At 37.2% G+C, this 60,948-nt stretch overlaps 2 protein-coding genes across 13 annotated transcripts; one reads left to right on the top strand and one right to left on the bottom strand.

The window, feature by feature from the left end:
• Positions 1–8,629: 8,629 nt before the first annotated feature.
• Positions 8,630–16,608, bottom strand: SRSF7 (serine and arginine rich splicing factor 7). 2 transcript variants are annotated; one of them, XM_031950374.1, is made up of 8 exons: positions 16,377–16,608; positions 15,302–15,482; positions 15,017–15,193; positions 14,055–14,129; positions 13,866–13,964; positions 12,176–12,226; positions 11,577–11,612; positions 8,630–10,675 (listed from the first exon to the last, which is right to left on the bottom strand). In XM_031950374.1, the coding sequence occupies exons 1-8, from the start codon at positions 16,561–16,563 to the stop codon at positions 10,621–10,623; spliced, it is 861 nt and encodes a 286-aa protein (XP_031806234.1). In that variant the 5' UTR covers positions 16,564–16,608; the 3' UTR covers positions 8,630–10,620. The 2 variants fall into 2 exon arrangements, with proteins under 2 accessions (XP_031806234.1, XP_031806233.1); XM_031950373.1 differs by having other exon boundaries at positions 13,857–13,964.
• A 125-nt stretch (positions 16,609–16,733) lies between these two features.
• GEMIN6 (gem nuclear organelle associated protein 6) lies at positions 16,734–55,076 on the top strand. Of its 11 annotated transcripts, none has more exons than XM_031950368.1 (5): positions 16,734–17,007; positions 23,378–23,462; positions 32,899–33,012; positions 52,183–52,318; positions 54,607–55,076. In XM_031950368.1, the coding sequence occupies exons 4-5, from the start codon at positions 52,191–52,193 to the stop codon at positions 54,980–54,982; spliced, it is 504 nt and encodes a 167-aa protein (XP_031806228.1). In that variant the 5' UTR covers positions 16,734–17,007; positions 23,378–23,462; positions 32,899–33,012; positions 52,183–52,190; the 3' UTR covers positions 54,983–55,076. The 11 variants fall into 11 exon arrangements, with proteins under 11 accessions (XP_031806228.1, XP_031806227.1, XP_031806226.1 ...); XM_031950366.1 differs by lacking the exons at positions 52,183–52,318; positions 54,607–55,076 and adding exons at positions 23,070–23,109; positions 40,360–42,239 and having other exon boundaries at positions 16,742–17,007; XM_031950367.1 differs by lacking the exon at positions 32,899–33,012 and having other exon boundaries at positions 16,735–17,007.
• The last annotated feature ends 5,872 nt before the right edge of the window (positions 55,077–60,948 follow it).

Below are 60,948 nucleotides of genomic sequence, written 5' to 3' on the forward strand. Positions count from 1 at the left end.
ATCACTCCTGGGTAGGCCAGCAGTAGAGGGACACACACAGCTGATCTCAGACTCAGCCCTCTGCCTTGTCCAGACCCTGCAGCGTCAGCTCAGGACAGGTAATTCAGAGCAGATCCTGGACTCGGTTGCCCATCCAGGAAATCAAAGGAAAGGAAGCATGTCTTCAAGAAAGGATGGGATCACAGACCCAGCCCCAACCTCTCTCACTTAGGCCAGCAACATCATGTTAAGCCAGAGCAAGTCACTGGAAGAATGACTCAACACAAAAAGATAAAAAGTTATTACACGATGAGGAATGTCCAAAACACAAAGTGTAACTCTAAAATACCTACAAGCAAAGTCTCAAAGAAAAACACAGTTTTGCATAAGATGAATTAGAATTCTTAAGAGAAATGATGCAAAAGTTTAAAAAACAATTATTTAAAAATTTTTTTACATATAATTTGTATTAAAGTGAGCTTAAATGGCATTATAAATGACAATAAAATGGAGATTATTGAAAAATAAATGAGAATTACAAAGAATAAACTTGTAAAGAGAATTAACAGCTTGGTATAACATCTTATTCAGGTAACCAACTCCTTGCAAATTCAAATGTACCACACAAAAGTTATGAGACAAAAAGAAAAATCAAAGCAAAGTCAAAAGATAGAAAAATAGAAGAAAATAGAAGATGTATCATTTAAAAAAAAAAAAAAACTAGCCAGGAAAATAGATCAAGGAGACAAAACATCAGAATCACTAGACAATCTAAAAGCCCTGCCCAAAAAATGGGCCTAGATATTGTACTTCAAGAATTCATGCAAAAAAAGTCTTAGAACCAGAAAACAAAAGAATATAGAAAGAACCCACCAGTCATTTCTCAAAGAAATCCCCAAGTTAAAACTCTTAGGAACATCAGAACTTCCAAGTCAAAGAAAAAATACTGAAACGTTCAAAAAAGAAACAGCTCAACCACTAAAGAGCCAACACCATACAAAATTCATCACCTAACACCATATCAAAAAGTAGAGATTTTGGAATATGGTATTTCCAAAGTCAGATATAAGCTTACAAAAAAAATTTACCAGAAAAACTGAGTATAAACTTATGAGGAAAAAAAAGGGGAGTCTTTTAATGAACTAGGCATGTCTGTTGAAAAGACCATAGCTAAACAGAAATTTTGAAATACAAATAAAAAGAGTAAAGAGAAACCATAAAAATGTAAAGGATAAAAAACATTCGTCATTATTCATCTATAATATACATGTTGGCATTTTTTTTCTCTACCCATCACATTCTTTTCTTCCCAATTTAATCACAACTACCCAGTGGGAACTCAAAGATGATGTTAGGGAAAGATAAGATTTTGCATTAATCATCTAATCATTTTCCTCATCTATTTACTCCTTCCTAAAATGTGATTCCTTTTCTTTATTCAGCATATTAGAAGATAACACGGGGTAGAGCTGCATTTGATTGATTTGAACTGTGGTCAATGCTTTTTGAAACCAATGTTTGAATTCTCAGATGAAGAAATTGAAACTATTTCTAGTCATATGAAAAGATGCTCCAAGTCATTATTAATCAGAGAAATGCAAATTAAGACAATTCTAAGATACCACTACACACCTGTCAGATTGGCTAAGATGACAGGAAAAAATAATGATGATTGTTGGAGGGGATGCGGGAAAACTGGGACATTGATGCATTGTTGGTGGAGTTGTGAACGAATCCAACCATTTTGGAGAGTAGTTTGGAACTATGCTCAAAAAGTTATCAAACTGTGCATACCCTTTGATCCAGCAGTGTTACTACTGGGATTATATCCCAAAGAGATTATAAAGAAGGGAAAGGGACCTGTATGTGCACGAATGTTTGTGGCAGCCCTTTTTGTAGTGGCTAGAAAACTGGAAACTGAATGGATGTCCATCAGTTGGAGAATGGCTGAATAAATTGTGGTATATGAATATTATGGAATATTACTGTTCTGTAAGAAATGACCAACAGGATGATTTCAGAAAGGCCTGGAGAGACTTACACGAACTGATGCTGAGTGAAATGAGCAGGACCAGGAGATCATTATATACTTCAACAACAATACTATATGATGACCAGTTCTGATGGACCAGGCCATCCTCAGCAACGAGATCAACCAAATCATTTCTAATGGAGCAGTAATGAACTGAACTAGCTATGCCCAGAAAAAGAACTCTGGGAGATGACTAAAAACCATTACATTGAATTCCCAATCCCTATATTTATGCACACCTGCATTTTTGATTTCCTTCACAAGCTAATTGTACAATATTTCAGAGTCTGATTCTTTTTGTACAGCAAAATAACGTTTTGGTCATGTATACTTATTGTGTATCTAATTTATATTTTAATATATTTAACATCTACAGTCATCCTGCCATCTGGGGGGGGGGGTGGGGGGGGGTAAGAGGTGAAAAATTGGAACAAGAGGTTTGGCAATTGTTAATGCTGTAAAGTTACCCATGTATATATCCTATAAATAAAAGGCTATTAAATAAAAAAAAAGAAATGACCAACAGGATGATTTCAGAAAGGCCTGGAGAGACTTACACGAACTGATGCTGAGTGAAATGAGCAGGACCAGGAGATCATTATATACTTCAACAACAATACTATATGATGACCAGTTCTGATGGACCAGGCCATCCTCAGCAACGAGATCAACCAAATCATTTCTAATGGAGCAGTAATGAACTGAACTAGCTATGCCCAGAAAAAGAACTCTGGGAGATGACTAAAAACCATTACATTGAATTCCCAATCCCTATATTTATGCACACCTGCATTTTTTATTTCCTTCACAAGCTAATTGTACAATATTTCAGAGTCTGATTCTTTTTGTACAGCAAAATAACGTTTTGGTCATGTATACTTATTGTGTATCTAATTTATATTTTAATATATTTAACATCTACAGTCATCCTGCCATCTGGGGGAGGGGGTGGGGGGGGGTAAGAGGTGAAAAATTGGAACAAGAGGTTTGGCAATTGTTAATGCTGTAAAGTTACCCATGTATATATCCTATAAATAAAAGGCTATTAAATAAAAAAAAAAAAAAAAAAAAGAAACCAATGTTTGCCCTGTATAATATTTTTCAAGATCTCTGTATGATTTGTCTTTTCAGTCCTGGTCATGTTAAAAATCTTTTACATACATGCATGAATATCTGAAAAAAATAAAAATAAAATTTGCTAAGACTAAAAAAAAGGAAGAAACATAAAAAGATAGATATAAACCATCGGGGGAAAAAAAACTTCATAAGGATGAAGAATTTGCATTCCAGTGAAGAAGAAAATGATAAAAACATACTTAAGAAGAGTGACAGCAGTATAGGTCAGAAAGGAATTAAATTATAAGGATACCGATCTTCTTGTTGGTCCTTGGAGATTATGCTACATCTCTAAACTCCAAGAGTTTTCACTGGTTATCCTTGAGGACTGGAACTTTTTTCCTATCCTCATTTCTTGGCTTTTTACAAGTCTCAGCTAAGGTCCCACCTTCTAAATAGATCAGCAGAATAATTTCAGAGAGACCTGGAAAGACTGACAGGAACTGATGCTAAGTGAAATGAGCAGAACCAGGGGATCATTGTACACTTCAACAGCAAGATTATTCAATGATTAACTCTGATGGACGTGGCTCTTCAACAATGAGATGATTAAGGCCAGTTCCAATGACCTTGTGATAATGAGAGCCATCTACACCCCGAGGGAGGACTGTGGGAACTGAGTGTGGACCACAACACAGCTTTTTCACTTTTATTCTTTGTTTGAGTTTTATTTTCTCATTTTTCTTCCCTTTTGATCAGATTTTTCTTGTGCAGCAAAATAATTGTGTTAATATGTATGCCTATATTCATTTACATATATTTTTACTATGTTTAACATTTATTGGTTTATTTGCCATCTAGGGGAGGGCGTAGGGAGAAGTAGGGGGGGGTGGAACACAAAGTTTTGCAAGTGTTGAAAAATTGTCTTTACATATGTTTTGAAAATAAAAAGCTTCAATAAAAAAATTAATATTCAAAAAAAGTCCCACCTTCTGCAAGAAACTTAAGTGTCTTTCCTCTTATGTTATCTCCAGTTTATACTGCCTATATCTTATTTATACATAGTTGTTTGCATGTTAATATATTATTATAATAATTATATATTATAACATATAATAATATATATAATAGTTAATAATATATAATTATATTATATATATTATATATTATGTTATAATATATAATATATAAAATAATATATAATTAATATTAATATAATATAAATATATTATATATTATATATTATTATATATATTATATAATAATATATAATAGTTAATATATTATAACTAATAATAGTTAATATTAACTAACTAAATGCTATTAATGCTCAATATAGATGCAATCTGAAGGTAACAGAATTCAAATAAAATTCTATAGAAATGAATAATCGCAAATATTGAATGAATGAATTATATATTGAATATACATATAATTATGAATTATGAATTATCATATGAATATTGAATGAATTATATAATTTATTTTAATTATGAATAATCACAAATATTCAGTACAACATAATATCACGTTAGAGTTACATACAAAATATATTCTATTACTAGGGCACCATCTAGCAATATGTCTAACTTCATTTGTTACTCTTAGCATATTGCATGTCAACTGGCTTCTCAATTTCTCTTGATGCTAAGATTACATTAGTTTCTTTGATTGCCTGATCACACATTTGACATATTGAGGCCTTAGCAAAATCCAAGATTACAAGGCAGCATGAAGTAATGGGAAAGCCTTACTTAAAACTTCAGGGGGAAAAAAATGACAATTCTATATATTTTTGGGGGGTTGACTCTTGATTTCTTTGAAAACAGTGCCCTCTCCTGGTAATAATAAACATGTTATTTCTAGTCTTCCAATGAAAAAATACAGTTTATCTTTTTCACATCATGCAAGTAGCACTCCTGTGATCTTGAAAATCTGTGTGAATTTTTTTGGCTCTCCCTTCATATTAGAGAAGACTGAATTTTTTCTTTTACTTATTGCAAAGTTTGAGTTGATATATATAATACTAAGCATTTTATGCATTTCTGAGTTTCTAAACTTTTTCTGTTATCTTTTGCTTCCACAAAATTCCCCCAAAATTCCCATTTAAGTTCTTAGGCTGACCTCCATATGCCAAAACTGCAATGGGGAAGGTTCTCAAAGCCAGAAAAAATTTTTTTTGTGTTCTTTCCTTGATTTCCTAGGAACTTATGGTAGCCCCCTTCTTTTTGAGGGGAGGACAATTAGGGTTAAATGACCTGCTCAAGGTCACACAGCCAGTAAATGTCTTAAGTACATCCTCTTGCCTCTAGGGCAGTGCTCCAGCTAGGTCACACACCACCTAGCTTCTCCATTATCCTTCTCCATAATAGGCAGTTTTGATGTTTGTGGAGTGAAAAGGAATCCCATGACCCAGCAGCCCTCACTGAATATTGGTATTGAAAAGTTTGAGATCTTTTGTCAGGGTCTGCTCCTTCTACTGGTCTCATTCAGATTTCACAATCTATTTGGGTCTTCTCCACTATCCCATCCAAGCTCAATTCCATTTTCCAGGACCTTGATGATGCTTTCTGCTTTCATGTCTTCATTCTTTCCCTTTCTCATTCATCTTTCCATCTTCTTCTCCAACAAACATACTTAGGGTGACGTGCCTGACTTAGCTCTCATCTGGGAGTTTTATGTTCAATATTGAAAAATGAGACACTCACAGACATTCAACAAGCAACCCAAGGAGATGCTTAGCCATAGAAGGATATTCAAGAAGAGGCATTAAAGTATACGCCAAGCTGAAATCATCTTCTAGTGAAGATTCCTTGCCTAAGATATCTATCATAATCTTTTAGCCAGCCAATAGAGTACCAGGAAGGTAGGTGGATCTGCGCAGAGAGTTCTGAGCCTGAGGTTAAGGGCAGAGTGCAAATTTGACCTCGGCCTCAGAAATCAGACCTCAGACTGAGTTATTACTAGCTTAGCTACTTAACTTGTTTGCCTCAGTTTCCTCTGATGTAAAATGGGTAACAGTACCTACTTCCCAGGGCTGTTTTAAGGATCAAGTAAGATATTTGTAGAATATATAGATATATCTCCCTCTCTATATATAGACTAATTATAGATTAATAATTTCTAGCCCAATTCCTCTTGTTGCAATACCCTCCTTGGCAATCTTGGATCCTGCCTGCACCTATCCCCAAAGCTAGGCTGCTAGAGATGATGGCAAGTCCCTCCTCCAACTCTGTACAAAGATGGATCAGATAAGCCATGTCTATATTTAGAAAGCCCCTTTTCTACCCATTACCTCCTCCTCCCTCCTCATTACAGATACTGCAATGGATCTGTCATCTCATTATTGCAGATTTTTGTATGAATCACAATCTTGTCTTCTCATTCTGAAAAACTTTCCATTATATCTTTCCATAAATCCTCTATATTTTCCCCAACTCAATGGAGGATTTTATCTAGGTCAGTATTTATAAAACTCTTTGATCACAGAACTCATCAATAAAAATTTTTTTGAGCATGCTATGTGAATACTTATTTATATATTATGTACATATATATAACTTTAAAACTGATATGTATATTACAAAATACAAAAAAATTACTATCAAAGATGAAAAAATATTTGATCCTCAAAGTCAGAGAGCTCTTGACGCTCATCATTTGATGATCAGACCTGCACTTTAACAATATCAATTTGACAGCTGTGTGAGGGATAGTTTAGTGAGGGGAGATTCAAGTCAGAAAGGCTTGAAATTGTCTATCCAATAAGTTGATGTTGACGAGTTGATAAGGTTTTGGATGAAGGTGATATTTGAGAAATGTTGTAGAACAGACAAAATTTGCCGATTGGGACATATGGGAGGGATAGTGAGAGGTTGAGAATAATACTGAAGTTGTGAACCAAGTGACCAAAAAGATAGTGTGCTCTTCAGAAATAGGAACATTTGAAAGATTGGTGGAAAGATTCTTTCACACTCTTAACAAGCCACTTTGCCTAATTGCACAAAGATCACAGCCAGGTCACAGCCAAAAGGTGATCTGGTGGCAAGATGTGAATATACCAGTGGCAAGAATTTCATGGCTAGGCTGCAAATGGCTTATAAGCACTCTGGAAGGCTCATCAGGCCTGGAATCGAAGAGTTGCAAAAGATGGAGTGCTGAGTAATAATGGGTAGTACAATAGTCTAGTGGTAAGTCTTGCAATAGCTATATCCAGGGACAGTGGATATTATCTTTCCACTCTGATTTTTCCTTGGGATCATATAAAACGCCCTTAAGATGTGGGGTTCATTAGCAGCACCGAGTCCACTGGTTTTCTGATATTTTATCTATGGTAGACTGGGATTGCCTACTGGTTATCTCTTCTATATAAGCTGTCTCATACTGTGCACCCAACCCCTTTTACACACAACACACCCCCCAAAAAATTTCCTTACCCCTCACATTTATTCAAGCTGTCCTTTCTCCTGTTCCTTTACTGCAAAACTTCTGAAAAATATATTAATAATTCTTCACTGCCCTTGGCAATCCTACTTCTCCTAATTTGTCAAATTCTCTACTCAATTCAATGGCCTTTTCTCAACACTGGGTTCCCTGACCTTTCTGCAACATTTGAAAATTGACCATTCTCTTCCCGATATCTTCCTAGATTTTCATTGTTTTTCAGTATCAAAAAGTGAACTCCCACTGTTCTTTTCAAATTCTCATTAATGTCTGGTTCTCTCTTCCCCATATGAATTTTTCTCTTCACATCTGTTCTTCCTTTTCTTTACTCACTCCTTTCATGATCTGATTCACTTCCATGGCTTCAAATTAAGATCATTTGAATCGAGAATCTATCTCCTCTACTGAACTCTTCCCTTCCCAAACAGGTCTTTTTCCCCAGTTTACTCACAAAAATAGAATTCATCTTCCTCCCCAAACCCTTGTTTCAGCTTCCCTTAGTAGTACCATTGTCATCCAGATTCAACTTTTCCCCTTCCCTCACTCCTCCATACCCAAAATTGGGTGCCAAATCATTGTCTACTTTCTGAAATAGGTGTTTCCCCAATTGCCACTCCTAATGCTTGGTTTTTAAAGATATTTTAAGTGACTGTTCTTTGTGAATTTGATTACTTCATTAAAAAAAAAAAACCCAAGAACTTTTAAAAAAGGGAAGAGGGTTTAATTTACTCATGAGAAAAAAAAATCAGCATCAGATATGGATAGAGAGGATCAAATGGGATTGAGAGAGTACTCTGGTTCAAATTTTTGATTTAGCCAACATCAATAATTTGAGCTGTTCCAGGATAAAAAAATACTTGACAGCATAGTGCAGTATTGGACCTAAGAGTTAGAAAGGACCAAGGTTCAAATCCTGCCTTGAAAATTACTAGTAGCATTTACTAGTTTGCCTCAGTCTCATTTGTGTAATGAGTCAGAACTCATTTTAAGTGTATAGCACAGTGTCTGACACACACATAGCTGGCACATGAAATTCTCAAAAAAACTGGTTCCTTCACCACCAACAACCCAGTTCCCTCTCCCCCAAACTACTAAAAATGTGATCATTCAAGGCACTAATTTGGAAAACAATCAAAGTTTAATTGGAAAGCTTAAAGCATAGCAGTATGTACAGTTAAATCTATAATACAATGATACAATAAATACTAACTTCACCAACTCCCAGTCTCCAATTTTGTGGTCACATCCATTTGGAAACCAGTAGCCAACTAAGTCTTTTTATTCTCACATCAGAAAAATATTACCTAAAAAGTTAGTATACTAAATCTCATGGATTAATTTTCATAGTTGGGTTTCCAAATAAACCCCATCATTAAAAATTCATAAAGAACACAGTACTAGTTTGTTTTTAATCTCTGCAGATTTATTGTAGAGTAAATTTGCCTTAATATAGTACAGAACAGTTAAAGCTGATAATGCAACAGATAAACCTGTACACTGTGAGGTGGTTTCTATACCAAATAAATCATACTGCTCATTCAATATTCAAATCCCTTAACAAAAAGGTTTCTTCAAATAACCTTAGCATATAAAAAAAAATGGCTCTTAGGTATGTCAAAGCATTCAAAAATTATCAAATAAACTCATTTGTGGCCAAATTACTATTACTACCTGATATATTTTTAAACTTATGGCAGAAATCAGTACCAGATACACTGGAAAAACATGGCCCTTGAAAGTTAAGCTTTTTTGTACCAAAGCTAGAATGACTGGCAGCAAAACAAATATCTTCAAACAGATCATTTATGCCTTTTGGTGAAATGATATTCTAATACTATTTTAAGGTATGGGGAACGTTATTAGTCTTTATTAAAAATTTTAAGTTCATCAAGTGATATGAGGCAAACCAAAACCTAACAATGTAAATGTACTGTTGGCGTACAAACAACATTTTAGTTTGTTATAATCAACAAATTTAAAAACTTTGCACCAGCCTGGCAAAAACTGCCCCATCTTTGGGGTATTAGGTGGGATGAAGGTTGGAGCAGAATTTTAAAGACTCAGAAGATGGGAAAGGTGCTTTGGCTGGGAAAATGACAATTTTGCAAAGCTGGTTTACATTTGTCTTTGTCCTCAATCCAAGCAATTCTTTAAAAAGAAAAAAATAAACAACATGCACTCATTTTTGGCATCTTCAAACAATTTAACTTAATACTAAAATGTATATATTACTAAAAAAACAATTGCACAGTAGTGAGCAATATATTCCCAAATGCTGACCTTATCAACACTCATTAGTACTATCTGATGACAAGTTGCCTATAATGCTTATTGCATTAATTTTAGTTACCACACAATAGAGTTAGTTGTCTCCCAAAAGTAAAATTTGTGCTATTATATATTATTTGTCATGGACCCTTCAAGCACTGCCCAAAATTTATATTAAGCTCTAATTGCTACGCCAACTTCATGTAATGAATATGGTCCCTTGGTGGTGATTAGTTCATAGGGCATTTAACTTTTGAGTCTGCCACAGACAACGGGCAGTTATGAAAAAGAAAAATTAAGATTTTTTTAAACTCTCTAAAACATAACTACTCCAAATTTATCTACTATGAAAAGACAGGTTTTCAATGCCCCAAATGACAGTTAAGAAACTATCCAAATGTATGAAAGATTTCATGAGTGCATTCAACTCGACCTTTTATCACCTTCTAGCCACATCCAGATACTGACCCTGAAAAGGCCTAACAAGCTCTCTAGGCTTGAGACTTGCCCAAGCTAAATATTAACAGTAGTGACCACAAATCAGAAGACTAGTTAGAAACACATTTTTATTCTTAAATGTGCCAATAAAAAAAAATCCCATTTTCAGATCATAAGATGTTAATACATACAACAAAAAAAAAAAAAAAAAAAAAAAAAAAATTTACACTACTCTACTGATGTAAATTTACAGAGCTCTTAAAATATCCAGACCCTTTCTGATTATTAGATGGTTCAAATAGCCTTCTAGGTTACACTTACATTGAACAAACATCACAAAATCCCTTATAATAATGTAAACAAAATAACTTTCTTCCTAAAAGGTTAATTTTTTTCTTTTCATTTCAGTCCATTCTTTCAGGACTTGCACTCCTACGAGGACTTCCAGAAGGTGACCGGCTAAAATAAAGGAAAAGAAATTATTGAACTTAGCAAAAGATTAAAAAAAACAAAACAAAAAAAAAACCCATCCCCTGACTTTTCTTTCAAGTTAAAAATATTAGTCCAATAAGTCTTATTACCTTCTGTGTTATGTTCAAAAGCAACATATATGGTTAAAAAACGAAAATTGAGAAATGTTAATATAAACTTCAAAAAATACTATCACAAAGATTAATAATAACTTAGTTCTCATCTTGCCAAATTTCTGTTATCGGTTTCTAGATTATCCCAAACTCAAGAAAGACCTACATAAATTCTTTTTAGCAACCAAGTGGCCAATCCCATTTAAGCATGTAACTCTTGCCTAATTTTTTGTAGATTTAAATTAGCCAAAGCAACTGTATTACTTTGTCTATTAATCGAAACCTTTTCTTCCCTAATATAAATCTTTCTTTATAGTTATTAGTTTCTGACTACTTACACCAAATACTAAAAAGGACACATTATTTATTACTTAACTCATAAGACAATGTCCATACCCCATTCCATCAAAATTACTTATGTGTTATATTCAAAACTTGCCTGTAATACAAGTAATGAATACCCTGATGTGGTCTCATGCATTCAATCAAATCTGTACTATCTGAAATTATACATAAAATATGTTCATTATGGAAATATGCAGTGTGAATTCAAATAATGAGATGGTTTTCATTATTTGCACTTAACTATAAATCATTTCAAAGATAAGAGTTTTAAATAAAAATTTGTACTATATTTAGGACCACACATAAGTATATAATACACTGTATATAGCAGCAATTCTCCAAAGAACTTGGAAGAATGGAGACCATATTTAAAAAAAAAACAAACACATGGAAAACAGTATCAGCTGTTGCGATAAAAAAATCCAACTTACCTTCTCTTTGGAGATGGTGATCTAGATTTTGATCGGCTGTCAAAACATGAGAAATTTTGTTAATAAAAATGAGTACTTACTAAGTCTTTTCTAATAGCACATCATGAAATGAACACCAAACAAATGTTATCCATCATTTATAGAATACTCAAGAAATTGAAGGCCATGAGATCAAGAATAAATCACAGCTCAGATATATACTCAAGCTAATCTGTGGCGGCTATAAACAGAATCTGAAATTCTACATCAAAAAACTAATCATTACATATGACATTTTAAGATAGTCAGCCTATAGCATTTTCAATTCATTTTCACAACCAACCCAGAGCATTAGCATTTCCTTCACATGATATGTAAAAATTTAGAATGCAGAATTTCAAATTAAATCAGAAAATGATTTAGACCCAAGAAAAGGCATGAAATCTTTAACTGGTGATATATATATTACTGTCAATATTCTTCATTATTTGGAGTATTTTTAAGCATTTTATAATATGGCAAACTTCAGATTTTCCTTTTAACTCATGAATCTTGATCTTCCAAGTATTTTAAGTTTCAAGTATTTCAACTTTTTGAGTTTTGGAGGTTATTTACCCTACCTGCTTCTTGGCCTTGAAAGAGACCTGGATCTGGACCTTGAGCGGGATGATCTTGATGGAAAGGAAGAAAAAAGATGAAATATAAGGTTAACAATACTAAAAACGAGCCTTTTCATCTCTAAGTAACACTGGCATCTATGCGTAATTTTCATTTTGCAAAATCATAAACATATCTAATTAGAAGATGCCAACTTTAAAAAAAAAGTTGAGATCTTCAAATAACAGGATACAGTAAATCTTGGGGCAGATTTCCCCAAGACACAAGACTTGATATGACCAAAATACCTGAGCAATACCCTACCTGAGGTTGGGGGGGAGGGGGAGGAATTGGAAAAACCATTTATTTCACACTAGGCTAAATGGCCAGTTTATATACTATTGAATGAATATAATTGTCAGAATGCTTTTAAAAGTTTGGCATACAGATTAAGAATTCATGCTGAAACCTGAAGCCTTATTTTCTACAATCAGCTTAAGATTTTCAAAACAAAATCTATCAAAACTCATGCATGAATAAATTGGCCTATTAAGACCAAGGAACTTTTAAAATAACTAGACAGCCATATCATTATCAACCTTCAGATATTGCCATACACACATATATATTTCGAGTTTCCTTTATGTTGTAATTATCAAAGTACAACATATCAATTATTAATTATCAAAAAAAATTCTATTATGCTTAAAATTACAAAAAAAAAACAAAAAAAAACACAAAAACAAAAACAAAAAAAACCCACCCCATTTCTGCTATGCTAAGATCAGTAACTAAGGGAAACAGCAGTTTTTATTTCGTCTTTCCCACAAAAATTTCAAGTTAAAACGGAACTTTAAAGAGTAGGCAATTTTATAGAATTTAAGATATTAGGTGAGATTTAAACCTCAGTCACCTGACTCTAAAAACCCAACATTCCAATTATTTTGTTCATATCACCCTCAGATTTCTCAAGTCTATTCTTCCAAGATATGTTTTTCCAAAACTTTCATCATTAATTAGACTGTAAAATTTAAGCTTTAGTTCAATCTGTTAACCAAGTCCTTTTCTCCTGCCAGTTTTCAAGTGAAAGTAAACAGCTAAGCCAAAGTGGCCCAGAAGCAGAAGTATACATCTTTGGTGAGGGCATGATATCAATGCTAAGAAGTATCCATGGGAAGGGAAAAATTTGAAACAAAGTATGAAGCACAGAAAAGTATTACAAAGAACACCCACGAAACTCCAGAAGACCTGGGTTCAGAGAAATGGCCTAAATTCATCTTGAACTCTTAGGCTTCACTGAAGTGAGACTGAGGGACAGATTAACCTGGTTTGGCAGAATTGCACTACTTGCGAATTCTGTGCCAATGAAACCACAAATACAGTTCTACTCCCCCCTTTATAAAACACTCAGTTTGGGGGGTGGGGGGGGAGAGAAATCAAATTTCCCCAATAATGAAGTTTAAGTTCATCAAGTGAACTGAGGGAAAGTAGTACAAAATACTCTGAAAGAATACTGGATTTAGAGAAATGAGAATCTAGCTCTGCTTGCAAAGCCTGGATGATCCTTTAAGGCCTGACGTTTCAATTCTAAATCTATGCTGCTACAATTAATTCTCCCTCTATTTTTCAAAATCTTGTTCAACCAAGATGGTCCCAAAAGGACACAATTTTTAATCTAGTTAAACATAAGAAAATTCAACATACTGGAAATACCTCGATCTTTTTAAAGAACCAGATCGAGATCGGATTGAAGCAGACCTAGATCTACGAAGAGATGCAGATCTTGACCTTCGAGGAGATGCAGACCTTGACCTGAAAAAAGAGGAATTTTAAGTCAACTACTGCAGGAAGTAATGTCTTCATAATGAAACATTTTTTTGAAAAACAGAAACAAGAACCTACCTCCTACCACGACTCCTGCTTCGCGAGCGAGAGTATCTCCTTCCTCTGGACCTTGAGTGAGATCGAGACCGTGACCTATTTTCAAGTTAGAGAAAACAAGTGTTAGATTTAAAAATTCCATTTATTTACTAATGTTTGTGTACCTCTGCTGAAATCAAATTTCAGACAACTATTTAAAACAGTGTCTGTCAGATGGAAATAAACTCAGGGCCTATTAATTGTCGAGTATTTTTTTTTTACTACCTAGAAAAGATTTGTTAAAAGCTGAATTACATTTTAGAATTACATAATATAAAACACTATAATGTGTATTTAAAATAAACCTTGCAAGTTTGCAGGTCGACCCTCTTTGGCCCAAGGTCTAGCAGATCTAGACGATCTAGAAGTATCTATAGCCGATCGCTGCATCTAGAAGTTTTCTTCAATCTAACGACGATCAAACTGACAGCCAAATGAGCCAGGTGAGGCTTGATTGACGCAAGAAGATTTTTCTAGGTGGGAATGTGGTCAATCTGGTGTTCCTCTTTCTAAACCGGAGGGGGGCCCCAATTGAAAGCCAAATTTACTGTTACGGCGATCACCGTCTCAAATTTTCTGCCCTTTAAAGAATAAAGTGAAGCTAGGTGTAGATGGCTCGAGGGGATCTGGCCTCTTATGCTGATCACCTCAAGGTCTAGGAGGATCTTAATTGTCGGATTTGCAAGGCGCCTCAGCATGATATCTTAAGGCTCGTGACATTCTGAATCAAGGCGACTGACTCAAACGAAGAAACCTGAAAGGTTTTGACCAGGTTGATTATTAATATATTAACATTTTTAAAATTAAACACAAACTGTAAAATACACCTGACAATTAACACATAAAAAGTTTATAGAAAAAAATAGTATTTTCTTCTTTGCTAACAAAAGAATTACATGATTAACCGTTATATACCAACCGTTCCTTTTTTTCCAAATAAATACCTGCTTCTCCTTCGGCGACTGTAGCGATGACAATCATAAGCATAATGACCTTTCTCCCCACACTCATAACATCTATCATTAGGATCAAATGGTCGTCGTGCAGGTGGTCTGTCATATCTAGATCTTCTGGGCATTCCTGTTGACAATTCAACTCTTACCCGAGAGCCACAAATCACTCTGCAAAATTGGATAAATGTATATTGTGTTAAAAACACACAAACACCCCTTAACATATTTGTGGTCTAAACTGACAAGGTATAACTGACACCAAACTTTAATACATACTTTCCATCAAGTCCTCGAACTGCATCCTCCGCATCTCTCGGATCTTCGAATTCCACAAAAGCAAATCCTGGAGGGTTTCTGGCAATCCAAACTGTTCTTAAGGGACCATAGTAACTAAAAGCTCTTTCTAATTCTCCTTTGCCGGCACCAGTTCCCAGGTTGCCAACATACACTTTGGTCTCTGTCAGAGAACAAAAAAAAACGGCATTCCGCATTAGAAGACCCCAGAACGATTTAAAGCCGCATCAGGGCGGCAAAAACTGACTGAAGAATGATCTGGAATAACCAAACAGATTAAAAAAAAAAATTTACCGGTTCAAATGTGGCCCCATTTCTTTTGTCCTGACTTAATTATGAGCGGCGGAACTACCATCACCCAGCTCCGGCACAAAGGTAGGGAGGAGCCCCCAGCTCCCGAGCTCCACCCACCTCCAGCCCCGAAAAACCGAATGGACGCTCTAACGCACCCCTCGGGAGCCAGGGCAGGCCCCGACCGCGGGGTCAGAGCCATCCCGGCCCGGGGCCCGCCTTCCAGACTAGGCCGCAAGTGCCCTGGCAAAGCTTCGGGGCAGAGGGTGCCTCCGGGGCTCCAAGGCCTGGCTCCCACCGGCACTAACCCGGTCCCGAGTGCGGGGGGAAGGGGGAGCTGCAAGCTCGGCGGTTGGAGGGGGAGGGGAGAGGTGAAGGCGCCAGGACCTGCGCCACGGCGAGGGGCAACGTGCGCAAAATGGCAGCCGCCTTCTGCCGCGGCCAACGGCGCCAAAGCAGGGAAGAAGTTAGGGAAAAGCCAGGAAGCGCTGCAGCCGTTATTGAGAAACACTGGAGGCCCTCGGCTCTCTTCCCACAAGTAAAGACCTGCGCCGTAGGGCTCTCCTCCGACGGCCGCCCTCCCCCGAGCCCCTTCCCCCACCCCCCACTATGGCTCCGTGTGGCGCCAAGACGAGGTCCGCCATTACGCACGAGGAACAACCGTCTCCCAACAGCCGCCAGCCTCGGCCCGCCTCGAGTCCCACCGCCGGGCCCGTGACCCGTCCCGGTCCCGTTCCCGTTCCTCGTTTCCCTCCCCGGTCCGTACCTCCTCCATACCGCCCATAACGCGACATGGTGTCCGGCCTTGGAGCTCGCGGCACTCCGCAGGAATCTAGCCTGGGTCGAGGTGTCGCCAACCTCCACTCGGCGGTTCGAGCAACTCCCGGGTAGAGTGCTCCGGGGTTGAATTTATATACCCGGGCTCCTCCTCCTTGGCCGTACGCATGCGTCATTTCGTCATCACGCGCAGCACAAAGGCGCGGGGCGGAAACGGTCGCGAAGCGATACGGAAGAAGGCCGACCGCCGTGAAAGCTGGGATCCCCGGCGGCGGAGGGATTTGTTGTCATGGGAACACTGGGATCACCATCTCTCGCCCCGCCTCCAGCTTGAGCTTTCCTCGTCCTTTCCTGCCCAACCTTTCTCCTTCCTTCCTCCTTTCCCCCTCCCCCCTCCCCTACCCCTCCCCTCCCCTTCCCCTCCCCTTCCCCCTTCCCCATCTCCCCCCAAGTTAGGCTCCTCGGGTAGCGGTCATGTCTCCTGTGCTGCTGGGGCGCCCCACCACGAAGCAGTGAGACGCAGCTCCTGACACTTCCTCCGCCCTCCGCCGTGTCAGGATCGCGCCGATGCGGCCCCCGGAGGTCATCGACCCATCGATGAGTCGGGAGCCTGACCCAGGGTGAGGAGGAGAGCGTCCCCACCGCCTCCCGCCGGTTTGGGTCCCCGCAGCCCCGAAGAGGGGAAGAAATGACACCCCCTTCCCCCCCGTGTCCCTCCTCCCCCCTCCCCGCCCCCCCCCCCCGTCCCTTCCTCCTGCGGTGGGGGAGACCGGCCGAATGTCGGAGCGGGGGCTGGGGAAGGGGGGACCGACCCAGGGCCTGGAGCCTGAGCCTGAGCCTGAACCCGAACCTCCCTTCCCCCCGCCTTGTGGCGAGGACCGGGGCACGCGTCCCCTCGGGAGGCAGCCCCGCGGGTCGGAGTTGGCTGTGGTCCCTCCCGCGTTCCTGTTTTTGGATGGCCCCACCGCGGCTCCTCCACCCATGAAGGGCAGCTTACACCTCCTTCCCTCCCAATTTGCGGGGCCGCGTCCTCTACCCATGGCTCTTTTCTTCCCTCCTAATGCGCCTGTTGGCCATGGCTCTCCGCCCCGTGCGCACTCTTCTTGCCCTCGGGGACCAGGCGGAGCCTGGCTAATCTCTGCGCCGGCTGTGTCCCTTCCCTCGGTCCCGGACCCATTAGGCTGATGGACCCCTTCTCAGAATAATGCTTTAAAATGGGTTAAATAAAATACGTAGAATTACAAAGGAAACTGACTATATAGAAATAAAGACGAAACTTCCCCTCCCCAATTCACAGCCTCCTGAAGCGATCCAAGGCTTTTCTTCCTCAGGCTCAACCGCCCCAGCTCTTGGAACCGTTTCTCATTTGGCGTGATCCCAAGATAATTTGCAGAGGGGGCGTGGAGAATCACTATAGATTTTTAAATAGGTCTTGGAACTGTTTCTCTTGTGGCTTGATCTCAAGATAATTTGCGGAGGGGGCGTGGAGAATCTATTAAAAAATAGATTTTTAAAATGTGATGCACAGAATCAAATATGTAACATTACATTATAAAGACTGTACAATATGTAGAATTCAACTTTGGGAAGAAAGGTACATACAAACGTTATTTTTTTTAATAGCTTTTTATTTATAAGTTATATGCGTGGGAAATTTTACAGCATTGACAATTCCCAAACCTTTTGTTCCAATTTTTCACCTCCTTCCTCCCTCCCCCCCATGACAGGTAGACCAATATGTTAAATATGTTAAAGTAGAAATTAAATACAATATCAGTATACATGACCAAACAGTTATTTTGCTGTTCAAAAAGAATCGGACTTTGAAATATTGTACAATTAGCCTGTGAAGGAAATCAAAAATGCAGCCGGACAAAGGTAGAGGGATCGGGAATTCTATGTAGTGGTTCATAGTCATCACCCAGAGTTCTTTCTCTGGGCGTAGCTGATTCAGTTCATTACTGCTCCATTGGAACTGATTTGTTTCATCTCATTGCTGAGGATGGCCAGGTCCATCAGAACTGGTCATCATATAGTATTGTTGTTGAAGTATATAATGATCTCCTGGTCCTGCTCGTTTCCCTCAGCATCAGTTCCTGTAAGTCTCTCCAGGCCTTTCTGAAATCATCCTGTTGGTCATTTCTTACAGAACAGTAATATTCCATAGTATTCATATACCACAATTTATTCAGCCATTCTCCAACTGATGGACATCCATTCAGTTTCCAGTTTCTAGCTACTACAAAAAGGGCTGCCACAAACATTCGTGCACATAGAGGTCCCTTTCCCTTCTTTATGATCTCTTTGGGATAGAAGCCCAGTAGTAGCACTGCTGGATCAAAGGGATGCACAGCTTGATAACTTTTTGAGCATAGTTCCAAATTGCTCTCCAGAATGGTTGGATGTATTCACAATTCCACCAACAATAATATACAACATTATTAAACTTACTTGCTGATACTAATAATCCTTCCCTTTATAAAGACTGGTCACATAAATACGTATGAAAAATCACTAAGGAACAATTTAACAAAGCAATTAAAAATCCAGATTTCATTCGTCTTTACCAGCCACATAAAGCAGACAAGATACCTGATATTTCTGGATGTCCAACTCTAGTCTTCCCTATTAAAAAAGCCTCATGACCTGGAATTGTTCCACAAGAACTAATAAAACATTTCTTGAGTGAGTTACCATCTTTGTCTGGCATGATCTCTCATATGTAGATGGAGATAGGTTCTGAAGGATTTAGAATACAGAAAGACTAAACTTTTGGCTAGTTTAAAGTATCATTTGTTTAATTTAAAAATTGTCAAGAAGTCTGAAAATTTGAGCCTCTTGGTACAATTGGGAACATAGAGTATTTTCATAGAGACTTAAAGACTTTTTAATTTCCCTAGTTAACGAAATTTTGGTAAGGATTAATCTAATATTTGTAGAATTTTATCTTCTCTGGGAAAGAGATATATACAATGATAAAACCTTATTGATTTCAACAAAGTAAGAATTAGATGATCAAAGTCCTTTTTTATACCACTTTGAAAAGAAAGATTACTAAAAATAAATATTGTAGGGTGGAAAGGGATATTTTTCTTTCTCCATTTTTCACTTTTGAGTCAAGGTTTCATTTTAAAAGGGAAAACATTGAAACAGAAGTCAAATAGAAACTTTAGACAATTTTTTTTTATAAATATAAGGAGAGAGGAATACAGCAATATATATGTTTCTGTATAATGTATATAGATTATGTATCCAAGATCTATAGCAGAATCCTTATTTTTAGGTCCAAAGGCTAGAAGTGAATGTTTTCAGCTTGGAGTATACAATTAGAAGATACATTTGATTAGCCTACAGTTACCCAAAAAGTAGTGTTAAAAAGTTTAGAGAGAGTTTGGGTTGATGGGAAAGTCATACTTTGTTCCTTGACTAAACAGATTTAGTTTCCATTAGTAGCACTTTAATAATTTTAATTCAATTCCAAATGTGGAATTTAGACAGAGAATCCAGTTTCCAATCTCATCTGTGACATTAATAGCAGGAATCCTAAGGTCTTTTACCTCTCTCAGCTAATTTTCTTTAATTGTAAAATGACTAGAACCTGAGACTTGTACTACAATTAAATTATTTGCAAGAACTTTTCTCCATAAGAACTTGGCTAAATTTACAAAAAGAAATTTTTAAAAAATCCAACATATAATAAAATGCACCTAAGAAAAACAATAGTAATTAAAACCAAAACCCCCTGCAAAACCAGAAGCTTTCTGTTGGAATCTTTACAAAATGTTAAGTCATTAGAGTTGATAGAGACAATAATTATCTAATTTAGCATGGTTCTGTATGATTGATCTGATCCTATGAGGAGAGTTATGGGCCAGAACTTGAAACAAGGTACTAAGTACAATTGATAGAAACAGTGTTTGTGTTCACACCTTTAGAGAGTTCATATAAGCAAGAAGTATTTAAGTATTCATTGGAGTTCACACGTTTGGGAGATTTCAGGGTTTAGTATGAGATATCCGAATTCACACCTCCCTTGAAGCTCTCAGGACCAGAGAGCACTCTGGGAGGAAACCCATAAACCCACTCTCTCAGAGGAGATCATATATAAGAAACAGACAGAGGCTCTCTGGGGGATTTGAGCTGAAAACATTGAGAGGGGAGCATCAAGTCAGTTCAGGAGAAGCCCACTCTCGGAGCATTGTTTCTATCAGTTGTACTTAGTACCTTGTTTCAAGTTCTGGCCCATAACATCTCCTCATAGGATCAGATCAATCATACTGAACCATGATTAGATAATTATTGTCTCTATCAACTCTAATGACTTAATACTTTGTAATGATTCCAACAGCTTTCCAAAAATCCAATTTTCCCCCAATTGCTCTGTCCAAATATAGAATATCCATAAAATAGGAAGAAAGGAGTTGATGATTTGTGAGATGGGAAAACTGCCATTTTTAGTTCTGGAATTAAATCTTTGTAAGTAGTGTTTCGAAACTAATGACAAACTTGATTTACATTAAATTTTTTTGCTTATGAACCCATCTAATATTTTAGCTCAATTTAATAATATGCTGACATTTTCCAATTAATGCTACTAATATTTAAAACACACTCAGTTCTTCTGTATGATTCAGAAATTAGAATTAAATTCAGACTTAGCTTCCTCCGCAAAATGTTTCTCAACACACAACCAAAAATATTCTAGATTCAGGTTTCTGTTTCATAGATAGTGTGTTACTATTTTTGTATGTCACCTTCATACTATGTTTTCTTAACCATTTTACCATTCCTTTGATTTGCAATAGCAATACAGTTAGTTTCACACTTGGTATTTTTGTTATATGCTTTTGACCACAAATACACCTTTTTGGATTAATTTAAAGTACAAATACCCCAAAATTCAAAGTATCCATTAGGATACATTCTAAGCTAAATAAAAGGCGGTGTTAATGAATTAAGTCATATTATGTGGGCCAATTAGGTTCCAACAGAGAAAATTGCTCAGGACCATTGACCACCAAATCTCCTTCATAAAGGCTTCAAAAATTTTTTTTAAATTTTTTAATGAATTGAGTAAAAGTATGGGTGACTTAGTATAATGAGTGATCCTTACAGGGGAGGGGGGAAAGAGAAAGAGATTTGAAATCTTAGTTAAGAATGGGTATTATCTACAGAGATAATCATGATTCATTTGGACTCCAAAATTCACAATCATTTTCTCCCACTATTTTTGTCTTACTGTAATGTGTGTTGCCTTTGTTCCATTTCAGTTCAATTCACACACTAGTTATGAAATGCCTACTATATTTTAGTGGAAAGAACACCGGATCTGGGGTCAGAAAGTATAGATTCAAATTTTGACTGCACTATTTAACTTTCTGTAGGACTTTTGGCAAATTATTTAATCTCTTTGGGCTTCCGTTTCCTCATCTGTAAATTGTGGGGTTTAGACTAGATGACCTCAAAAGTCATCTCTAGTGCAAAATCCACAGGACTCTAAATTTTGTATTGGGTCAAGGATAATTTTTAGATTTCAGACCTGGGTAATTGGGATGGTAGTAGACTCACAGAAATAGGAGAAGTCAGAGGATACATGAGTGGGCTTAGGGAATACAGAGGATACATGAGTAGGGCTTTCACTGAGAAAGAGGGTGAAGAGAGGTCAGGGCTGATCCTTGATGCACTATTGTACCTAGGAACATAACCCCTTGGGAGATGCTAAGGGGGAATGGTCAGATAGGTAGGAATAAAATCTGAAAGAATTGTGTGGTGACAACTCATTAAGCACATACTGTGAAGCACAGTTTATAAGGAGAGCCTTCTAGTTAAAAGATCTACACATTCCCCCAAGGGGAAAAAAATCATACTCAGACACCTTTCTTTTTGTTACTATCAATTCAAAATTGACCTTCATAACTAAGGTTTTTCTAGCTTGTCTAAAGAAAAAGACAAATTTTCCCAGACTAAGATTTGAATTGGCAACCTAATTATACTATTGTGTGGAATAGAAAGAGGAGATGAAGAACTTACAGGGATGTGTGAATGCTTTTTCTTTATTTTATTTTCATTATTTCTATCTCCTTATGACCTATGTGTAATCCTCTATTTACTTAAATTTGGGACTAGTTGCAGACACAGTTACTTAATCTAAATTGTTGGCATTCATCAATGTCTGACATAATTTAACCTATTAGTTTAAACACTGTCAGCTCAGTTATCTGCTGATTTAAGGTTTCTTACAAGGCAGGTAATTTCAGGGAAATTGAAATATTCCATTCCCATTTTTTTTGGACAGCAATAATCCATTAGGAGACCCCACGCTTCTTAATGTTTTCTAATTTATGGTGCAATGTCTGGTAACAAAATCTATAAAATGGCATGTCTGTACTAACTCTTTAGCCCTCCTGCTGTGAGAATTTTCACCTTCCCTTTTGTTCTCTAAGCAGGATTACTCACACTCATGAGTACTATAATAAACCTTTTCTGCTTTCTACTTTGAGTGAACTCTGAGTAGTCAATTTTGGGTAAGGGTCTTTTGTGTCTCACACTGTGTATGGATAAAAATGGATATTTTATATTGATCTCTATGGTTCCTTTCAACTCTAAAATTCTGTAATTCTTACTTTTTAATTAATTGATATATCTGTTAACAGAGACTATCTTCAATTTATACTCTACTTAGGTGCTTTGATTAATAATACATCGGTGAAACTATTCAGAAGGTATGAAATATTTCACACTCTGGTAATGAAAGCCTTTTAAATTACATAACCTTCTAAAAACATTGTTACCTGATTTCTTTGCTCTTTTAATAGAAAGCTTTATTATTTTACAAGTAATTCAAACACCACAAATACATTTTTATTGTATTGATGTATTTTAGATCAATGACTTAGATTATGATTACATTTAGTCTTTAAGTAAATTAAATATTACAATTGACAATTCACATATCAAAATTTTGTGTGTACGCTAAATCTTATCTTGCAGTGTGGAAAGTACAGAAAATGTAGTAATGAAGAACTGTTCATAATTAACCTTTCATCACTGGAGGCTGAAGTAAAATATACACAAGGTAATATACCTCTTATATGCCTATTAAATTTTTTTCCCCCATACTCTGAAAAAGACCAACTTTTCTCATATCAATTTTGATATTTGATAACACTTATGTGGTTGTGGCAATTGCTGACACTAGGAAGTATACCTCTCCTTAATTTAGGACAGATCATTGTACCTTAACCTGTGCTTTGGTAGATTTCTTTAGGGGAGAGGAGGAAGCTAAAAAGGAATTAGCTTCCTCTGCTAAAATGCAATCATGTTTTGCCTACAAAACTCCTCCCCTTCTGGCACACATCCAAAGCCAAGAGGATGCTTGGTTTTTTTATGATTCCCAGAGCAATTAAACTCATTTAACAAAGGGTTTATTAAGCACCTACTACTTTGTAGGCCCTTAATCAAGGCTAGAGACTGGTGATACAAAAACAAAAAAGTTTCTACTCCAAGGAGTTTACATTCTCCTGAGGAATATACCATGTAAACAGCTAATAAATAGAAAATAATTTGAGGAAGGTAAGAACAATAAGAACTGGGAAGATCAAGACAGACTTCACAAATGAGATCCAGGAAGAGAGGGATTACCAAGGTAAAAGGGAAGCAGGTGTACTCCAGGGATCAAGGTCAGAGTGTATTAAGTATTAAGGCAGGCAGAAAAACAACCCTAAAATGTTGCTGACTTAGAGAAAAACGGAATTGTAGATTTCCCTACCCGTGCCCCTGACCAGTTTAAAAATTAGTTTAGTCAGGCTAAAATGAACACCGGAATTCAGCCACAGATGAAAAAAAAAAAAAGCACAAAAGAGGAACTTGTACCCTAAATATCTAACACTTCAACGATGAGTGATGAGGATGTGGCTTTTTTTTTAGTCTGGTTATAAGTACTCATCTCCTCCTCTCCCAGAAATCTTATCCCAATTATTGCCATTTGCTATCTCTTTACCTTGCCCAATGCTAGCATCTTAACTGAGATCTTCCTCATCTCTTATCTAAACCATTATAATAGTTTCTTGATTTGTATTCATTCTACTTTAATCCTCTATCCAATCCATTCTTTCCATTCTTCATATAGTTAACAAAATAGTTTTCCTAATGAGGTATCTCTAGCATTTCTCTGCTGAAGAACCTTTAGTGATATCCTAACCTCTATCATGAAATACAGACTTTATATTGCGAAATTTAAGGTGATCCACCATCTGGCTCTACTCTGGCTTTCTATGTTGGTTTCAAATTACTCCCCTTTTTCTATTTTACATTATCACCAAATTGGACTCTTAGTTGTTCATGAACTTGTTTGGGGCAATTGCACCTACCTAAACTGACTACTCAAGCGTCGCTCCAAACGATGCATACAGAAAGAATTTATTAGAATCGCAAGAAGTGGACTGTCCTGGCCTGTGGGCCTGAAAGGACAGCAAGGATACCCACAGGAGGAGAGTCACTCACTTGAAGATGCTTACAACTTTTATACATTTCAGACAAAGAACCCCCAAAATCCCACCCTCTACAGGCTGTGATTGGTTACATAAACCTTTATTCCCCCTATTTGGTCAATGGAATGCAGTGAAAAAGGTGATATACAGCTTCAGCCACTTAATTCCTTCTTTGGACAATGGAATGAAGTCCAGGTCTCATCTAAAATCATGTGACTGCCCTATAGGCCTGATCTACTTAACAGTCTCTGATCAATATGTGCTTAATCTGTAAGTTCATCTTTCCACACAATCCCCCCTGTTATTCATAAATATATATGCATATATATTTCCTCATGAAGAACTAACATTGTGATCAAATTCGATTAACATTTCTACACATTGCTTGTTAATCTCTTCATCAGGATCATCCCCTGCTACCGCCTCCTATCCCTCCTTTTGTAAAATCATCATTTTAATGGCATCCTCTGTCTGTAAGATTCTTGACAGTGACCTCCGAACTATTTTTGTTACCAGTGTAATCATACAGGATAAATAGAGTGGCAACAGGATGATTCCACTTATAGCTATTAACCCATATCCCAACAGTTGTTTCCACCAGCTTCCACCGAACAATGACCACCAGCCAGTAGCAAAGGGAGATTTTCAAACCTGCACAGGTACATGTGCAATCTTACGGATGTTCTTTGTGATTTCCTTAACAATTTGCCCATTATCATCAATCTGCATACGGCAGGTGGACAAATTCAGTTTCCCACAGACCCCTCCTTCCTCTGCTAGCAAATAGTCTAAGACTAGCAGATGTTGTAACATTGCTTCCCTTGTCTGAGTTGCCTGATTGACCAGTAGATCTAAAGCTTGAGTAGTTTGGTTGGTTATTATCTCTAGGACTGCCTGTAGCCTAATCAACCAATTTAACACATATATCAGCATTCAGTACTTCCAACTACCATCCTGGGCCCATGTTGCTGGTCTGTACTCTTATAATTCTCTTCGGAGGCCAGGCATCTCCCCACCCATTGGCATCATTTGTCTGAGTCAAAGAAGTATCAATGTGGGTTAGGGAACGGTCGGCACTTTGTGTTTCCCTTTCCACATCTTCGTATAACCGTATCCCCAATTGCCTGCCAATGCTTGATGAGAGAAAGAAAAATTTAGGTCTAATTATACCTATATAACAAACCTCAGTCCAATTTTTGGGTAAATGGGTATAAGCCGTCTGACCACAGATCCAATAATGCCCCTTCAGGGCAGGATTATCATCATACCAAAATATAAAGGGTCCGTTTGAAGGTGGAAAATACTTGACATCCCAGGGATCTAAGGGCCCTCCTCCAGTATTAGAATTACATCTCCACAGATGACTTTCAGCTACCCATTGGCAGGTGCAACCATTTTCCCCAGTTAGATCCTGACAGCTCCAGAAATTATTAAACATTTTCCTAACAGGGCCTTCTCTATTCTCCCACTTCCATTCCATCGAAGTGTAAGTTGAACCTGGTGCTGTGCTATTCAAGGTTATACGTGTCCATATCTGGGGTCCCTCTGGATCAGGGATTAAACAGGCAGATGGCATTTTCCTCTCACACCCCTCACTACTATTAGAACGTTGGATACAGCGAACCACTGATCCGTCATAACAAGTTATACTGTTTGATTCCATCTTTTCACATACCTACTGCAGTCTATGGCAGTTCCCTTCTCTAGCCTGCGAATAAATGTCCATGTACATTCACTTTTTCCCATCCATGGCCCTGTACCAGACTGATTCAGGCAATGTCTCCCTAAAACTGTACTGGTCAGAGTCCAGTGATGCTTTTCTTCTGCTGACCAGAAACCTGTTCCGTTGTGTATTACTGACCTATTGCTCAAGATTCAGGCTGGAGACAAGGGAACAGGAACCCAGGGCCACTGTGTAAGCTGATCAGGTCCCTCACATATCCAATAGTCAGTTTAAAGTTAGTGGCTATTGTTTGGATCAGGGTTTGAAAGATATTTTTATACCCCACTGCTCTTGAGGTACCCGTACAAAATGTGTGCCCACATAAAATCATACATGCATATATACAAGGCACAGTCTCCAACCCTTTGGGTTTGGTTCATACCCCATTCTTCCTAATAGTATATAATATCCCTAATTCCTAAAAATACAGTTCAACAAAATGTAATATCTAGTACCAACAAGAAAAGTCCCAAGAGAGTTCCCCAAATGAGACAAGTCAAAAAGATTTTACATGCACAATTCATTCAAATTTGCTAAGTTTCCTGTAATTTCAGCCGCACTTTCAAGGTTCCTGGATCAATCTCTACTGCCTACTTCTTTGGCGCATCTATGAGACCTTTGACTCAAGTATAATGTGTCCAACCTCTCTCTTTGGTGCATATCGCTGTATCTGAAGTCAACAGGATCTGGAACGGTCCTTCCCAGCTCAGGGTCAGCTTGCCCTCCTTCCATGTCCAAACCAGGACCAGTCTCTAAGCTAAAACTTATGCACTGTGAATCCTAAGGGAGGAGTCTGAGCAATAAGCCCTTTTAGTTGTGAAGTTTTCAGATGTTACAGTAAAGACAGGACATGTTTCTTTAAAAACAAATCCTTGGTCTCAAATATTGGATCCAAGGAAGAATTTTAAATCCCTTTTGGATAAGGGTGACCATACAATAATTCATAAAGTGATAATCCCACATCCCTTCAGGGTTTTGTTCTATTCTTAAGAAGGCAAGGCATTTGGTCCAGTGCAATTGTGTCTCAGCCAACTTAGTCAGTTGCTGGTTAATTTCCTTATCCATCCTTTCCACTTTACCTGATGAGGGTGGAGGCCATGGGGTATGCAAGTCCCATGATATTTCTAAAGCTTGGGCCACAGATAGGAGGATCTTAGCTGTGAAACAGGTGCCTTGGTCCGAATCTACCTGCTCTACCAACCCATATCTCGGAATGATATATGCTCAAGGAGGACTTTTACGACTGCCAAGGCAGTTGCCCAAGCAAGGGGGGGAGGCCTCCACCCATAAGGTCAGATGGTCCACTATGACCAACTGGTATTTGAGATGCCCCACTGATGGCAGCTCGATAAAGTCCACCTGAATGCTTTGGAAAGGTCTTGGAAAGGTCTCTTTTTTGGACTTGTCATTGGGCCACCCTATTCATCCTCTGACAAACAGGACACCCGCTGGCCAGTTGCCTGCTATTGTGTACAAGGCCAGTGCCACAAACTTAGTCAGTACCACGTCACACAGGTCTTGGACACCCCAATGACTGCCCTGATGTAAATGTTGGAGTACAAGTCCCATACCTGTCGTGGTCAGTACCTCTCTGCCGTCAGGGAGGAACCAGTGTCCCTCTTTATCCTCCTGAGCACCAAGGCTTTGAATTTCCTGCTTCTCTTCTGAGGTAAGGGAAGGTGGAGGCATTGGAGGCAGAAATGCCAGAATTAACACCATCATTTCCTCCCTACTTACAGATTCCTCTCCTCTAGCCCATTTCGCCTCCTCATTCGCAAAGCAGTTTCCTCTTGTCTCAAATTAATCTCTTTGGTGCCCCTGCACATGAATCACTGCAATGTTCTTAGGTAACTAAGATCAGTTAAAATTTTAGTGACCAATGCCAATCCCTTACCTTTACTGTTTCCATTCTTTCCCTCAAATAATTTACAGGATCTAATTTCTTTTTCCCTTCACTTTTACCATGACTTAAATATTTTACCTCACATTTCACAAATTGCAGTTTATCTTAAGAAATTCTCAGTCCCTGTGATCCTAAACAATTTAACAAACTGATAGTGACTTAGACAAGGTCACTCTTTTCCCTCCTTGCCACAAGAGGATCATCTACATGTTGTAAGACTTTCAACAGTAAGAAATTTATCCCAGAATGTTCACACAATTCTTACATACCCAAGTAGATGTTTCATAAATTGAATATTATACCAATCATTTTGCTTTTAAAATACCCAATACACAGAAAAATCCCAAACTACATATTGTCCATAACAAAAACTTTTTCAAAAGGACAAAGGCAAAAACTATTATCCTTGGAGTCCCTTTAAATAATTGGAATCAATACAGTTAATTAAAACTTCCTATTTTCACATAAAAGAATCTGAAAAGTTCTTAAAAATATCAATTAAACTTTTTGAAATAACCCCTTCAAACTATAGCCCCCAAAACTGTTTGGGGCAATTGCACCTACCCAAACTGACTACTCAAGTGTCGCTCCAAATGATGCACAGAAAATTTATTAGAATCTCAAGAAGGGGACTGTCCTGGCCTGTGGGCCCAAAAGGACAGCAAGGATACCCACAGGAGGAGAGTCATTCATTTGAAGATGCTTGCAACTTTTATACATTTCAGACAAAGAACTCCCCAAATCCCACCCTCTACAGGCTGTAATTGGTTACATAAACCTTTATCCCCCTATTTGGTCAGTGGAATGCAGTGAAAAAGGTGATAACACAGCTTTGGCCACTTAATTCATTCTTTGGACAATGGAATACAGTCCAAGTCTCATCTAAAATCACATGACTGGGGCCTATAGGCCTGATCTACTTTAGTTAACAGTCTCTGATCAATATGTGCTTAATCTGTAAGTTCTTTACCTTTCTACACAAACTCAATCCATTTCCACTTTCTCTCCATCATCTAGCCCCTTCTTTTATTCACCTGTATAAATAATCTTCCATCAGGGTCAATGTAGATACCTCTTTTGTGAAGACTTCCTTTATCTCCCTGATCGGAAAGTTTTCAATTTGTGCTATCAAAATACTCCTTGCTTTGCCATGACTCTTCTGAGTTGTCTTTTTACCTCCTTTCATTAAGTCCTTTCAATCAAAATTTCCAACCGATACCAATTATGATGATTTTGGTAATATATTCCACTCCGCAAGTCATTCTCTCTCCTTTCTCAAGAAGTTCAATATCTGGTTCACCAGAAACTCTCTCTGGTCTACAGAGAAAGCTATAGATACCCAGGAAACTCATAAATTGGCTTATGTTTTTAAAAGAAATGTACAAAAGCTAAAATCAAAAGGAATAAACAAGGGAAACTGTAAAGGCTTAGCAGGTATATAGTATCAGGAGAGAGGCACTAATGCTATTGGTTGTGTTGTGAAGTGGGTCAACCATTCAAAAAAAATTGGAACTATGCTCCAAAAGTCACTAAATTCTACATACTCTTTGACTCAGTGATGTTATACCACCGAGGGATCAAAAAGAGAGAAAATGAACTCTTAGGTACAAAAATATTCATCATAGCACTTTTTCTTATAGTAAAGAATTGGAAATACAACAGGTACTTATCAATTGAGAAGTGACAGAACAAACTATAGCATAAGAAATTAATGGAACTTTATTCTGCTCTAAAAAATGATGAAAAAGACATATTCAGAGAAAGTCAGGAAGACTTGTATAATCTGGAACTTAAGCCTATTTGAGTAAGACTCTCCTAAAAATAAGAGAATTATTACTTGAAATTCCATGCCTGCATAAGAGGCAGAGTTGGCTAGAGCTTAGTTTAGGAGAGAATTTACCTTCTGGTTTCCAGCTTCAAGAGAGAATATCTGCAGCACCAGTTTCTCTTCAAGGAAAGATCTTGGAAGGAAAAGGAAGACTATGAAGAAGTATATCCTTTTCCCCACCTTATCACACTGAGAAGGGAACTCGGGAAAATTTCCTATTCAATGAAATCTGAGCAGAGTAGAGATATTCTTCATGGTTCTCTGTGGACCACATCTAGTCATACTCACGTGGATACATATAACCTGCATGGGAAAATACATGCCTTATATTTGTATAAATTGGTGCAAAGTAAAGTGAACAGAACAACTTAAATTAGAACTATATTATAAAAGAAAACAACTCTGAAAGAATTAAGAGCCATGATGTATACAAAGACCAATGACATCTCCAAAAGATTCCTGATTCATGCTTCCTATCTCTTGAAAGAGAGGCAATGGAATGAAGGTACAGAATGAAACATTTTCAGGAATGTTTTACATGACTATGCTTTTCTGTTATAAGAGAAGGCTTTTATTTTCTTTAGAGAGGAAAACTGAGGGAGGAGTAAAGAAGTAGGAGAGTGGTAATTTTAAAAAGGGAGAAGAAAGGAAAGAGATTTTACTAAAAAAATAAGCAGCAAAAGATGCCAATAGAACATTGTTAAAACTACCTTATTAGATTAGAAACTTAAAGTCCTCTTTTTCTGTTTTTTGTATAAGGAAATCTTCACATATGTTAGTATTTGTCAAATTCATAATAATAAAAAGGAAAATGCAAAATAAAAGAATGCTATCAGCAGCTTAAAGATTAGAATGATTTGATCTTTTTTTTTTTTTAATTTAATAGCCTTTTATTTACATGATATATACATGGGTAATTTTACAGCATTAACAATTGCCAAACCTCTTGTTCCAATTTTTCACCTCTTACCCCCCCCCCCCCCAATGATTTGATCTTGTTAAAGAATTTTTAAAAATACTATCTAGGGAGAAAGAAAATTGAAGAAGATAGATGAGAGAATACTAACATTGTAAATTTTGTTTTCTCTTTCAAAGAGAAAGATCTTTGAACTAAAAAGGGCAGAACAAAAATGTTCAAGGGAATCATATCAAAGATAAATAGGGAGTGGACTGTATATCCTTGGATAATGAAAAAACAGGTATGATTAGTGAGTTACCATTAGGGATCTTTGAACAATTGTAAATGTACAAGAGATATCTCAAAACTGGAAAAGGATAAACATCTCAATTTTTGGAAAAAAAAAAAAAAAAGGAAAACAATGGAGTCTACAAATTATAAGCCAGTGTTCTTGACTTTCATTCGTGGCAAAATTCTGAATAATAATAATACATGATTAACAAAAAAGATGGAAAAACAATTGGTGATCATAAAGGGACAGTATTACCTCATTAAACACAAGTCTGCCAAACTCATTCCCTCTTTGGAGTTACTAGGCTGGTAAATATTACAGATAAAAATTACATTTTAGTGAAGCATTTAATAAGGTCTCTCATTTTTTATGAACAGAACTGAGAGATGCCGGCTAGACAATAGTATAGTTAGATTGACTCAGAACTGCTTGAATGGTCAAAACCAACAATTATTAATGGTTCACTGTCAACTTGGAAGGAAATCTTTAATGGAACAAAAGAAATTTTAACAATTTTATCAGTAATTTGGATAATGCATAAATGACTTACATATCAAATTTTCAAACAAAAAAATGAAAAGGGATAACCAGCCCATTTGATGACAGGATCCAAAAATATCCTATTAGGCTATAATATTAGGTCATATCTAATAAGATTAAATTTAATAAGCTCATGAGTACACAATGGGAAAGTGTGACAAGACAGAATTTTGTCTGAAAAAGAGCATGTTCTTCACTAAAAAATTTCTTCCATATACATATTTAACATATATTGAATCACTTGCCATCTAAGAGAGGGGGTGGGGGAAAGGAGGGAAAAAATTAGAACACAAGGTTTTATAAGGGCTAATGTTGAAAATTATCTATCTATTTATACATATATATATATATATATATATAAAATTTAAAAAAAACTTTAATTAAAAAAATTTTTAAAGTAAAAATTCCTTCCACAAATGAAATCAAGGGTCTACACCAAAAGTCAAAAAGTCAACTATGGATACAGTGTAGTACACTGGGCTAAAAGTCAAAGGAACCAGGTCCAAATTCTGCTTGGGTTTCTATGACCTTTGTGACTATGAACAGGTTATTTCACCTCTTTTATTCCAGTTTTCCCCTCTGTAAAACAGGGGATTTGAGTTAGATGAATTCAAAGATTTCTGTTAACTCTAAAAAGGTTCTTGATCCTATAATCTAAGCATTTAGCATAATAAAAGCCCAGCATGAGTCAACAGTGTAATATGACAATAGAAAAGCTAATGTCATTTTAGACTGCATGCATTAGGCTATATTAGTGTGCCTTGAGCTCAAGAGGTAACAAAACCAATGTATTTGACCATGATCAAACTACATCTTGGAGTATTGTGCCCTGTTCTAGGTGCCGCAGGTTAGGAGAGAAACAAGGATGGTGAAAGAACTTGAAATCCTGCCATATGATGATTGATTGAAGGAACTGAGAAGACATAAAGGGGAATAAGATATCTATGTTAAGGTATTTGAAGAATTGTTGTGGAAGAATTAAGTTTGCTTTGTGCACCCCCAGATAGTAGGACTAGGGCTATGGATAGAAGTTGCAGAGATGCAGATTTAAGCTTGATATAAGAGAAAACTACTTAATGATTAGCCAAAAGTATAACAGGCCAACTCAGGAACAAGTTTCCAAACAAAGTTCTGATATTGTTGAGTGTATAAATTTATTCACTATGTTTATCTGTGGTTATTAGTTGTACTAAATGGCATCTGTGATCCTTTCCAACTATGAGAATCTTATTATTCTGTGAAAGAGTTACCACTATATGTGGACATAAACACTTCAGTTCCTTATATGAAGAAGATGATACTATAAGAAAATGAAGTCTGATCAAGCAACTGGATCAAACAAAATACCTGAAAATTTTTCACAGGAAAGTGAATTTGAATGAGTTCATTTTAAAGCATGAATGAGTTCATTTTAAAGATATCTGAAAGAACAAAAGACTCAAAATCATTAGGAAATTAGCTAAGTGGCACAATGGATAGAGTGTCTGGCGTGGAGATAGAAAAGACTTCCTGAGTACAACTCTATCCTAAAACACTAAGAGTGTGACACTGGGCAAAATGAGTTAGAAAAGGAAATGGCAAACCATTCCAGTATCTTCCAAGAAAATCCCAAACGGGATCACTCAGAGTTGGACACAATTGAAAACATCAGAAATTGCCAAAAATTGGCAATCAAAAGTATGTCAAAAACTACCGGCTAATATATTTATAGTCTTTTTTATTTTTTCATAAAATCTGGGAATGTCCTACGCACGTATCAAGAATATCTTAGATAATAAAAGATGGGAAGAGGCAGACTTTGGCAAAAAGTTTTTACAGCAATCCACATCTTCAAAGTAACACAACCAATAGAAAAGCTACAAAGGACACAAGATTCAGCAATTTATCACTGATTATAAAAAGAAATTGACACAAGCAAAATGCACCTTAAAAGTTTTCATCCAAGTTGTTATCTGCCCATGAATGTTGATTCTTTTATACAATCAGAAGTGGTCAGATGACTTTGCATTGGTTATGTTATAGAAGCTATTCTTATATCGCTATGCATCCCTATAAAACACTACAGAGAATTGAATAAAAAGTTTCGGAGATAATTACTTAATGTTTTTCTGATTATTACTGTTAAACATGTCATAAAACAGGAAGATACTATAATGAAGGGTGTTAAATTTAGAACCCAAATGGAAGTTATTCCCTACAAATGCTCCTATTTGCCGATGACATTGTGCTGATTGCAGCAAACCCTAAATACTATAGGACATGTTCAATGAGAAGGCTTAAAAGAGATTGATTCAATAAATCCATACAGGAAAAACCGAATAGATTAACAATACTTTTCATACAGACTTTGACATGATTGGACAACTATTTCTCATAGGCTTTACGGATTAACCATGAACTGGATCTAGAATATTGGACAGCAAACTGGATCGTTGCAAGACTATGCAATGTATTCAGTTGCTTTCAATTTGCTCTCATCATAAAACCCCATCTTTTTAAAAAAATTAATGTTAATCTGCTTGTGGAACACTGCAATGAATTGAATGGAAAAGAAATACTGGAAAAATTCATAGTGAGTTTTATTAGACCACAATACAGTACAAACAAGGAATTATGAAGTAAAATTCAAAATATATAAAAGAAATGTATGACCATTAAAGAAGATTGGCTTTTCACATGGTGAGAATACATAAATGGCACATAATATAGATATGGATGAGTTGTGATCTTCATTATTGGTGGACATATCTATAATGACAAGAGGTCAGATCCATCTGAATATTTTAATATTTTACAATAATAGGAAATATCTGTAACTCATGTAACACCACAATCTCCAAACTGCCAGTCAAATTCCAAAAGCTAGTGTAGACAGATATGGTGAATATAAGTGGCTTGCATCATATATTTTATGACTTGCATAAAAGAAATGGCATAAAATATACCATTCATGAAATGTATGATAAGGAAATAAGCCAGTTAGGTAGTGAAAGTGACCAGGTAGATTACTGACCATATTATAGAGGGCATTCTTATTTAGGTATTGTTTAAAATAAAAGGTGATTAGAATCCCTTCTAATTCTGAGATTCCAACATGATGAAGGAAGAACAATAGTGGGAGAGTTAAGTGTTGCATGTAATGCCCTCAGAATATTAAAATACTTAGAGACTTCCAGAATTATAATTGCTCTCCTGAAAGAAATTCATGGGAGGATATACACAAGAATCACAGAGAAGGTAAAAGTATATGAATAACTCTCAAAAGAAAAATTGCAAACAACTATATGAAAGTTTGCACCAAATTATTAATAATAAGAAAAGTGCAAATCACAACTCTTGAGTTTTACCTTATACTCAACAAATTGGCAAAAATAACAGCCAATAGAAATAGTTGATTTCAAATAGTTTGACTTCAGAGAAGTCAAAGTAACTATTAATGGAGCTGTGAATTATACCCATCACCTTTTGTAATTTGAAATTATGATTTAAAAACAAATTAAAATGCCACGCTCTTTGGTCTAGATATTCCACTACTAAGACAAATACCCCAAGGAATTTAAAGACAAAAAGAAGTACCAAAATATTCATAACAGCATTCTTTGTGGTAGCAAAGAACTGAAATCAAAATGCTCATCTGTTGGGGAATGGCTGAACATACTCTGGATTCTCAGTACAGAATATTGCTGAAGTGTTAAATGATAAATAACAAATCTTAAAAGCTCAGAGAAGCATGAGAAGACTGAGCGCAGAGTGATCCAGAGTAAAATAAACCAGACCAGAAAAATATGTAACACTTAACCACCTTGGCACTTACTTCTTTAAAGTGGGATATGTTACATTTCACCCTAAGATTCTCTAGTACCTTAAAAGGAATTGTAATATCGAGACTTTCTGCAAATGGCTCTAGTCTCTACCAATTGTGTTCCTTCAACTATAAGGATGGGTCTTCTGCTCCCCAGTTCCACTAACAATAGAATTGGCTTTTAGAAAGAAATGTTTATTTCAAAGTTATAATGATAAACTTATTCCCAAACACATATGACATTAATTCCTCCCTCTCCTCACCTCTGCCCCAATCTCTAGGCAGGGGAAGATAATGAAGGTTATAGTTTAGCTTAGTTTCTATATAGCACAATAACCCCACTTTCAATTCCAATCCCTCTCTCCAACCCTTTATGCTCAAATTCCAGGTACCTTGACTTCACTGGATTTCCCTGTCAGAATAGCTAGCTATATCATCCCATTTATATGTAATTCTAGTTCCAAGATTGCCATATATGTTAGAGGTTCTGGAGAATCACCATGGCACCCAAAATTGAGAAACACAAATAAGACAGAACAGAAACTCCAAGCTCATTTTTCAGAGCTAAGATAAAAGAAGGAAGGTATACTTTACTTAGGTTGAATTCATGTCTCCCTTTGGTGAGTGAGCTATGATCTTCACCTTCAGAATGCAGCAAGAAAAGAGAGAGATGGTTATAGTCTGGCAGTTTTTAAAGACAGAGCAAGAAATCAGCTTTTTCTAGCCTTGTATATACATAGTTAGAAACTCTAAGAGCCCCTTATTGGTTCCTTTACCTCTTTAAGGTAAGCCAATTAAAGTAAGTCAATAAATTATTAGCTTCTCTGCTTTGGGGCAAGCAAAGCTTTAGCAGATGCCTGAATAATTGAAATTTTATTTTTTGGAGAGAGCCATCTGCATCCAGAAAAAGGACTTTGGGGACTGAATGAGAGTCACAACATAGTATTTTCACCTTTTTTGTTGTTCTTGTTTGAGGTTTTTTCCTTTCTCATTTTTTTATCTGATTTTTCTTATGTAGCATGATAATATGGAAACATGAATAGAAAAATTGCAAATATTTAACATATATTGGATTATTTGCTGTCTAGGCGAGGAGACTGGGGAGAGGGGAGGGAGAAAAATTTGGAAAACAGGGTTTTACTAGGGTGAATGTTGAAAACTATCTTTGCATGTATTTTGAAAATAAAATCTATCATTAAAAAAGAAATATTCTTTCACTATTAAATCATTTTTCCTGCTTAGCTTGTATGATCTGTTTACCAAACTTCTCTATTCCTACTTTCCAGATAATCTATGATATACTTAGATTACATACAACTACTATTTCTGCTTCCATTGGTTTTTATCCAAATGCTTTCCACCATGCTTCTTCACTCTGGTTCTTGAATTTCCTCATATAAATATATTTTATACAATAATGTGACACTCCCATCTTCACATAACATCTTTTACCTATCTTATTTTTTAAAAAATCATGCCATGTGGAATCATATTCCAATCATGGACCTAATCCCCTTGATATCTATTTCAAATTTCTTTATTTGCCATAGGTTCTATACATCACTCTGATTTTCATCCATATTTTCTGCATTTGTGTATAATGAATTGAGTTTTTAACCCTAAGGGGCTGTGGATAAATTTCAAGAGGTCTGTGAACTTGGATAGCAAAACCCCTCATTTTCACTATCCATTAACTAAAATCTCCTTAAATTGTGGGTAACTGAATATAGGGATTGCGAAATTATGATTTATTATCAGTAAATGTTTGGTTGTAATGATACTTATTTTACATACCTATATACTGAGGTCACATAAAAATTTTTCAAGGAAAAATTGAATTTTTCCAAGTGGAAAAAGTTTAAGAAACCTTACTCTATCTTAAGCAACATTAATTTCAAATATGAATTCTTTTAAAAATTGAGAAGGGTTTTATAGGTTTCATCAGACAACCCACGGGGTTAAAGTACAAAAATGAAACCCCTTGGTGTATGAACAGCTGAAGTCATGGCATTTCTTGTTGGCTTTGTTATGGAATTTTTGTTCAGAACATATTTTCTACTCCATCTTACAATGTATTTTCAGCTTGATGGTCATAAACAGGAAATTTTCCTACCTCCTCCTTTGTTGTTTCCCCAATATCTACCATAGTGTGCATAATTGGCACTTAATAAATGTTTGTTTGATATAATTAATTCTTCTAAAAAGTATAGTCTTATAATTAATTCAAATATTATTAATTTCTTACTGCTCATTCAAGCCCTTGTAAATTGCTTTTTGTTTCCACTTATCTTCTGAATGTCAGCCTTACTTTAAAGACATCCATAACCTTCTAGTCACCAAAGCCATTTTTTCCCTTTAGTCATCATTCAATGATCTTTCCAACAGCATGTAACTCTGTTGACCACTCTTTATTTTCTTGGCACTTTTTTTCTTTCTTTTTTTAACTTTTCTTGCATCTATTTTCCTGTTTTGTTTATGCCCTAGGCACTTGCTGTCTGACCCTATTTTTTGCCTGCTCAAATCCAGCCCTGTCCTCCCATGAAGTGCCCCATGTTTTCAAAATGTCCTTTCACTCTTTTCCTATACCCTATTCTAATCCTTTGAATGAAGCTGGGGCATCTTTATTAAGCTAATACACATTTAGGATTTAATTAAAATTCTTAATCTTAACTTCCAGAAGAAATTTCCCCATTAACACTTCAGTGGATCAGTCATTGAAGTTATTCATCAGTTTGTTTTACCTCCATGGATACATTACACTTTCCCTTCCTGTCTTTTTTCATGAAACAAGAATTTAAAATTGCCAGTACTTTCCCAGTTCCAAATACTTGGAGATTACTATGTCCATCATTTAGTAGATCCTGAATCCCCCAGTTACCAAAAGGAATCCCTGGCATAGCTAAAACTAGAGAGAGAAGCTAGGCAATGCTAAAGTGTAGTATACAAAGAGATGAAATAAGGGATACTATTACTAATACTTTATACATGAGCAGATATTTAATGCCAGAACATTCTACTGTGAATGGCATAGAAATATTTCTCAAATGTGTTTGAGGTTCTAGATTTCAGCACTGGCTATATTTAAACAACTGATTCTTCCTCTCTTCATCCTATTCTGCCACTCTAGTAAAACTAGCATGCTGCGTCTACAAAGGACAGAACAGTTAGCAGTAGCAAATTTAGATATCTTACTAGTTCTCGGTATAGTTTGGATTAGGAAGCTCTAAGATGGTCCGTTGCCACAGAACTGTTTAGTTTGACTATTTTTATAATCATTTACACAATTTATTTGTAATATACGTCTAGTAGGATCCATGACTATATCATTAATCAAATTAACTTTATCTTAAGTTTTACTTAATTTTAATACTAAACTACTATGTCTAATGCTTATAAGAATAAGCAGTTGTCTGCTCACAACTTTTTTTAAAAATTGAAGGAGCTGTATAATATTGCATATACCAAGGCCCCAAAACATTAGCTTGCATCTATTATGCAATAGTAACTATGAAAATTAAAAATAATATGTACATTAAATCCTTTACAAGGAATATCAGTATTTCATTGCCTTAAGATCAGATGGGGCCAGAGGGGCCTGGTAGTGATGAAATAATCACTAAACCTATCAATCCTGACTAACTTGCATTTGAAATTGCTAGAAATGTCTAAAGGACCCCTCTTCTGAGATAGATGTGGAGAATCTATTTTAACCCAAATCTGTGGTTTAAAATTTGTACTCAGCTTGATTTCCCTCAACATAAAAATCATTTTAAGGCAGTCTAGAGAATTATTCTCCATCCCCAACTCCCTAGTAGAATTTTGTGTTCTGGTCTTTAAGAGTTGAGCTTTTGTTTAACACAGAGTAATTGAATAACTGAAGAACAATTACCTTTCTTTTTTTCATGTGATGCTACTTTATCACAACTTAAATAACAGTACATTTTAATATAGTATCTGTTTTACATACAATTTCCTTGCAAATAAACTGATTTTAAAACTGAGTATTAAAGGTTAAAATGGATACAAGATGTGGAGAACAGTTATTATGTAGAAAGAGAAAAGGGGAGTTCTTTTTGCAAAGTTCAGGCTTAATGTACAATTACAACACATTTCTGTACAGAACGGTTAATTTGCTTCCAAAAAGCAATGATTATAGAAGACAATACTATGAAAACCATAGCCCACATGAACTATAAGGTCTGACAAAAGCAATTTATCTGAACTGAAACTCTACCCCCAATTCTCTCTGCCTCAGTGTCATGTCTTTTGCCTCTTTTCTTCCCTGTAGCTGGTGGTTTCTAGTTCCACTTTACTATCTATCTGTGTGACTTCCTTTATTTTTCTCTTTTCTTGTAAAAGTGCCGATCAAATTGCATTACCCAACTATCTGAATTCTTGTTTTTAAAAATTCTATTTTTATTGCAACAGCAACAACTTGAAGATTTCAATATTAATCTGAACCCTGTACTGAACATTGGTCACTTTCTCATTGCTCAGGAAAGAAGAAGCAATTTGTTTTCAACTACATCATTGCACTCCATATACGTTCTATATCTTCTCCAGAGTGGAAAACAAATATGGCATTTCCTAGAATTGTAATGGAAAGTGAGGAGGAGGACCATTTTGAAGATGCCTTTGAAGAAATTCCAGTACCAACATCAATTGACCTTCCTTCATCCATAGAAGAAAGTACAATAGGATTGTATTTATTTCTAAGTAATAAATTCTCAGAAGCTTTGGATTCACTTCATCCGTTATATAATAAAAGCATGTACCATGCCCTTATCTATGGCATTATTGTGGTTTTTAGGGCCTTCTTGACTTTAAATCGACAAGATATACAAATGGCAAACACCACAATGAATGAAGTTTTGAAAACTTGTGAAAAGTTCAGGAAAAAAACCTCAATGATTAGTTCACTGTCTCGTCTAATTTATAAAAAAGGAATAAGCATAGTTAAGGAAGAAGAATTTCATGCAGAACTCTGCTATGCTCAAAGTTTATCCCTGAAAGCATCTTTGATACTTTTACAAGAAGAAAATATGTTTAGTTTTCTCAAATCTGGAATTAATTTTGGGCTAAGTTATCAAATATATAGAGATTGTCAAGAGCTATTTTTACATTTACCAAACTACCAAAGCAAAACCCAGAAACATTTGGCTGGAGGAATAAAATTTGGAATTGGAATATTCAATTTGATAACAGCACTGGTACCACCTAAGGTTCTTTCACTATTGCATTTTGTTGGTTATCCTGGCAATTTGGAATTAGGTCTCACTTCACTCTATGAAGGTGCATTATCTTCCAGTATTAACAACATACTATGTTTGTTAACCTTGTTCCTATATTATAGTTACATCTCTGTAACTCTTGGCACTGGAAAAGAAAAGAAGCATAATTTAGAAGCTCTCCTTTTAAGTTATCTCAGGAAGTTTCCAAACTGTGTCTTCCTTGTTTTTTGTTATGGACGCTTAAACATGCTAAAAGGGAATTTTGACTATGCAGAGTTAAAACTTCAACAATGCATTTTTTTACAAAATGAATGGCAGCAGCTTCATCACTTCTGCTACTGGGAACTTATGTGGTGCTACATTTTCCAACAGGAATGGCGTTCTGCTTACCACTATGCAGACCTACTCTGTCAACACAGCAAATGGTCCAAAGCTTCCTACACATTCAACAAAGCTGTCATTTTGACCATGCTTCCTGCTGAATTTGTGAACTCAGTAGATGAAGATATATCATCTTTGTTTTTAAAAGTAGACAGCCTAAAAATCAAAATTTTAGGGCATTCTCTCCCAGTGGAAAACTTTGCTGCTTTGAAATCTCAACGCTATAGTGGCACTACCTCCTGGCATACAGCACAACCTGTTCTGGAGCTTATGTATATCTGGAGTGGCTTCCGAATTATTAGAAAAAGACAAGACCTCCTTTCACTCTGGCTAGTACTGATTGAAAAAGAAGAGACAGTTTTACCGGAAGAACAAAACAAAGATTATCAAATAGATGACAAGTGTTTGGTATATTTACTAAAAGGTCTATGCCTAAAATATCTAGGCAAATACTGGCGAGCTGAGCTATACTTTAACCGTGTTATTACAAATGAAAAAACGATCAAGTTTGATACCTATTTGGTACCATATGCATACTATGAGCTGGGATTACTTCAGTATCAACAAGGAAATAAGAATACAGCAATAAGAACCCTAAAGCATATTAAAAACTTTAAAGACTTTTCCATGGAGAGCAGATTACACTTTAGGGTTCATTTAGCCCTTCAGCAAATGACTAAAAAGAAATGATTTTAAAATAAGTGGTGATTTTATTCCACGTAAATGTAATATCTAAAATAAACAAGATGCCATTAACAAAAAAAATCAGTTCTGTGTGGAAAGAATCCAAGAAAAGGTAGTTACTAGAAGTATCTGAACAATATGTTACAGTATCTAACATCATCACAGTAACCTCTTTTCAATAGCTATCAAATGCTTCAAAGGTTTAATTTAGCAAATAGAGTAATTTACATTCTTGAATAATAAAATGCAGAAGATTGATCTGGGGAGGTTAAAGGGATGAGGTCATGGTTTAAATCATAACCTCCTGTCCTAGCTGCCAAAAAGGCAACTAGATGGCTTAATGCAGAGAGCCTGGGCCTGGAGTCAGGAAGACCTGCATTCAACATCGGCCTTAGACACCATCTAGCTGTGTGTTGCTGGGCAAGTCACTAAGCCTACTTGTCTTAATCCAGTGGAGAAGGAAATGACAAACCATTCCAGGACCTTTGCTAAGAAAATTCCATGAACAATATAGTCCACAGGGTCATGAAGAGTTGGAAATGACTGAAACCACTGAACAATAACAACCACCTGGTGCCAGGCTCTCAGGATCTTAGTTTCTTCCTCATTGATTATTTGTCTCAGTATTGGGAAATAATTTGATTGGCTCAAGCTATTGTAAATGAGAATACTCCCTTTATATAGGGCCTATAAAAGAAAATATGAAGACCCTCTGGGCCTGAGAGAGAGAAATAGAGAGAGAGAGAGAGAGAGAGAGAGAGAGAGAGAGAGAGAGAGAGAGAGAGAGAGAGAGAGAAAGGAGAATGAGAGAGAAAAAGGGGAAAAAAGACAACTTTGTTTCCTGAGGTAGGAAGCCTATGGATTGGCTCAGCCCCTTAAGGTCTTTCAATTCCGAGAAGTCAGCCCTGGAGAATTCTATGTGATCAGTAGCAATAGTTGCCAAATTCCTATGTTTTAGAGGATTAAAATCCAGAGTCATCTGGGTTCAGTTGCCAGATACAGATCAAGACAAGGAAATGGCTCTGGATGTAATGGGAGACCTTGACCTTTTTAAGTTCCTAAATTCCTATGTTTTGGAGGATTAAAAAGAGTTCCAGAATACCAGTCTTTTTGAAAAATACTTAGAGTTCTGAGATCCAGACTCTTAAAAAGAGAAGGGGAATTGCTTGATAACACATCTTAGAAAGAATATCCCAGGTCTTGTTTTTGACCAGTCTCTCAGAAGAGAATGGACCAGAACTTAAGGATACTAAAGAACTCCTTGCACCTGTTTTGTGACTCTGTCAGTCCACAAACATCACACCCCAGGGATCAAAGTATTCTCTCAGGTCTCAGGCATCAGTTCCTTCCAAGCAGGTCTGCTGGCTCTTGTAAAAGACAGTATAAGGAAGATAGTTCTAATCTATAACAGTCCGAGCCAAAAGAAACTTAAAATAATTTTCCTCCTCCACCACAAGTTATAAATGTATCAGTATTCAGTTAGGGCACAGGCCCTGTGGTATCCTTCCTCTCACTGAAGTGTTAATGGGCATGTCTATGTCTTCCATGGGGAAATGCACACAAAGTCCTGAATCACAGGATAATAGATATAGAACTGGAAATCCATCTAGTCCAGATCCTATGTTTGAATAGATTGGGAAACAAATCCAGGGAAGGTGTGACTCTTGGCCAAAATTACATAGGAAGAGGTGAGATTTTAACCAAGTTCTTTGACTCCAGAGCAGAGTGACTCCAGGTGTCCATTGCACCAGGCTGATTTCTCTTTAACTTCAAGGGAGTTTAATCAAAGTCCTTTGATCATCTCTCCTCAAAAATATAAGTGATCAAAAAGGGTTATAAACTATCCTAGTTCTTCCAAAAAGCTAGTAGTTTTTCAATTATATTGTATAAAATTTCTAAAAATGCCTTTTATCAACATCTTAAGTGGATGTTATATACAATTCCCAGATAAAAAATAAGACCAAAGGATTCAAGTATTAGAGAAAAGCTTAATAATGCATATTGATAGACTGATTGAAAAAAAAATTAAGGAATGTTTTAGCAAGATTTTTCCAAAAAAAAAAGATGTTCTAAGTTGTATAGTTTTTGCTGGATTTTCTTTTGAAAACATTTTTTTTTCCTTCTGCACATATCTAAAAGCTTTTTCCACAAAAGCTATTTCTTATTGACATTCAAATACAAGTATATAGAAAAATATTTGTAAATCCTTTTCACCGTAGGGCACATTTGTAGAATTGCAATTTTTCTACAAAACAGCAGAATAGTTGAAGTTTCCCATTCCATTTTTCAAGGAAGGGAAAATAAGTAAAGAGAAAGGGAAGAATGAATAGGGCATAGAGAAAAAGAGGATCTATTTAAGCATACAAAAAGACCTTTCCATTATATATAGCAAGTCCCAAATAGGACTTGCTATTTTCATTCTAAACATGGATGCATGCCTGCCTTCTCTACTTCTACTGAACCAAACGAAGACTATCATAGTAGAGAAACCAGATTCACGGGATGTAGAGATGCAGGAGATCATAGAAATCTTCTAGTCTAATTCCTTCATTTTACCAATGAAGAAATGGAGGCCTAGAAAAGTAAAGTGACTTGCTTGCTTTGGTAGTAAATATAGAATCAAGACTTTGTCTTTACCTTTGCAGCATGTAGCTACTCCTTGGCTAGGCCTAATCTTCTGGATTGACTCCTCTGGTTGAGATCACCATTTCTTCTGACAGAATTGGTGATGAGAAAAGCCCACCTCCATGAGACACATGGGGAAGTTGTTTTGCTGCATCAATATGTCAAGATAATGGAGAAATATCATGATTTTCCAACATAAACCAGAGAAAGACCTTCAGTTTATCTCCTCTTGCATTTTCAGAAAATTTTCCTTGGTAAATTATCAAGAAATTGTTAGTGAATAACTGCTTATGTACCTCTCAACTCAGGAAAGATATCCTCTTAAAAGCCTTGAAAAAGTAGATCGTTGTCACTTACTTTGTCAGCACTAACTGAGTGATTCCTTATCTTTCTAGCCATTGTTCTTTAGGGTAGAAAAGTACTGTGCCTGTATTCTTTGTTTACTCTTTGTAGAACACTATTTGAATGAATAGGGAATGTATTATTAAGTTTTAGTAACTTTCCTAAAACATGGAGAATTCAGGAAGGATGGTTTTCTTCAACTTTAAGTTATATTCAATACATACAAGAAGTTTAGTCAATAGTCAGACGAGACTGATGTTTTAACAATTTCCTACTTTTGACCATTTCTAGAAGCTAAAATTATATAATTCATAGCAATGGAATCTTTTTATATGTGATGTCAAAAAGCTTTCAGAAAGTCTCAAATTTGTCTTTTCTTTTTTCTAATTACCACAATTTCATCATATGCCTCTATTATGTCAAAAGCTCAATTGATAAACAATTTCTTGGCTGTGAAAGGGGAATCTTAGTGACAGCCATAAAGTTATTTTTTGTAGTATTGATTTGATGATGTCACTCCTCTTCTTACAAATTTCCAATGGCATCCTATTTCTTACCTGAAGAAATTTAAATTGTGACCTTTAAGATTTTCCAAAATCAAGGCTCATCCAGCTAACCTTAACTCTAACCACTCCCCAGCAGGTTCTTGATGTTCTAACTAGATAGTCCTCACTGGCTTCAAACATAACCTCATTACCAATTTTATGCCTTTGTTAATGTTGTCTCCCTTCTACATATATATATATATATATATATATATATATCCAATATGTTTATGATCATCTCTTTCATAAGTCTTTCCATGACAACTAATTTGCAACGATTTCATAGGATCCTAGAATTTAGAGCAGGAAAATCTCAGTTATTGCCTAGCCCAAACTCCTCTTTCTATAGATAAGCAAATTGTGTTCCACAAAGAAATTACTTATCCAAGTCATATAAGTAGTAAAGTAAGGATTCAGATCCAGATTTTTTGACTTGGAATTCAGTGCCTTGGTACTTTCCTACTATTTAATGAATGTTTAAATTTAATATGTTTAATTTATCTTTTCTGAGATTTCCATCATTGGGGACTGGCTGAACTAATTATGGTATATGATTGTGATGGAATACTATTGTCCTATTAGAAATGATGAAGGGGATGGATTTTTAAAAAAAAAGCTGGGAATACTTATATGATATTAGAGTGAAGTGAGCAGAACCAGAACATTGTGCACAGTAACAGCAAAATTATAATGATAATTAATTGTGAAAGACTTAGCTACTCTGATCAAAACAGTGATCCAGGACAATTCCAAAGGATTTATGATGAAAATGATATGCACCTCCAGAGGAAGACTTGATAAACTCTGAGTAAAGATTGAAACATTTTTTCACTTTATTTTTCTTGTTTTGGGGGGTAACATTACTAATATGAAAATATGTTTTATATAACAAATGGTATCTCATATTGCTTGTAAATGGGCAAGGGAGGGATTTGGAGAGAATTTGAAACTCAAAATTTAAAAAAATGAATGTGAATCTTTTTTTTTTTTTTAAATTTCTCCCTTTTCTAAGTTTATAATGAAGAGAAAAGCCTTAGGGTGCTTTTTGCAGTCTCTGGTCAAGTTATTGTCTGACTGCTGGTCAGGTATATATATATTATTAGGTAGGAAAGTAATTTTAGGGCAATAATTAGGAAGTATTCATATTTGGAAGTACTTGTGATAGAAGTTGGGAACATAGACACAAAGAAATAGATAATCCATGTATTTTGGTGTTTCAGGAAGTGATTGGTGAATTAATCTTTCACTTTGCCTTGTGGTTGTATGACATCTAGTCAGTTTTATGACTTCTTGATAGGCTTTCTATTTGGTCAAGGTTTTAAGAAGTCCAGTGATTTTTAATTTTTTTTCCTTGATCAAATTATGAGATGTTTAATATTTTCACAGTGCTTTGATTTACAATTTCTTATTTCCTCATGGAATTATTAATTTTTGTTTGGTCCATTCTAATTTTCAAGCAGTGTTGTTTGGTTAAGTTTTTTTATTTCTTGTGCTAAAATGTTGATTCTCTTTCAATTCTTCCTTCTATAGCTTTTTTTAATTTCCCCCAGCTCTCATTTTTTCCAATTATTTTCACTATCATTCTCATTTTATTTATAAAATCACTTTTAGTTCTTTTTACGAGATTGTTGTTACATCTCTTCAAGAATCCTAGTTTAACTTTTGAACTTGTATTGAAACAATACTTTTTCTTTGAGGCTTTATTTGTAGATGTTTTGAACTCATTCTCTTTTTTTTAAGTTTGTGTCTTGAAAGTCTCTGTAATCATAGTTCCTTATGGTGGAATTTTCCCCCCTGCTCTGTTCACTCATTCTTTGAACCATAACAATCTTTTTTTTTTAATTGCAGAAGTATTTTATTTTTCCAATTATATATAAAGACAGTTTTCAATATTAAATTTTTGTGAGATTTTAGTTGCAGATTTGTTTTCTTCCTCTCTCCCTCCCTCTTTCACCCTCTCCCCAAGATAATAAGCATTTCAGAAATAGGTTATGCATGTACAATCATTTTAAACATATTTCCATATTAGTCATGCTGTGAAAAAGTTAAAACAAAAGGGAAAAAAACAGAAGAAAAGGCAAACAACAATAACCACAAAAAGATGAAAATAGTATGCTTTCATCCTCATTAACTCTCCATAGTTTTTCCTCTAGATGCAGATGGCATTTCCATTCCAAATCTATTGGAATTGTTTTGGATTAATGTATTGCTGAGAAAAGCTAAGACTGTCATAGCTGATCATCACATAAACCTTGCTATTACTGTGTACAATGTTCTTCTTGTTCTTCTCACTTTACTCAGCATCAGTTCATGTAAGTCTTTTCAGGCCTTTTCTGAAATCAGCCTGTGAGAATTGGATGAAGATTTAGTTTCCACAAAGGTAACAAAACTTAGAGAAATGCAGAAAAATGAAACTTAGAGAAATGAAACTGAAACCCTAAAAAATAAAACCTAAAGGTTAATCTGACGGGGAACAAAGGAAACAAAATTTATAGAGGAAAGCCATAAATTAGAAGAAGAAACATGATTAGATGTAATTAGGGATGGAGACAGACACTCCTGCCTGGAAATTAGGTACTCTGGATAGGCTGTATCAACCTTATAGTATCCAGTCAATGGGGAATCAGGAGAGAAACTTGAGTTTTGGGGACAGGGTATAAAAAACTATGGTTTGGGGATCTTAAGATGTGCCTATTCTTTTAGGCACCTGTTCTTACCAGATCATGAACAAAAATATTTTCCTGGGTTCATCAGTGAGTCTTCAGAGTTCTTGGTAAGACACTTGCCTCTGACAAGCCTGCTTATCCTTTCTTATAGAACAAATAATACTCCATTACATTCACACACTATAATTTATTCAGTCATTTCCCAATTGATGGGCAACTATCCATTTTCTAATTCTTTGCCAGCACAAAAAGGACTGTTATAAATATTTTTGCACATATAAATCCTTTCCCTTTTTTGTGATCTCTTTGGGATACAGACTAGTACAGACACTTCTGGATCAAAAAGTATGCAGTTTGATTACCCTTTGGTTATAAATACTATCTTGCAAGACTATTTTAGTAAAAGTCAAGGTCTTTTTTGTTTCTTTAGAAAACAAACCTAAACGACAGAAACTTTTGCTACTATGGGTAACCCTTGTACCTTCCTAGTGTTGAGGGATTTTCTCCACCTGTTGGGAGAAGTAAACCAGAGAGGGAGGAAGGATTGCCAGGTGACTGTGGGTCAAAGACAGAAGGAAGAAAATGAAAGCAAAGAGATCTATTAGCACGCTAAGGAATCTGATTTAGAAGGCAGAAAATTCATATTACTGGGACATAAATAAAGCCAGATTAAGAGTACACAATCCATCAGAGCAGCATCCTAAGGCAATTTAGGGTAGAAAAGTAAAGAGAATAAACATAGAGGAAAAAATATAATGCAAGAGCTGAAAAAAAAAAAAAAAAACATTCCCTGTTCTTTGCTGGAGTGTAGAAAAAGCTATCAGTTTTACAAATATAAAACCAGTCCTTTTAGACAAAGCTGAAGTTTCTCTTATCCAGAGACTGCCAGCAGAAGTAACAAGAGGGAATGAGATGACTTGTGTTCTCGAATTTCTAATATTGTCACCAGGTGCCTGGGGAGATTTCTACGCTGTTAGTCCATCAAATGTCATGAAATGATTGTGCGTTCCATCTTTCCTCCATATTAAAAACCCAGCATAACTTAGGTAAGGACGTCAGAGGTGGCACCTCTATCAGAGGCCGGCTGGGGCAGGTAAATGGTAGGACCACCTGGATTGTCTCTATAACGGGAAGGGTAGCGGGAAGGAGGAAGTTCCTGCTTGCTTGCAACGTGCTCAGCTGGCCCGGTGTGGAGGTTCCCATCCTATTCACCTTCCTCAATCTTCACATCCGGGCGGGACTATTCCCAGTAACCCGAAACACTGAACATCCGACCTAGAAAAAAAAAACCCGCAGTGTGCTCCCGGGCCCAGCCCGCGGGCTTGAACCAGCAGCAAGGATGGGGGGTGAGGAGGGCGCGGGGGTCCGAGGGGGAATGGGCCATGGTGGGCCTCAGCTTCCTCACCCGTAAAGCGAGGGGGGCGATAAATAAAATAGTTTGGCTCCAAAAGGTCCTCTCAGCCCTAAGGCTACGACTCTGAAAACGCCGGCTTAACGGAGCGGCGGCGGATAGCCCTCGGCCTTGGAGGCAGGAAGATGGGGCGTCCTGAGTTCAAATCCGGCTCCAAGCTGTATCACTTGGGTGACTGCACAAGTCACTTCTCCCTCTCCTGAAAACGAGGGAACCACAGAAACCTCAGCCCTGAGGCCCCTCAGCCCTAAGGCTCCTGGAGGGCGCACTCAAGATGCCCCCGCCTTCAGAACCTTCAGTTCTATGCATTACACCAGGCGGAGAACTACAAAACAGAGGCTTCTGGGTAAAGGAAGTGACGAGAGAGTGAAGCGTGTAGGTGGCCGGTTTTGAGCCCTTGGGAGAGAGTGGCGGGCGCTACACGTGGCCCGGCCCTGGAGCGGCGCGCGCCCTTTCGTCGGACTCGGGGAGGCCCAGCGCCTGAGGGGAGCGAGCTCGTGGAACCCGGCCGGGGGCTTCCGGAAGGCCTCGGGGCCGGCGCAGGGCAGGGCCGCCGGGGTCGGGGCGGCCGCTTCCTCCAGAGGTTGCCTCTCGGGACCGGCGGGACGGGGAGGGGGGGAGAGTCGGGGCGGGGGGAGGGACAGGGAGCAGCGCTGTTGCACCGAAAGCATTTTAGGGACGCTGCATTTGTCCTCACTCCCCCTGCCATTAATCTCCGCTACTTATGGACGAGGGAGCTGAGGCCCGCGTGCTAACGCGGCGCGCGCGCGGAGGGCCTGCGGTCTGTGTGAGCCGGAGCGCGCCTCCGCGTCCTGCCGCCGCCGCCGCCTGTGCGGTGCTCCCCCGGGGGCCCGGCGTATGGATGGGGCCTCGGGGTGGCGCTCACCTCTCGGAGGGCGTGACGTCATGGCACGCACGACAGTGGTTTGGAGGGAGGGCTGCGCCAGGTCCCCTGCCTCACTTTCCCCTCCGGAGCCATCGGCATCCAGGGGCCAGAGAGAGATCAGGACCGCCGGGAGGGCCCTGGACGCAGTGGGAGACCTGGCGTTTGTGACTCAAGAGCTTCCACAGGCCTCGGTCTGACTGAGGCTGCACCATTCAGCGATCAGGGCTTGGCAGCAAGGGAGGCGAAGAAGCTCCTTTTTTACCTAATCCAGAGGAGTGTAAATAAGCCCGGCAGAGGAAGATCCTCAGGGCTTGTGGCTAACGCAGGCGTGGCTGCTCCTTACGTTCCCTCTAAATCGGGCAGGATTAGTGCGTGCCTCTTAATGGCGTGCGTGATACAGGACAGTGTGGCCCATAGGTAAGATGTTGGGAGCCGGGCAGCCAGCGATTATCCTTTCCAACTTCCTTTTGCTACCAAGCGTTTTTAAATGTCTGTCATGCGCTGGCACAGAAGATACACCTACAGAAAAGTACGGAATGCCCCTGCCCTGTAGGAGCTTATACTCTTAAAAAAACTTATTTGAAACTAAAAAAAAAATAGAAAAAGAAGGAAAAAATGTCTTGTTCCCAGGATGTTCTCTCCATTGGGGAGGATTCAGAATTTTTAACACATTTCCTGTCCATCTTTGCTACCTTGTAGGTTTTCTTTTGTTCTCTATTGCACACTTTTTATTTTAATTTTTTCCCCCTTTTCTCTGGAGCTTAATTTTTAACAAAGAAGTTACAAATATATACAAAGGAAATGAAGGGTAATTTGGGGAAGGGAGCAATAGTATCTCAGTACATCAGGAAATACCTTTTATAGAAGTTAGAAGTTGACTTGAGATTTAAAGGAAACTAGGAATCCTTTAGGTCATATAGTAAGCAGTCTGACGGGGAGAGCTAATGCTAGAACCCAGTTCTCTTGGATCTGGTTGTGCTGGCTCATGATGCTTTTTTATAATTGTTCTCCAGTTTCCTCATTTATGTAATCTTTATTATTTACAATTTCAGGACAAAGGCTAGATGTCTTCCAGAACAATACTGTAGAGCATTCTTATCTATTTGTGTGAAACTCAAAAAAAAAAAATTTCAGCAGGCTTATTGACTTAAATCACAAATTAATATCTATGTTGTATTTTTAATTATTTTTGTTAAACATTTACCAATTACACTGTAATCCATTTCTGCCAGGAGTTCAAAACCTTGGTTCTTAAATTGCTTTAGAATTTGCGGTGAGGGCAGCGAAGGGGTGCAGTGGATAGAGCACTAGCCCTGAAGTCAACAGGACCTGATTTCAAATCTGGTCTCATCCATGTAATACTTCTTAACTGTGTGACCTTGGGCACATCACTTCATCCCAACTGCCTCAGCAAAAAAAAAAAAAAAACAAACTTGAGGTGAATCACCGACGTTCTTGGGGCCTTGAGAGGGCACAATAGGCACACAGAGTCCGCTTGCAATGCTTTCATCTCTCAAATCTGAACTAGTTGTTTTTTCAATTGTTCTAGCTGACGACATGACTGAATGGATGAAGAAAAGCCCATTAGAATGGCAAGATTATGTATATAAAGAAGTTAGGGTGACAGCAAGTGAGAAGAATGAATATAAAGGATGGGTTTTAACAACAGACCCTGTCTCTGCCAAGTGAGTATAGTATTGTTTGTTCTCTCTCTGAAATCAAGGTGCTGAGTTCTTTAGCATTATTCTAATTTCTTCTTTTTCTCACCTACAAGGACTATCAATATGGTTGTATATTAAAATTCAAGCTTAAAAATCAGATGCCTGGGAGTGATTATTATCTTTCTTTTTCTGGTACATTGTGCCTTCTGGAAATGGCTATTGGATTGAATCCCGAGAGCATTCATTTCCTTGCTTGGGGAGGGAACCAAACTAAGGATTCCTTTGATAGGAGGAACTCCCTATAAGGTGACTGCCAGTGCAGAGAAGCCCCTGCTCTTATTGTTGCCTGATGCAGTGAGAATTAAGTGATTTGTGCAGGGCCATGCAGCCCATATACATATGTCCACAGTAAAACTCGGGGAAGAATCTCTTAGCACTTTGATCTTGCTCCTACTTCCTTTAGAGGTGGAAGGCAGAGGGTTGGTGCTTATACTTGCCACCAAAGCAAACGGCACCCATTCTGTTACTTACTAGTCTTTGAGAGTTGCTTTGGCCCCAAAATTCTTTATTTTGTGGTCAAGCTAGTAATGAGCTAAGTGATCAAATATTTATTGGATGAATCTGATTTTTCTGAACAGTGATTTATTGCTTTAAAAGTAACACATCTGCTATATAAACAAGATAGTCCTGTAATTTCTTTTTCCCTTCTCTCCTCCCTTCCCCTTTTTATTAATGGACAGATAAAACTAGGGACTCCTAACAGAGGAAGGATTAAGAGGAGGAAGCACATCTACTATTCCTACTTTGGTGGATTAGTGGCCTTAAGGGCTTCCTCTGTTCTCTCATTGAGCAAACATTAAGCACCTACATTATAACCAGCCTTGTGCGGGATAAGCTCTGGTTTTCTGTCCTCATGAAGCTTTTGGAAGAGGACAGGACTGAAATACCAGTAGGACAATATTGTATCATAAGGCATAAGCGTTTAAAATGAAGTGTTGTGTGAAGTGAGAGAAGATCTGTTAATATAACGCATATAGTTCCTTTAAAAAATCAGGTATCAGGGAGCAGTAGATGGGGCAGTGAGTAGAGCATTGATTGGCCCTGGAGTCAGAAGGACCTGAGTTCAAGTCACTTAAGCCTAATTGCCTGGCCAAAAAATATATAAAAACTAGGCAGCAAGCTGAAGGAAGTAATTTTCAAGTTTCCTTCCTCTGTTTTTTTTTTTTTTTTTTCCATTGGATTTTCACTCAGGAATCTGTGGCTTTTGTAGGCAGACTAGTGCTTCATCTTCTGTCATGGCGGGGGACCATGTCAAGGAAATGTGTAATGGCTGATAAAGGGAAGATTAGTGAGCAATAGCCAAAGCACTAGCAATTATTGCAAACTCTCTAGCGCGTTGATGGCTCTCATAAATTACAAACATTCTTCTCATAGCAGGTATGTGATCTTTATTAATTAGGCATAATTCTTCCAACTTGAGAGAGCCAGGGTGACAGAAATAGCTAGAACTAGGCCACCTGAGCAGGGAGACCAGCATATGTCTCACCATTCAGTTTAAAATGACATATAAACATGTGTAGAACAAGCAAATCCCATGCCCCTAATTGTGTTGAATTTAGATATTTATATCCTACAGAACTTCTTTTAAATGTTTAACTCTCAATTTCAAAATGAGAATTGTCGAGGGTCATCCATTGAGTTAGATGAAGCCCACCATGATTCCTAACTGTCTTAGATCTTGTAAGCCCTTGATTTCATATTATGTGAATTTCTGATTAGTCTTGCCATATAAAAGGGGCATTTTATAAATGCTTGTTAAATGAATTTCTGTCTTTAAAAAAATTTATTTTTCCCCAATTATATGTAAATTCAACTTAAAATTTTGAGTTACAGATTGCCTTTCTCTCCCCATCCCTGAGACTTCAGCAAACTTAAGCAGTTTGTAGAGATTATACATGTGAAGTCATGAAAAATGTTATTTCCATATTAGTCGTGTTATAAAAGTAGACACACATACCCCAAGACATGAAAATTAGCATGCTTCAGTCTGCTTTCCCTGGATGTCGATAGCATTTTTGATCATTAGCCCCGTGCAATTGTCTGTTGTATTGCTGAGAAGAGCCAAGCCCTTCCTAGTTGATGATTGTTTGGGTCATCTTGAAGATGACATTCCAGCTTGTTCTGGTAATAGGCGGTGTATCAGAGAGGGTGCACTGCTTAATTCTAGTTTGTTAACTTGCACCCTTCCCAGTGGAGGCGGGTCTGTACGTCTTTGTTCATCCCCCTGCTGTGTGTTTTCTCTCTTCCCCAAGTATCGTCCTTGTGAATTTTCTCGAAGATGGGTCTGTGGCTGTGACTGGCGTCATGGGACATGCTGTGCAGACTGTTGAGACTTTGAATGAAGACAACCAGGAAGTGAAAGAGAAACTGGTGCATATGTTCATGCCAGAGGAGACTAAGACCTACAACCCGGAGGACCTGGAAAAAAGGAAGACCAGCCTCAAGTCCTGGCTAGAGAAGAATCATATCCCTATCACTGAACAGGGGGAGTCGCAGAGCACCCTCTGCGTGGCTGGGGTCCTGACCATAGAGCCACCCTATGGACCTGAGGACTGTAGCAGTTCAAATGAAATTATTTTGTCCAGAGTTCAGGATCTTATCCGGGGACATCTTGCAGCTCCCCAGTGACACACCAAAACCTGTTGCTCAGCTCACAGAAAGAAAGATAACTTTTTTTTTTTCTTTTTGGTAAAGGTTACTAAATACTGAGCTCTTAATCTTCTGAAGGTCTCTGGGTACATTCTGTGCTTTTGAAAACCTGTTTGGTTTTCCAGAGATTCACTCGCCAGTGGATAAGCTTTCTGTGTTTTGGATGTAGGAGAACCAGGGGAGGGAGAGTCTCAGGGAAACTTCTGTTTGCAGATCCCCTTTTGTGATTTGGATCCGTGCTCCTCCTTTGTTAGCCAAGAAATAGTAAGTACTAGGGGGAAATATGATCTGAGCCTACAGAGAAAGTTGTCGCTACAAAGCACAGCCTATAGATTCACTTGGGGGGGGATGGGGAGAGGGAAACATCTAGATCTGTGATTTCATGAGTACATGGAAGTTTTTTTCCATGCTATAGAGAGGTAACTCTGTATTGTCAAGTATTAAGAGAGTTTCCTGCAGACTGAGGGGTTATAATGACTGGGTCAATATGTGTCAAAGGCAGGACCTAAATCCAGGTCTCCCAAATTCTAGGGTTGGCTCTCCATCAACAGTCATGCTGTCTATTCTTTTGTCATATTGCTTTAACTTTATTCACATTGAATATTATTAGTATTTTTGCCTTTATTCATTATCCATATTCTTAGTATAATTGTCAAGTTAGTTACAAGATCTGAAAATATTCTTAGACTGAGACTTCTCACCTTGGATTGGCCATTAGGAAAATCTACTGTGTTGACTCATAATTCTAGAATTGTTAGTGCCCTTAAACTCTACAGTCAGAGTCACTGCTTAATAACAACAGTGGAAATTACTGTCAAAGGAGAGTAAGAACTTGAGTCTAAGAAAAAGAGTCTTTGGAAATTATCTTCTTTATTATCAGACTTTATTGGGGCCTATGTGAAGATTTCTGGTAGGGGTCACTAATGCCTAGCCCAGGTGGGGGAGGTGGTAGGTAGCTTTTTATGTTTATAGATTAATAAACTGAAGACATCATTTCCTAGCAACTACTGAGTAGTGAGGTGGCTTAAATAATCTATTTGCAAATAAAACTTGAGGGTCCCAGGATGAATGAACTGACTTTACCTTGGAAAGATGCTTGACTGGAGAATCAAAGTCAGATCAATGCTGAAGATAATTTCTTTAGGACTATTCTCACTTGACCGTCCATTTTCAAGAAGATCCTGGGATCTTCCTTTCCCCCTATTTTCTCTTATTTACAAAAAGTTAGTGGCTCTCATATAATTAGTTCTCAATATCATGGTTGTCTTTGAATATTCTTGTGTTGAATGACCTAAAGAACCCCTTGTAAGTCAAAGGTTTTCTGATGCATACAAGAAGAAAGTCTTTATTCAAATTCCTATATCCATCCCTTCCCAGTGATTCTTTCTGTGGCTCCCTTAGACCAGTGATTTTCAACTTAGAAGTTTTGACAAGGTCTTGCATTTTCTGTTGTTCCTTTTCTAAAATGCCATGTATTTTAAAAAGTGAAAGTGAATTAAAATATATTTTGTTTTAAAATTTTGACAACTTTGTTACACCCATCTTTCATTCTCCCTTCCCCTTCATTCCAGGACATACATAATACCCTGACCCTTAAGTAGTTAAGGAATAAGCATTTATTACTGTACTAGCCATGGTTATGCTATGGAAATGCAAAAAGAAAACTTTTAAAGGAGAACTTCCAGGATAATTTAGTATGCTGATCACAATACTTTAGAATTATTCATTAAGGGTTTATACGAATCATAATGATAACTTTTGTCTCCCAAAGCTCCAATTTAAAATTTATGTTATATTAAAAATGTGCATGGTTTGAACTGAGAGAATATATTTGAAATAATTGGCCATTTATTCCTGAAGGTATTACCTTGGACTTGAAATCTCAAGGAATTCTCAAACCACTCAATGGGAACTGTTGATATAAACAGTAGTGATTCTGCCAAGTTTGAAAGAAACAAGATGCTGCAAGATGGAGGTCAGGCAGGTGTGCATTTTAATCATGAGAGAATAGTCTGAGCGAAGACACCCAGAAGGGAGATGGAGTATTAGAATAACATTTATACAGCACTTAAAAAAGTTACAAAGTACTTTGTACATATTATTTCCTTGTATCTTCACAATAACTGTAGAAAGCAGATAGTATTCTCTTGTTAGAGATAAAGGTTGTACAGTAAGTGTCCAAGCTGGATTTGAATTCAGGTCTTTCAAACACTTATCTCCTGCATCCCTGAGCTGTCTCTAACAATAGATAGTCCATGAGGTCAGTGTGGTCTGTAGAATGTGTGAAGTGGAGTAGCGATGGAGATTGGGGCCATGTACATGTTTAATAAAGATTTACCATCAGCAAACATCTGTAATGGAAATAAGCTAAGAGTCTTCCCAGTAAGACTGGGGTGAAACAAGGATACCTGTCATTACTATTGTTTAATATTGTACTACAAATGCTTACTGTAGCAATAAGAAAAGAAAAAGAAACTGAGGAAATTAGAAGGAATCAGGGAAGCAAAATTATTCTTTACAGATGATATGATGGTGTACTTAGAGAATCCAGTAAAAAATAGTTAAAATAACAGCTTTAGCAAAGTTGTAAGATATAAAATAAATTTACCTAATTATCAGCATTTCTATATATTACTAACCAAGTCCAGTAGCAAGAGAAAATGCCATTTATAATAACTAGGTAACTAATGTACTTGGTAGTCTACCTGACAAGAAAACCCCAAAGAAGGAATTATATAAATACAATTTCAAAAGCAATTAGAAAAGTTGCTTATAGGTTGAGCCAACATAACATAAGTCTATGTGATCAGTGCTATACCAATCAAATTATTTTAAATCAATGGTATACAATAGAACTAAGGATATAAGCCATTTTTATTTGATAAATGATTAAAAGATATGAGCAGGCAGGACAAAGAAATTAAAGCTACTTGCAGCTTCATATATGAAAAAAATGCTCCAAATCACTTTTTTGTTTGCTTTGACAAAAGGAACTTTATTTACAAATAATTATTTTTGACAGATATGGGTGCATGGAAAAGCTCTTTAGTTGGCTTTGTATGGGAATGAAAATAGTAGAACTCTAAACATTAACAATACATTGGTTAGTAACTAAGTGCACTTAAATAAATCTTAAAGCTATGCAAATTATTCTTTCCCACATCATTTGCCTTCTGTTTCTTTACAGGTGAGAGGTCTAAATCACTGTTCAGTAGGGAAATGGAAATTGAAACAACTCTGAGGTATTACCTCACAACTATCAGATTGGCTATTATGACAGAAAAGGAAAATAATAAATGTTGGAAGAGAGTTGGGAAAATTGGGACACATAACACTGTTAGTGGAGTTGTGAACTAATCTAATCTGGAGATCAATTTGGAACTATGCCTAAAGGGTTATAAAACTCTGCATACCCTTTGATTCAGCAATAATGGATATTTTCAAATGGAAAAGAACCTATTTGTACAAAAATATAGCTCTTTTTGTGGTGACTGAGAACTGGAAACTGAGGACATACCCATCAATTGAGGAATGACTGAACAAGTTGTATATTATTTTAATGTAATAAATGTGCTATAATTAATGATGAGCAGCCAGATTTCAGAAAAACTGGGTATGAACTGACAAACTAAAGTGAACAAACCAGGAGAGCACTGCACACAGTAACAGCGATATTGTCTGATGAACAACTGTGAATGGTTTAGTTACTTTTTACAATTATAATGATCCAAGGCAATCCTAAAGGACTCATGATGAAAAACACATCTGTCTCTAGAGAAAGAACTGATGGATTTTGAATGCAGATTGAAGCATACACATTTTCACTCTCTTTTGTTTAATTTCGAGGTTCCTCCCCAAAATGATGAGTGTGGAAATGTTTTACATGATTATACATGTATAACCCCTATCAGAATGCTTACCCTCTGAGGCAAGAAGAGGAAGGAGGGACGGAATTTGGAACTCAACACTTTAAAAAATGGATATTAAACATTGTTTTTACCTGGATGGGGGGAAAATAAAATATTTTGGGAAAAATACATGAATCATTAAATTGAAGCCAAGAGCCAGAATTGCTGCCTGAAGACTTTTGCGTTTTGGAAGAGGCCAGAGCAGCCCACGTAGTCTTCCCAATGCATTCGCAGGAAGTGCTCCTTCATTAGGAATGTTGTGCTGCTGTGTTTGGTAGAGATCAAGAAGCTTATTAGGGCATCGGGAAGAGTGGGAAGAAGGGGAAAGGGCTGGCTCACTCCCTCATGTCTGGAAGTTTAAGAGTCCAAACAAAGAAACAGTTTTCAGATACAAGAGTTGCCTGAGATATGTAATGGGTAAAAACTCCTTATCTTCCTTGCAGCACTCTTTTGCTCCCCTGGAAGATTTTTAGTCAGCATCACCTGGAATCCTGAGTTATGTGTTAAACAAATCTGGTCTCTAAGCAACGTGTCTGGATTTCAGCCAACTTTTTTGAAGTTCAAACAAAGGTTCAAATTGCCCTGTTGTACTACTTCCCACTTTTGTGGTGAAAGAACTTAACCTTTTCGGTACTAAGTTGTCTGTAAATTTTTTTTTGAGAGGGGATGACTATAGAGGAGATAGAAAGGTGATTTCTCTGGTCTGTTGTAGTTCCAAATCTAATCTTTACAGCCATTGCTTTGGTGGAGTTTAGCAGAAGTTTTTCTGAAGGCTTGTTCCTAGTAGTTGTAGCAGAAATAATCCTTTGCCCAGAAAGTCTTGGGAAAGGAGATTACTTCTTAAATAGAACAATTTGGTACTTTCAGCAGACAGTCAGCGTTTTCAACACCTATGACCAGGCTTTTTTTTTTTTTTTATTATAATAACTTTTTATTGACAGAATCCATTGCAGGGTAATTTTTTTACAACATTATCCCTTGCACTCACTTCTGTTCTGATTTTTCCCCTCTCTCCCTTTACCACCCTCCCCCAGATGGCAAGCAGTCCTATATATGTTAAATATGTCGCAGTATATCCTAGATACAATATATGTGTGCAGAACCGGACAGTTCTCTTGTTGCACAGGAAGAATTGGATTCAGAAGGTAGAAATAGCCCAGGAAGAAAACCAAAAATGCAAACAGTTTACATTCATTTCCTAGTGTTCTTTCTTTGGGTGTAGCTGCTTCTGTCCATCCTTGATCAACTGAAACTGAGTTAGATCTTCTCTTTGTCAAAGAAATCCACTTCCACCAGAATATATCCTCATACAGTATCGTTGTTGAGGTATATAATGATCTCCTGGTTCTGCTCATTTCACTCAGCATCAGTTCGTGTAAGTCTCTCCAAGCCTCTCTGTATTCATCCTGCTCCTCGTCATTTCTTATAGAACAATAATATTCCATAACATTATGACCAGGCTTTAAGAAGCTTGGAGTGGGTGCATAAATTGTGTGGCTGGTCAGGTTTTTCCCCATTCCTCTGCCCCATGTTTTAGAAGTAAAATCTTTGCTTAAAAGTGCTTATAAATGCTGTATTTATAATAATTCTCATTTTCTCCCCTCACTTCCCCAGATGAGCAATTTGCTACAGAGCCAGCGTCTGGGTAAACAGTGTCCTGATTGACTATAACCAGATTACATTTCCCCACTCCTAGCTGTTAAACCATTAAAAGACTGCATCAATAAAGACTTGTGAGTTAGAAATACTGAGAACAGCTGGTGTGTAAACTGACAAGTCCAGGTGAGATTTGAGGGGCATAGGACGTTAGCATTAACAGAAATCTCTATTCAATCAGTGTATGTTTATCCTAGCCTGCAATTAGTTGACCGGCTCTACCTTTGTGAGAGATATTCCCTTTGTGTTTTAAGTCCAGTTGGCCCCGGGTTTGTAGAGGCATCTGCCATCTGTTGTGCAGGGAACGTTAAGCAGTCCTTTCCAACTCTGTTGTTGGGTGGTTGTTTCAATGTAATTAATGACCACCTGCAGCAAACCAAT

The sequence above is a fragment of the Sarcophilus harrisii genome, chromosome 2 (genome assembly GCF_902635505.1).
Source record: "Sarcophilus harrisii chromosome 2, mSarHar1.11, whole genome shotgun sequence".
NCBI classification, from domain to species: Eukaryota; Metazoa; Chordata; class Mammalia; order Dasyuromorphia; family Dasyuridae; genus Sarcophilus; species Sarcophilus harrisii.

Bases quoted from the DNA above. Each gene is read 5' to 3' on its own strand.
- SRSF7 (XM_031950373.1), bottom strand. From the start codon at position 16,563: ATGACGCATGCGTACGGCCAAGGAGGAGGAGCCCGGGTATATAAATTC. The intron at 12,227-13,856 runs GTATGTTGAATT...CTTTCCATCAAG, and splicing joins AAAAGATCGAGGTATTTCCA to ATCATCCCGCTCAAGGTCCA. The intron at 11,613-12,175 runs GTAGGGTAAATA...ATGTTTTGACAG, and splicing joins CTTTCAAGGCCAAGAAGCAG to CCGATCAAAATCTAGATCAC.
- GEMIN6 (XM_031950366.1), top strand. From the start codon at position 40,440: ATGGCATTTCCTAGAATTGTAATGGAAAGTGAGGAGGAGGACCATTTT.